We start from the raw sequence: 72,089 nt of genomic DNA on the forward strand, positions 1-72,089 counted from the left end.
GTGCAATATCTTAAACATAAAAACCTTGAAGAAAACGTTCCGATCACGAAAAGCTGACGATTAGCATTCTTTATAAGTACTCTATGAATAATTTGTCTGTTCTTCCGATATTTATTCTAAGTTAACAGTTATACGTATATTTCACATGTATATGCAATTACATAACATTAATAATGCTAATATTGATTTTAAAAAATCAAAACCTTTATATTATAAATATATGAATTATAACTTTTTACATTTTGAAATTATTGTACTTATAAAGAATGCACTAAGTAAACGCAATGAAAATGCATTATTATAGTGCTAAATTGATTGAATCGCAAATGGTGTTTTGCAAATAATGTCATGGTATATACGGTCCAAAAAAACTAAACATTAGCCACTATAGAAAAAATATCTATTATATCTTTAAGTAAATGTTTTTCTGTCATTTTTTAATATCTCATATAAATGCGATTTTTGTTAATAAAAAAATATTTGATTTTTTTCACTCCCTCATAATTTGTAAATACTACTTTTAGACCGTTTATACCATAGAAGAAAATTGTATTTTTATAACACCTATAATATCTGAATATCAATAATCTGCAATAAAAACGCACCTAATAAAAACATTTATTTCTTTTTGGCCTCACTTTTCGATACTAAACTATGAATGTAATTGAAGAAAAGAAACAACAATTGATTTGATTATGAAAGTTAAATAATTAAATAATTAAGTAAAATTCATTATAATACCCTTTTCAATTTTAATTAATAACGGTATATAATAATATCAAAGTACTGATTTGCAATGAAGGAGTAATTAATGACTATAAAAAATAAAAATCCGAGCTGAGAATAAAAAGAAAAAAATTCTTTTAAACGTGCAATTTTTAGTATTGGTATTATACATTTAAAATTATTTTATAATAACCTTGTAATCTTTAAATAATAATAGTCTTTAAAATTGATTATTACATTTTATATCTACGAAGAAAAAATTTTATAATGTCATCCTATCTACTCTAGTCATTTATATATCTTAGGCAAAATTTATTTTTCATCACGAATGTATAGTTATTTTCCATGAGGATTAACAACTGGATCGTTAAAAATGAAATAGTTCATAGAGCCGGTAAGTAGACGTGCATTACACGTCCTATACAGAGAAACTAGTCGGCATGCTTATTAACTTCATGCCAATAAGCTGTCACACGTACGTCACAATTTACTTGTTCTCTCTCTATTATAAATATTAATTATTTTTGATTAAATTGGAAAATCCTAAGTATTATCCTAATATTCTTATAGCTAGAATGTAAAATGTATAACACAAAATTGAGTTCAATGAATATTTGTAGTGTAATCATTATTTGTAGTGTAATCATACCAGAAGATGATTCTTTTTATAACTACTTTATACTAATAATGTGATAACAATCTTCGTAATGAGCGCACTACTATTACGTTAAATATATCTATTTAAATATCGTTTTTCGTAGAGAAAGCATGAAACATAACATGCTATACTATATTTTATCATAATTGAATGAAAAAAGCGCATTCATACAAAATTAGATTACTATTTTTTAATGTATCCAAAATAGAAAATTTCTTCATAAAATGTAATTTTTTATTATATATAAATTATATGAAGACAAAAAGAATAAAGAAAGTAATGGTTATTAAACCTTGTTAAATAAGAATATTGACATATTTAATATAGCAAAACATTTATAACTTGTACTTTTTTAGACGAATATTTAAAGCCCCGTTTTTACATTTTTTTATTCTTGTAAGAAATTGTATTATTTGCTATATGTAAAAATCTACGTATTACATGACTCTAATATAACATTTATCATTGATACTTCCTCAACCAAAAATATAAAATTTGTTAATACTTGTAATATTATAATCAGTACAGGTCAATTGAAAAACCCTAAATACATATTTTAAAATACAATAGAAGTATTATTTTGTACGACATACGTATAACAGCTCAGCATTAAGAAAAGAATCCTTTCATTGATATCCTAAATGGGATATATTTGTTGCGCTTATTTATATTATTTTTTTAAACAAATATATATTTTTAGGGTCCCAAATCTTTGTCCATTATCGTGATTACAATGTTTCAATATTAAATGTTCTGTAACTATTACATATACTTGTGTTACAAATCTCAACTACATCTAGCACACTGCTAGTATAATATATATTGGACTGTCTCCTGAATGAAAAAATTTCTATATCTTTTAAAGAAGATGTAATATTAAAAGAAAAGTATACTGTTAATGTCATAGTTTAAAAAATATATCATGTAACTACAGTTCTCATGCATATATTGTACATGGAACATTTTGTGCATGCAATATCAACGTACTTTGGTAAGATAAAAAAACTATTTACGTTGTGTCAATTATTACTGTGATATAGTTTTCATGTATGTATTATTATTAACAGTGTAGAGCATGTATTTGCTTTTGTATTGTATCCATATCCATGATATTGGAGTATTAAATTTTGATATACTGTTAAGGTATTCTGAAGAAATACCTTTTAAAAGCAAAAAGTGCAAATATTAACAATAGGATTCCAATGAAAATTTCGGACCTAACTTGTAGAGACAACCGGAGTCTGGCAATACGGGCACTCACGCTGATTTGGAGCGCACGTTGAACAGACCACGTAGTGATTACAGGGCGAGAGAGTGACAGTGCGATTTTGTTCTTCACAAACCATGCATTTTGCTGCCGTTTCTCTGTACAGCACCTGGAATGGCAACAACTGAGGTACCTACATTGTTTCATTAAATAATCCGTACATACATATGAATACTCTTGTAAAAATAATTTGGTAATTAATCATTAGAGACGGCTTAACAATATTAATATTTTTTTCATGATATTATATATTAGATCTTTTATGTATAAAATAATGATATACATACAGTTATACGTACATTTTGATAATATAAATATTAATACTGACTTAAAAAATTTCCTATATACCAGCTATTCAAGCCAGAATGACAACTTTGTTTTACCTTTTCTATTTCTTCAAGATCCGAACGAAGTTGCGATTGAATTGATTTTAATGTTGCGATTGAAAGTGATCTGAGTTCGCTTGTTCTTCTTAACGTATGCAAATATGGACCTCCACTAGCTGCTTCATTTTCAACACGTAGTGCTTTTACTTGTAATAAAGCCTAAAAATGATAAAAATAACTAAGTTTATTGTTCTGCTCTCTTTTATACTACATTTTATACATGATATTACACATGAGTGTTACTGCAACACTATAAAATTTTAAATAATAATAATAATAATAATATATAAGAGAGATTCAGACATTGATAAATCATACATGTAGAATATTCCATATATTTAATATATTCTTTCTAAGAGAAAGGAAAGAAATTTAATGTCAATACTCATGTGGGACATCATATAAACTCTAGATCATTAATGATAACGAATATAGTAAATATTATATACATTTTTATTCACCTCATCTCTTTGTTGTTCAGCAATACTTGCTTTTCTTTTAGCTTCTTCACTTTCTAATTGCCATGCTGCACAAGCTGCCCTAGCTTGGTTGATTCGTTCATCCCACGTTGCCAACTGAGCACGACTTGAAGTCAATTCTTCTCTGAGTCTCTGCACCTATGATAAATTATCGAAAATTAATAATTATTCCAAATTTTTTTTATACAATAACAAAATGTGATAGCTATAGAAACTCTAACCTCGGATAAAGATCCTGTGTTACTTGGACTAATGGAGAATGCACTAACCAGTGGAGATGCTGGGAGAGGTTGCGTACGAGATGGTGACATTCCTTGGCTTGCAAAGTCAAATAGGCTACTATTAAATCCACTAAGCTTAGAAGCTGAACTACTAAGTTGAGAAATGTGATTGCTAAATGGGTCTGAAACTTGATTCATAAATGGCATTGTCTGAAAACCCAAAACATGGATTATTAAAAAAAGTTGCTAAAATTCTTATTGTTGCTTTTAACTAGTAACATACGCTTACCGATTCTATGGAATCTTGATGTGAAAATCTGTGTCCAGTAAGAAAACCGGCTGATTGTAATTGCTGAAGGGGACTTGAAGTAGATGGAGAAAAATTTGTCAGAACAGATCGTTCTGTCATCCCAGGAATATTTACTGGAGCTGAACTACCAAGTAATCCTGAACTTGCTAAACCCGCTGATATAGAATTACTAATTGGTGAATTAGTATCCCTATGAATTGATTCTACTAAATTTAGTGGATCGTCTAAATGTAATTCATCTAATGCGTTTCCTACAAAAAGAAAATGAAAATAAGACATTAGCTGAGCAAAAACATACATACATACATACGTGTGTGTGTACAAACACGTATACAAAGTATATAAAGCTAATATTTAAGTAATATTAAATTAATAATAAATTAGTACACACCTACTACAGATTCAACAGTGTCGTTTGGATAAAATGAATTGGATAATGGTGATACAGTTGTTGCCAATGAATGACTTCCTAAGGTTCCATTTAAATTATAGGTGATAAACAGACTTTGTTTTTGTTGAGCCTTTTCTGCTTTTGTTAATAATGGATCACTATCTATAGCCACCATTTGTTTTCTTATTTCACCCTATTAAAAATATTGCATTAATATAAAGCAACCTTAAAAACTAAAACTAATTAATTACAAATAGAAAACAAACTTACAGCTTGTAAAAGAGAACTAGGATTGTAAAGTATACTAGTAAGTTTCTGTTGGGCAGAAACATTCACAGCATTGTTAGAACTGGAATTATGAAGTTGAGCACCAGGAGCTTTACTATGTGAACTATTACTACCAAGACTACTAGTACTCGCAGATTCAGATACTTCACCACTTCCGTTCTGAAATTTTATCAGTTGATCAATTCATTTGTTGTATGTATATAATTATATTTTGTTAAGTAAATTCTTATTGCAGATCTACAAAACAACTAAGAACTTACACTGCTATCGCTAAGAGGTTTATCCTTGTCATGACTGCGCTTATCAGGTGGTAAAGCATTATTGAGTATATCTGCTAAATTTGTGCCGCAATCTATAGGTACCGCCATGTCCCTCGCCAGACTCATTTCTTCTGTTGGCAATACTGCTCCATCAGCACACCATACCAACGTCCCAATTTATCAATTTTGAGAAGCAATTTTGATGATAAAGTTTATTATTTTCAAGAAATTAAATTGCACTTTGCAGAATGCCAAAAAGTAATTTTTACATAACATAAGAATGGAGCAAAGTGTACATATATCGTTGTAAAATATTAAATCCAATTTAAATCTGTTACGCAAGATTAAGTTATCTATACAATGAGAATAATATACTCGAAACTTGAATTACGTAAGTTCCATTTTAGTTACAATTTTAAATAAAAAAATTATTTGCAAAATAGTCTAAGCCTGCTGAAATAGGTAACAACAGTTTTACGTACGATTGATGAGGGTACACTCACGGTCAACATGCGCAAATGCACAGAAGACTCCACGTGGACAATAACCAGCTTGTTGTACATCATTGCATTTAGTTGATTTGTAAATTTCAGGATGGAATTGTTGCTCTGTACGGGTATGACAATATGTGCAGGCATCTCCTTGTTCACAGTTTCCTGGTTCACCCCATTCTTCTCCATGCTTTACATTTGGACATGGTGTTGATCTAGAAAAAAAAAAAATAATAATATTAAAATTATATTAATGATATTGAAAGTAGGATCTAAAAAACTTAATTTACCTATATTTGTATTTTCGTGGACTACGTCTTTTATCCTTACTGTTATGGTATTGTGGACAAGCATAGCCCTGACGACAAAGTCTTGGAGGTCGTTTACACGGTTCTGTTTTATAATTACTAAGTACATAATTTGTGTCCTGCCATTTTGGATCTTCATTCATCAAGTTTCGTTCCTTATCAAGGATGTTTGGACCATTGGACGAAGAATTAGGATCTGTATCTGGATTTTCCAATGCCTGTATTTCTTTGATATCATACACAGGTGGTCGTAGATCATGATTGCCATGCGCAAAGGCACAGTGAGGTCCATTTTTAACACAAAACCCACGTGTGTCCGTATCATGAACACACATGCATGTTTTGTAATAACGCAGATGGTAACGTCTCTCGGTGTCGCCAGCAGTACGATGTAAAAATGGGCACCTGTTTAAGAAAATCATTTGTGAGAACTTCTATTCTGATGTCTGAATATTACTTCAAATAAAAGATACATAAATAAGATGAACAATATACATTTACTACTTTTATAAAATTAATGTTATCATGCAGTAATATTTTTACGTTTAAAATGAAACAATATCATATATGTACGACAAAATGGGCTGCATGATGGACTACCAATCGAATCTGGATCTCAGTATTTCACATATGATATTTAAAACCATTATGTCACCATGGATCCCATTCATTCATACTCTTCATAATTTAATTATAATACACTATACTCATACACTAAATATATTAAATATACATTATTTACTCTTTGAGAAAATTAGTACTATATCTAATATAAAAACTCAAGGGAAATATGTATAAATAAATAAAGATGAATTGAAATAATGCACATTTTAAAAATAAGTACAATTAAGAAACAATTGTTTCAAAAGCATAGTATTGATAATTAAACATAAAATTGCTATAATTAAATTACTATTAAAATTTTATTTCTAAAATTTGTTTATACGCATGCACAGATAAGATTTAATATGAGAAAACATTAAATATAATTTTTAAAAACATTTATATGATAATGTTATTTCAATGTGATAATGATTAATGTGAATTCAATAATTGACATTCTTTTTGGAAAACCAATATATTATTATCCAAAAATTAAATATGAAATAATTATAACAATAATTATCCAACATAATCATTGAAATTAAATATGATATTTTTGATCAATTAAAATATATTTACTTTCTTGAGTATTTTGATCTTATATACATTAACATGTGTATATAAGATAAAGCATATAAAAATTAATTATAGAATAATCGTTAATGATTAATTAAACAATTATGCAAAAAAAAATTATGTGTGCTTATTTGATATTATAATTTAAACGAGTTACACTCTCATATAATATCATTATTCAAAGAAAAATAACATCATATAATCCTAAAATTATAATTAACTTGCATATTATTATATCATAAATATACCTTGTATACAGATACAAATTAAATCTTTTTTAAATAAATTAAAATAATTATTATGTCATGAATTGAACAAGAATTGAAGAATTTTTTCATTACAATCACATCTAATATTAAACATATAACATTCATTTTTTAAGTAAATATTATTTTTTTTATTATATTACTATTTTGAAAGAATAATGTTACATTGAAGCTTTCTTACGAATCAAAACATCAAGTGTATAAAAATAGTAATAAGATATAAATAATAAGATATTCCATATAAGAGATGCACGATGCATTTATCTCAATGTCAGGCTTAACTTATATCAGCAATATATGCATATATACTTCACATTATGAAGTATTAAGCTTCTGCTAATAATAAAACTATATAACCTAAAATTCATTTAAATTATAATGCATTCTCATATTTTAAATTTATATTTTAATAAATAATTAGAACATTAAAACGCAAATAGATGTAATATAAAATATTTAAAAACATAAAATAGTAAATATATTTATGTTTCAAGTATAAAAAATACATAATGATATATATAATGCAGTGTAATTTTTTTTTAATTATTATATTATATGAGAATTATAAAATCATATGAGAATCATTGTATGTATGTATAAATAACACAACATGATTATAAAATAAGACAAAAGAATATGTATAATAAATTTGGAAAATATTAAATATTTCAATATATGTACTAATTTAATATGCAGCATATATGTACAATAGTAGTTTATCAATGAGCAGCAATTTTATATAAAACATACAAGCTCAACACTTGAATACTGAAAGTTTTATAATAAACATTGCAACATTATATAATAAATATATAAATAGTAATAGTAGTTTGTCTACAATAGTTAACCTATAAAATAATTCATATATACTACAATACTATACCATAATATTTGTATACTAATATACTTTCCTATCCTTTATTGAGTCTCATATCAAAGTGAGTTTAATGTTGGATTACTTTTTTGTAATTATATATAGAAAAAAGATTATTGAAATCTTGATGAATTTAAATTCTAAAATATAAGGACTCTTGATAAAAACTTTAATCTTATTTTATATCATTTATTAATGTTATAACAAAAACTATTTTTCTTATAATTCTTTACTTACTTTATATGACATATTAATTTTATCATATACATTAAAAAATTTAAAGCACTTCAGTTAGTTTAGAAATACTGTTTGAATTTATGATATATATAAAATCTACTTTTATTATTTTCGAATCTACAACTGAGAGAAAACTACTAAGATTTTAGCTATAGTTGCCAACCAAGTTCTTTGTATTTCATTGTTTTTGTTATTTATATATATGTCATAAAAAAAATTTATTTTAATCAATGTACGTAAAGATAAAATATAGCCCTAGTGTTCGCGCGTAGTGATTTCTAAAACTTTTGCAAAAAAGAGAGAGAGAGAGAGAGAGAGAGAAAAGAGGACGAAAAATAAATTTGATGCAGAATTACTTAAATTGTTACATTCGGCAAATTAGAAATTAAAATAATGTTATTATACATATTTCTTCTTGCAAAAGCTTTCCCGCGAATACTATGCTACAAATCTCGTTACGCACACAATTGCTGTGAGTCGTACAGTAAGTAGCAATAATGGCACCCAGTGAGAATACCCCCTCCATTTTCTCGAACTTCCCTTTCCGCATGTTTGTATCCTTCTAGTCTTATCGTATAAAATTATAACTGTAAGCTCGATATTCATAGATATTAAAGATATAATGCAATGTTATTCTTAATTTATAAAAATATTAGAATTGTTACTATTTTATCACGCGAATAATAAGAACGAATTAAGAACTATTCTTTCTATACTGATTGATATTTTATTGTTTTGTCGCATACTTGTGCTTACGCATCGCTAATATTATTTATTTCTTAGTAAATCTTCAGTTTCGAACATACACAATGATACTTTTTTTTGAACGATAAGAGAAGAAAAATAACAAAAGTTACATGAAAAGGGAAGCAAAGTAAAGTAGAGGATACCCCCATCCCAGGCACTATTAAAATTCACTGTACTTCTCTTACTGATGGTAACAGAGTCAGTATCTTCGGTTACACCTGAAACCGAAATAAGTAAGCTATTAATACTTGGGTTTAATTTCGAAAGAATTCTAGGATTGGGACTACTCTGTGTAAGCATCCTATACGGGGATGGGTGTGCATCATACAAGACGTTTTTGTCATGCATCGTAATTCGAAGTATTTGTGAAATATTGTTTTTTTTTTTTCGAATTCATATTTTTTTCGCGCACATCATTGGAAATAAATACATCAAAGAGACGTGCAAAGTTAACTCACGGAATCAATTATCTCTTATCCCCCTCCACTTTTTCTTAGTGGATTCTTGTTTTTAATAGCAGCACTCTTCGGCAATTGTTGTTACTGATGTTACATTATTACGTATAAAGATATTACTATCTAGTATTTACAAATGAAAATTTTGTATGTGCATTGTTTACCTGAACTATAATATTTGAAAACGCTAGATGTTAAGCATACACGAATACGATCAAATTGAAAGAATCAGAAAAGGCTCAGAAAAATTTGCACATCTCCGAGATATATATATCATAAGAAAATCATTTTTTAATTGATCATACTGATATATATATAAAACTAAGAACTTGAAATGATAAAACGAAAATCTAAATTGTATTAAGAAGTAATTCGATCATGTTACGGTTATGTTTCGTGCAATACAACCATTTCTTCTTAATAAAAATAGGTTACATGACATGCCTATTTTATGATAAAGTTGTTTGTATAATAACGTGCTATAACATGCATAAATTATAGGATGTAGTACGCATACACATCGAAAATATATTAAGGTATATGATAATAATTGAGGAACAATATATTTTTAATATATTATTTTGTTTGCTATGTTTATTACTTTTATAAATATTAAAAATATAATAACTGAAGAATATTGCATAACAGGGACGTCCAGCTGATTCGTTATGATATATTATGCTAGCGCATATTTGTTTTATTTAGTTTTCGTTTATGAGGTTAACGTCGAATCGTTAATATACTGTGTAATTTTGTAGAATCAAAGATACCAGAATTAATAAAATATTTTCCACATCGTTCATCTCACGCTAAAATTTTCTCTCTCTTTTTCTCCTTTCTCCTACGTAAGCATAATAATAAGTAAATAACTATAAAATATATTACTTGCAAAAGGAAATCTTTTTAGTAAGATTATTTCTTTTTACTGAAGGTAAATTATAATAAATAACGAGCTTAAAATTAAAAGGATATGTTTAATAAATGTATAAGTGATTTTTGTATATTCGGTAATGCAAATTGTGTTCCCCTGTGATTGTTTTATTTCGTTCTTTCTCTCTCCCCCCCTCTCTCCCTCTTTCTCCCCCCTCTCTCTCCCTCTTTCTCTCTCCTCTCTCTTTACTTACGATAAAAAACGAAAGAAAATGAAAATATTCTTGCTATTGAAACTCGATGTATACGCGTAGTCCTCCCACGAGAAACGCGCGATATGAACGAAAAGTGACAAACTGCGCTTCGTTACAAAGGTTATTCTCGTTGACGAGTTATGCTATATACGTCATACATTCAAAGAGAAAGAGAGAGACACGTATATTAGGTATTACGGTACACGCGCGTGTCAACGACACAAAGAAAGGAGGCAAAACCATTTGAGGAAGGAGGGAAAGGAGAGTACTGAGAAGAAAAAGAGGGTGGGAGAAAAGGAAATATGAAAGAAGTTGAGAGAAAATGTGCTATTCCCTCGTGGACGTAAAACGCATTTAGTATAGCAGTACTCTACTTCTGTCTATTTCTCCCACTCCCCTTATCTTAGCAGGATACGTTTGAACACGACGTTGAGGATACGTTATTCAAAGGGTCGAGAGAAATGGTTGTTCGTGAGCCATAGTAAGAGTACAGCAAGTGATATTCGTAGGCCGTTCAAAGACGTCCGACGACTGCTGTCACTGCCATTACGAACACGATAAATAGACAATATAATAAAATGAAAAATATTATCCGTAATAATAGAAATATTTAATGGACGTTTAGCGTTTAATAAAGAAAGTAGCTGACGAATCGATGTTTTTTGAGAACATCGTGAACGAATGAGCGAGTGTTCAAATCGATGCGACGGCCGTGGGAAGAGTACTTAGAAGGCAACGCGTCCGCGTCCGCGTCACCGTCACCGTCACCGTCACCGTCGCCGTCGCCGTCGTTACAATAATTGACAAATTCGTGTCTTCACACTCGTCCGAAAGCAAAATAAGGCGATTAAAGGCAAGAAGGAAAAAAATAAGGTTTTCTTAAGTCGTACTATAAACTTACTCATCTCCGTCCGGGCATATACCGGTGGTCTCGTCGTACTTGGTACAATAATTATCAGCACTATAGTTGAAGGTGCGGTCCCTCTTTCTCACCGGTCTGCGCCTCCGCTGGTTCATAAAGTGCCAGTTGAAGCACGTGAAGGGACGGTGCTGTGTACATTTGCGCTGTATAAAGAGGGGACATTGTTCGACGCGAAATTCCTTCAAGTATCTGGAATGCGAATCCACAGAGCTACACATTATTTCGTGGAGTTTTTTGTCGACGCGCGCGTCGTAGCCGCGCTGTTCGCGGTTCTCTCTCTTTCTCTGTTCTCTCTCTCTTTTTTCTCGCACTCCACTTTGGGTCACGCACTTCTGGCTCTGATCTTTATCTCACTTCTCTCACGTAGCACGCGACCGGCCCGGCGGGCGCTACTTACGTGTAATGATTCGCCTTTTCCGCTTGAGCTGTCAACAAAGGTTTAGAGTCGGACTTCATCTTGGACACAACACTAGCGACCAACGCGCGCGCACACACACGGACGTACGAGCGAACGGCGGCACACTCCGTCTTCTTCTTCTTCTTCGTTGTCGTCGCGTCGTCGTCCTCGTCGTCGTCGTCGTCGTCGTCGTTGTCGTCGTCGTCGTCGTCGTCGTTGTTGTCCTCGTTGCGTTCGTCGTTCGTCCGTTTGTCGTCGTCGTTGTCGTTGTTGTCTTCGTCGCCGTCGCCGTCGCGCGTCTTAGCCTTTAATTGTTCTCTCTTCTCGCCACCTCTTCCTCTTCACCACCTCGTCCTCGTTTGCTCTTGTTGTCTCTCGCGCTTCTCTCTCTCCCTCTCTATTTCGTTCCAATGATTCTACCGCTTTCTCACCCTCACTTTTTCTCTTTTCTTCTCTTCCTTTCGCTCACTCAGTCGCTCACTCGACCGCTCCTTGCCGCGCTTTGCCTTTGGCCTATCGGATGCAGAATACAGGACCTATTACGCGGAGCATGCACAACGCAATAGACACTATATTCGTCTCGGTTTCTCGACCAATCGTTTCCTCATAACAAGATCACGTGACTATCCCACCTTCAAGGTCATCGATGTTTTGGTACACAACGTAAACATGTAGCCATACCTTTTTACCGATACATGTTCACGTGTTATACACGATGCGACACTACAAAGTATATATAAATATCGCTGATAAAGATATCTCGATGTAAACACTCGTGAGGAAACTAAACTTTCATTCGCCTTTTTTTTCTGAAAACTTGGAAATTCCGATGATGATTTATGATTTTTCTAGTCAGACATGGATCACGACGCTCGATCATTTCAGGCTCTGAGCATAGATTTACAAAATACTAGAAGTGAAATCGCGAGTGTAGATGTATTTCTAGTAACTGAACTGTTCAATGAATCTCAAAATCTTGTTCTTTTATTGGTCACTTTCCGACCAATAATTTCTTGCGAGTCATATTTATTCAATTGCCGCTTTTTTGCTACCTTTGTTTTTACGAATCTCCTATTTTCTTTTTCTTTTTGCTTGTATCTTATGTATGTTATTTATAATTTATTTTTAACTTAAATGAATTTATTTAACGTTTAAATAAATTGAATAAAAAAGAAAATATTTAATAAATTATTTTTTCCTCTGTATTTTTAAAATTGATTTTCTTCATAATAATATAATGATAAATGTAATTTTGAAATTAATATGTATGCATTATGTTTTATTGGAATTTTTATGTTTTATGTTTTACGTTTTATTGATTTTTAGTTTTATTAAGACATGACAAAATATTATTGAATTAAAAATAAAGGTGGCTATTTATTTAAATGAAAATAAAATACTTTAAGAAAAATTAGAGTAATTTATTTTTATATTCTATTCTTTTTCTTCTATTTTAAGATTTTAATAATTTAATGATGATAGATTACGTTTCAGTCCTGAATATCAATAGTGTCTGGTAATGCCAGTACCAATAAAAATGGATTGATGGCGTTCGCTTCTTCGTTCTCATAAGAGTATTCTATCAAAAAATACTACGTAAATCGCATAAATCGTAATTAATTAATCATTAAACAATGGAGGATACTCCAAATACTTTAATGAAATTTGCAAAAGCTGTATATAACATCATTGATACACCTGTTGTATTTTTTCGAGGTATTATCTAATCATTCCTTGGTTATGTTGGATAAATAACATAAGTATTTGATATATTACTTAAAAAAAAAATAAATCTTTTTTTTTTATTACTATTGTTAGAGAAAATCGTTGAGCCAAACCAAAAGAAATATCCTTGGTATCATCAAAAATTCCGTCGTGTTCCAACTATTGATGAATGTTATACAGATGACTTTGTTTGTTACACTGAAGCCAATCTTCAGTTTGAACGCGATAAGTAATTACATTTATGCAAGTAACAACATAAATTTAATATTAACTTGAATAAAATATTGATTTTTCCTTACTAGGGCTGTCGATGATGCTATTTTATCTATTTTGAGATCTCGATATGAAGAATGTGCTGTGTATCATGGACAGGATGATAGAGAAATTTGTTATCCTCTAAGAAAAATATATGAGGAAGCCAGTGGAGCTTGGTTTGCAAAATGTCAATATTACTACGTACAAATATAATTCAATTATGTAGAATTATGAGATTTTAATTCATTCGTTTCTGCTTAGATGGTGATCTGAATCCTACGCTCAATGTACAACAAGCATATATGAAGCAAAAACATCGTATGGTTTGGGAACGAAGACATGGTCCTGTAGGTAGTGGAATAAAAACATAAAATATTTCCTCAATATCATCGTAGAAAGGGATTTAATACGAAATGCGTGCTTCTATTTGAAGAAGTTAGTAATAAACTTATGCAAATGTATAGATATTGTATAAAACTTGATAAAATAAAAATAAGTTATATATGAAATTATATATATCATTTCATATGCTACATAAAAAGTTAGATATATACAACATTAATCATGTTTTTCGTACGAGTTAAAATAAGTATTTTATGTTTTTGTTTGAATTGTTGAACTACTATTTTATTTTCATTTATCATTGTACAATATATAAAAAATCTATATTATTGTACATATTTATCAAATTATTTGATTGATTACATTTTTTTTAGAAGATTCCATTGATTATTTTGTATTTTAGAATCGAATTACATATGTTACAATAATAAAACTTAACAAAATTAAATGTATTAAAAGTTTATCATACTTTAACAGTTTCATATGTAAACTGATATATACATTCATCAATTTTACATCCAGATTAAAGAACCTTCTTTGTAAATATCTACATGTGTAGTTTTATATCCAAATGAATAATAACCCATTTAATGTGGTTAAATAACAAAAGAAATTAAAATTTTTTATGTACGCTACCTAACACTTATTTTCACATATTAAATGAGACATATAAAATGGTATTTAATATTTAGCATGAAAACATTTAAAACAGATTTTCATCTAGTTTTACACAATAAATATACAACAAAAACAAAATCACACTACTATTAAGAATAATTTAATATTTCATTAGCGACCACAAAATAACAGCAAAAATTTTTCCACTTAGGATTTTGTAAATAATTATTAGTTGACTTATTACACATTATATTATAGCCAACATGCATTACTGTTGGTACAATTTAAAAGATTTTTGTATTTAATTCAGCAATTTACCAAAACTAAAATAACAATTATAAAAGTAACATTCTTCATTATACTTGCAATTATAAAAATTTATAAAGCCACTGTAAAACAGTTTTTACTATTTCTAAATTTTAATGAATAGTTATCGCTAATAAAACATTCGTAAATGTAAAAATAAAATATGAGATCAAGATCTTAATTAAGTAAATTGAAGAAAGCGCTTATCTTCTATATGTTTGTTTTGTACTATACTTTACATGTAACAATAGAAAGATTAAAATGATGGTTTAATGTGATATAAACGATATTCCTCAGGCTAATCTGTATTAGCTTTTCTATTCACACACAAAAAATCGATGTAAATTATTTCACTGTTTCAATACTTTTCTTTTTTTCTAATAAAATTACTCAAGGCAATCATATTTTATAATTTTAAGTAATCTTAATTTTTCGCTAAAATTTTACAGTATATTATATGTACACTTTAATTGTACCACAGCTTTTTTAATTTTAATACTGTATAGAAATTGTTATATCATCATTTAAAACTTTTTTTTACTTACTGAAACTGTGTGAAATTCCTATGTATGTAATCTTTCCTAATTTTTACAAATAACCTTACAAATATATATATATATATCACTTATAATATAATATTACTTATAATATAATTATAAAATTATATATTAATTTATAAAACACGTTGACTGTAATGAAATAATATGTCATAAATACGACTAGTAATAATAATAATGGTACAAATTGATCGTTATGTAAATTAATAAAATTAGAAATCTCGAGTTGTACTTGTTTAACATTATTCTGGAATCATGTACATTATTTCATAAATGCAAATAAATTTATACAAATACAACTCGGAATCTACACACTTGTACGAAAAAATCAATAGATTTGGGCCCAATAGAATAGCTTTAAAAATTGTTAAATTTAATCTATACAAGTATAAACACTATAACGATATTTAAACATCTACAAAAAATTAATGTTATTTTGAAATGTAACCTTTTGCGATCCTATGTTTTAAATATGAATTGAAATCCTATTTCAAACATATAATGGTGATTTGATGTATATTTTCATCTTGTACAGTTATAAACAATATCGATATTTTAATCCTTTTAAATTCGATATTTAATTTAAAATAATTGTAAAGTATAAGAACGATAAAAAATTAATAATGAATGAATGGAGATTACTTAAAATGAGATATCGAAAATAATCCGGACTGCAAAGGGTCAAAAAATAATATAATACAATTTAATTTATTTTTTTTGTTTGCCTAATCACGTATGAGGTAGGAAAAGTCGGCCCAAATCTAAAGTACCTTACATGCTGTTGAATGCCATTGCGAAGGCACGATTCCTTTATTGCTAGTACAATTATTTTCACATTCTTCTTATTCTATATCACAGTGTGGAAAATGCTACGACTTTTGTATGCAATACCATCAATACGTGTCATTCGATATAAACGCTGCTCATTCATTTAAAATTTTCAATTTAGAAACTGTAGTTACATATTATACATGTTCATATATTTTGAAATTAACTTCTTTTTTTTTTATTCTAGCAGGATAAATACAAATTAAATGAATGTATAGGAATATAAATTTCAGACATTATTACAATGATACCTACCGACTAAGAGGTAGTTTTATAGGTACTCAAATGATTGTGCAGCGATCTACCGACGAGTTAAAACCTCAAACGTTTATATCTTTAAATTAAAATGACTGCCTGCATTTAATTAAGTTATAAATCTCAATTTATGTTTAAGATTGAAGAGGTTGGTTGAACTGAGCTGCCAAACGTCGTTTTCCTGTAAATACTAAAAGAAAAGAAAATCAATAAGAACATTTACATACAAAATGATATAATAATAAAATTATCTTTATGTGAGCAAACCATGCTTACATGGTTTAGTAGGAGTGTTGTGAATTTCATTTTTCTTACTATTATCAATATTATTTTCCTTTTCGAAATTTCCTGTGTTATTAACTTCACTAATATTGTTAGAATTAACGTCTTGTTTTTCTATGCAATCTTGCACGACTGTAATGCTTTCAGAGGATACATTCTTTTTCGGTGTTAGCGACAATGAAGGTAGCGGTAATTCAGATGGATGTGGTGCTACAACTAAATTGTGTTTGGTTGAAAAATAAGGTGATGTACGTGGATTTAAGGGATTTGCAGCAGCTGGTAATAAGTTTTTGGTTGGTGATAATAAATTTAATGTATCATCCTCAGATATTTGACTCCAGGAAGGTAAAGTTAATGGAGGTACCTAAAAAGTAATTATTTCATATTAAAAATGTTTTCTTCTTCAATACTCGATAAAAATTTAGTTGTATAAATAAGAAATTCTATATATTTTCTACAAATAATATTTTCTATATAGAAATATATTTCGAGAAACTAATATTATTGTAATTATACAGATAGATTAACACAATAAAAAACATTTTTCATGCTAATACACTTACTTCTACGTTCGTAACCCGTTCATCTTGGGAATATAAAATCTTTGTTGGTGCTATCCATACTGATGACTTCCATTGATTATTTGTTCTTATATCCACCTACATTTATATGTATTTGTGTGTGTAAATATATTTGTATATATATTTATATATGTTTATTGTGTATATTATATTTATATATGCAGTCGACTTTTTAATATGTATGTATAATATGTTTACTATTTTATGTACATGCGTGTCCATATACATAAAATGTATATTTATAAAATAGTAAAAAAGCGACTTTTATAGAAAACTACTAGTAATTAATCTAGAATAGAAAATATTGCATATACCTCAGGTGGAGAATCAGGTTTAGGTGGAGGAGGTGGAAAATCGTTTTGCATAATTGTTGGTGTATGTATCAAACTTTTAAGAAAATCTTCATTGTTATTTTCAAATAATGGCCAATTATTTGATCGTTCTTCCGAATATGTTAAGACCTTCCAATGTTTTTCACAATCTTGTGTCCAAAAGTGATTGTCTTCATTTTGTTTCCAAGAATTATGACCATTAATTGCATGTGTTATCCATTTTCCATGTTCTTCCAACGTGGAAGCATTACTAGATGCATTTATACGTGATGAAGAATCACTTTCAAATGACTCATTGCTAGAGTCTGTATCATGATATGATGAACCTGACGCATACATTGCAGGTAATGCAATACCAGCAGCTGTTTGAATAGAAAAAGAAAAAATACAAAAATATAAATTAGAAATTTGTTAAGAGAAATACATTAATAAATAAAATAATTGACATACCAGCTAATTTTTTATTAAGATATATTACTTTCTTTTTCCGTTTATCCTTTCGCGTATCTTTTAATATCACAGTACAAGGTAATGCTTGTAATAGAGCTGTCAATGTTGGAAAACCATATTGAGCAGCTCTGCATGCTGAACCATTGACTGCTAGATATGCAGCTTCAAAACGTGAAAGATTTAGTTGACCTCCACAACTCATCATAACACGGTATAAATTACATGCAAAGCAATATAATGGAGTTAGTTCTATGAAATTTTCTTCATTGATTGTTGAAAACTGAAATAAAATCCATAATATTATTTATATTTAATATTTGCTTTTTTCTCAAATAAAGATAAAACGTCATTTTACCTGAACAACATGAGATAAATCTTTTTTAAGCTCTTCAATATTGCAAGTTTTTGAATAATATTGAGAATATTGTTGTTGAAATTCTTTCACAGGCGCTTTATGTTGAGGTTGATCCATTAACACTCTACGACATTGTAAAGCTAACTGCTGCAAGTGAGATTTATCAATTGCAACTATTACTGGTCCTGTTGCTAAATCTATAATCTAGTAATTAAATACATAAAATTCTTGTTAATGCTTGTATTAAAAAACAACTTAATCGAAACATTATTATGATTATTTATTATACCTTAACACTGTCATCAAGTTTTTGCATGAGTTGTAATACAGAATTACAACCAAATAATTCTGGACGCAATGCGTAGCCAAATTGTCGTAAGAAGTTCTGAACAATATTTGAAACACTAAGACCACTTTTTGTATGAGCTACTAACTTTGATATTTGTTCACTGAGAACACGTAAACCCTCCTTTTCTGTCAAACTAATTTGCCTTTCACCATTGCTTCCATCTTCGATTTTAACTACATCTGGTATAGCTTCAAACAATTCTATTAATTTAGTAAATCCGTAATCTGATACACGACACTGATGACCAAAGTGATGATGATAAGATGGCACAAATTTATTAAATAGCATTTTACATTGAGGAACATGTCTCAATAATTCTACAACCTGGTAAATTACGTAAAATTTTATGAATGTTTCTTTTGTTTATATTAGTAATTAAATGTATTTTACCTCGAATGCAAATTGTTTTGTACGTTCTATTTCTTCTGCAGTTTGCTCACGTTTGGGGATAGCTATCATTTTATCACCTCCATTAATTGTAGTCATAACAACTGTATTCTCTGATACTTCACTGAGTATATCTTCTATTTCACATACACCATAATCAACAATATCCCATGGTTTAGCTAGATTCAGATATAATTTCTTAGATATATTTTTTCATAAAGTTGTCATTTCATATACTTTTTTCTTTTTTACTTGCCTATTACTCTGCTATACACATTTGGAAATTCTGAAAGTGTCACTTGTTTACTTGCTTTTGATTTTAACACTCGTAGTAAATCTGATGTAAAACGACGTACTTGAGCACGATGAGAAAGTGTTACTACTCGTTTATTTCCTTCTCCCATTACCTAAATCAATATTTACTAATTAGAAAATGCATATATGCAATATACAAATTAATAACTATAAATCTTATTTTAACATACTTGAACAGTATGTGTAAGTGCTTCTAATAAATCAATTAATTTGGTAAATCCATAATCAGCGACTCTACATTGTCTCCCAAAATGATGATGATAAGCTGGAATAAATCGATTAAATGGTAGTTGGCAGTGCGGAGCAGTCTTTAGAAGATCCACTAATTCGCGACTAAACAAAGCCAATTGATTTGCCAATGGAGGGCTAACACATTTATTTTCTAAAAGAAAATGTGTACAAAAATGTACATTTAGTATTCTTTTATACTTACAGAATAGTATATATTAAGTTTAATTAATAATTAATAATTAAGATTAATTAATAATATAATAAATTTACCTTCATGACTTTCATCATGATCTTTATCTACAGCCCAACTAAGGTATTTGACACTTCCAATGCCTTGCTTTAATTGAACAAATGATAGACATGATACTAAATGTTCTAAAGGTACACCATTCTCTATCACCTTCAAATGTTCTTTAAATTCAGCTGCATAGCAATTTGGCAAACTAAAACATGGCAGGAATGTCTGATTTGAAGAATGTATCATTAAGTAGTAATAAAATTATAAGATTTAATAAATTGAAATTCTGTCATAAGATGTTGTATAAAATATATTTGAAATGGTAATTCCATTTATGATGATTAGAGAAGAAGATGATAAAAAATGCATTAAATAAAAACAATACATTTATGTGTCTCTACTTCATATTTTATAATTTATAATGCAAACAATAATGTAAAAGAATTCTTTTTTTGTACGAAACCATAAAAAATTTAATCTTTTTAAAATAAAAAAAAAAGAAAAATTATAAAAACGTTTCTTCATTATATAGTACAACTTAAAGAAGAAAAGCATTTATTGTCCTTAAAGCAATTAATCCTAAAATTTAATCATTGTTGGAATCATTGAAAATCAAGTGCAGAAATATTTTAACTATGTTATAAAAAACTGCATTATATGAATATCGTGTTATATGGATGTCTATCCTATATATTTAACAACTTTAAATATTTACATATTTGTTCAATTACTCATTGTTCTACTATGCTTCATTCTACGTTGACAAAGAAAGAACAATACAAATCAAATTTAAAATAAAATATACCTGGGTAGTGGCAAACTTCCATTATGCATAGTTAATAATTGCTGTATACGCGGGGCAAGTAATTTTAGAGAGACATTAACATTTGGCAGAGATGCCATTTCTTGTTCAGCCCAACCTTTATCAGACCATGGTTTTGATGTATGTTTAATACAATATGGCAATTCTACATATCCTTCCTAAGTGTTTTAAAAAATAAACTTTTATAAATCTATAAAACTTCTTGATATATGCAATAAATTATATAAATATAATGTATCAGTATAAAAAATATCGCTTTATTGTATAATCAAAGCTCAACAATGTTAGGAGTAAAAGCTCTACTAATCATTGGAAATATTCAAACTCGGCTATATGTTTAACATCATGTATGAAAATAAAAAAAAAAAAAAAAAACAATGAAATTAATTTATATAAACATAAATTATATAACTTACCTGAGTTGGAGTACTAAAACATGGAGATGGTGTATTTCTATGATCTGGATTAAGCGACACCATTCTTCCACTAGCATCTTCAGTGACAATACATACATCTTTCATTTTATACAACTCAGAAATACTAATAGATATCATAAAACGACTTTCATACATTTCTCTAAATTTAAAAAGTGGCAATTTATGACCTGGTACTTCTTGTAAAAGCATTACAATTTGTGCACGTATAAGTTGAGGATTTGGACCTCCAGTATGAGCATACGATATTAGTATACGCTTGTATCCAATTTTACGACGATGTAATTGAGAAATTGCATATTGTGCATCTGGCAAAGAAGCTACTTTGACACTAGCTGCATAATTACCGTCAGATTGCATAAAAATAGATACATGCAAAACCTATAAAATAATATTTATTAGAAAAAATTGTTATAAAACAAAATTTCTTAAAATAATTTAAAAAATCAAAAATAATTTAGCTGATGATTTACTGTTACGTGCTCCATGAAAATAGATGAAAGAATATGCTTCATTTCCTTTGGATCAATGTTCTGATCTAAATTGCTTACTTGTAATTCAATAGGTGTATAATTTCCATTAGTCGTACCATTTCCATTACGATTTATTGGATGAAAAAATTTCTAACGAAACAATTATGTATTTTCTCAATATATATATGTATGCGTGTGTGTGTGTGTATTATATCTTATTTAGTATTAACATTATTATATATGTATATATTTTACATATTATACATAATATAAATAATATATTGCATATTATAAAACTCACTTCTACTTCTTCATTTTCTGCATCATTTTGATGATATGGAGAGAAGTGATTATTTTGCTGGTTTATAACTCGTATCATAGTACCTTCATATGGCGATGGTGTTCTGGTGTTACGTATGAATATGGAATGTTGATTCTACACAAAATTATGATATTAGATACAATGAAACAATATTTATATTTATAAAATTAATATTTTAATTTTATACATACTTGTCCATTCCATTGATTATTTCGTTCATGTATCTGAGTTTCATACATAGGAGATGGACTACGACGTTTGTAGGTATTTGTTTGAGAATGAACTATGTAACAAGGAAATAAAAAATAATAATTATTGATATACAATTACAATATTTTTATTACTGTATACTTGAAAAGTTATATAATTATCTCCTACCTGCCCATTCTGAAGCATGAATGAATGAACTGTGAGCTCCTCTAATAGGTCGAAGACATTCTGGTGTTCTTGATATTGTACCATTAGTAGCACTATTGTCCCGAGCCTGCGGGGCATGAATTCGTTTGCTCGACAGTTTTGTTTTCTCCATCTTAAAATGTTATTTATTGTTAAATGTTATTTTACAATTTGCTTTTATAAGAATATTACATTTAATGGAAAGATTTAAAAATTTACCTTATACTGGTCTTCCCATAAATGATTGAATTGCTGAGAACCAGCAACTTGCCAAATCAACGGTGATTGAACTCTAGTTAGTTCATTATAAGTTCTGTTAAATGTTACATCACTATTTGATGAATATGGTCTAGCAACAAAAATTGGTGGTTGCTGAATCATTCTAAAAACATGATATAATTAATAATTTGTAAATAAAATAATAGTACATAATTACTATATTATTATATCATAATTCAGATAAGATCAAAGCTTCTAAAATTCATAGCCCAAATCAACAAGGATAAAATATCAACTTGTGACTCAAAGGCTCTTTCTCGGAATATCATCATAAAAATGATTTAATTATCTATAAATAAATATTATACAATAAATAAGACATACCCTGAAGAAACACTAACAGGAGTACAGGGTACTCCTGCCCAAGTAGTATATGGTCCTACCACAGGTGATGATGATTGATAATGTGGAACTTGAAGGGTTCGTGCACCCGCTATTGAAGCACTTGCACTATACATTTGCCTAGAAGAGTTAGCTATAATTTCTGATTCACTTATAGCACGATTTCGAGTTATGGAATTTCCTACAGTCAAGATATATTTAATTAAAAATGTGATATATATGATAATATATTATTTAAAATTATATTAATATATAATATCTTCTCTATAATTTTAATTTAGACACAAGAAACATATAAAAATATGTATATATGTACTATTTAAAAATTTGTTTTAAAAAAGATTTTATTATATACATTGTACAGTTAAGAAGAAACATTCAAATCATGTGATCATAAACTAAAGACACAAACTTAAAGGAATATATACTTATGTAAAAGAGAACTATTGTCAAAATAATAACATAAAATAAATTTAGAATTATATACCTTGACTTTTATTGTTACTGATTCCTATTTCCTTGAAAAATCTTACAGAAATCTTTGAGTCAAAAACATATTCTCCATCCATACGTTTCTGAGCCCTATAGAAAAGGTCACATTGTCATAAGATACAGTCAGCTGATAGAAATTACATACAGCAATTTTATTTGTACATGACCTTGTAAAGTAACAGTAAAATATACAAATACACCTATTTTTAAATTATTTAAAGGATCAAGAAAGTATAGTGAGTACATCTTATTATACAAAATCTATACTAATATCTTTAATTAATTTTCAATAATCAATATTCACAAAATAGTATATATCTTTAATAGAACTTAACTTACCTTATAATAAATTAAAATCATCAGATTAAACTAAGGAATATACAAAAGTAAAAGTAAATAATATCAATGCATTACTTAAAATAACTAATTTTGAAATATTACCAACTGGCTGTACTTTAACTAATCAAATGCAAAGTATAACCAAAACAAAATTTATATATCAAGTATTTGGAATAATACTACAGTCGTTACATTGTTTGCTACAATTCAAATACTTTCTTACTTGTGTCCTTGCCCCTACTTTGGCAGTGCTGTTCAATGTATATATGACATTTTTTTTAAGTATACAATGATCCAATCACAAAGAAAGGAATGTATAGGCGGGTTATTTAAATTTGAAGTAATAAAATATTGAGGCAGGATTGTTTAGATTCTTATTACATTTAAAGCTTATAATTAACGAATAGAAATTAACAAATGTTTGAAAATTATTAAATATGTACCTTTTTGCAGAAGTTTCTGAAGAAAAACGCACAATGGCAGTTCTAAATTGGATTCCTACTACTCGACCACCACAATTATCAGACAATTTTTGAAGTCGTCGTTTAATAACTGCAACATCCTTATCTTCAGGAAGATTACTGACTACGAGATCATGATATTCGCTAGCCTGAAAAAGATATATTGCAATATATGTAAATATAGCAAAAATTTTTAATGAAAGTTATTGATTCTAAAAGAAACTAATTACTGATTACACAATATATTTTAAAAGTATATAATATCAATTTATATAACTACAAGATATAATAATATGTTATAAATAATACAACATTAAAAAAGAAAATATTTCACAATGCATGATACAATAGGATGTACTTGATAAATACATATTTAAATATATATAGAACTGATCTACAAAACAAATTAAGAGAAAATAAATTATCATTTATTAACATATTTTATTACGCATGTAAATATTATAGTATTACAAAATGCATAATAGAATAACTGAATTAATTATCATAAGAAGTGTTGGTTATCTATTACATTACCTTGTATGTTCATATATTTAAGATGATTTCAATTAAATGTTAATCTATTTAAAATAAAAATTTTTAAATCAATAAAAGTAAATTTACCTTTAATACAGATCTAGATGGCAATGGTTCCATAAGATCCATAAAATCATAATGTTCATTAGCACATAATATCAATGCTTCTGAGGTACTTTTATTATGAAGAAGTATTACATGAATTTTTTTTCTATATCGTAAATCACTAAGATCAGCAGCAAAGTCAATATCTCCTGATATTAAAATTATTGCTGCTGGACTACCATGAGTATCAGCAAATCTTCTGATAGACTGTTTAAGTTTTTCATCGGCAGCATTTTTACATGTTGCAGCAACATGTATTAAATTAACCTAGTAGTAAAAAAGAGTGCAGACATATTTAATATAAAAATAAATATTTATCTTAACAAAAAATTTATAATTATTATTTATCTGTTTAATTTAATCTAATTGTATTTACTAATCTATTACCAGTGCATCATTTAATATATATTACCTGTGCATCATTTAATTCTTGCATTACTTGATTACTTTCTTTTTGAACATCACAAACCACAATAAATTCTGCTTCTCGGTAACCACTAAAAAATTTATCTCTAATTACTTGCGTAACTGCCATAGCAGATCTTCCTTTTGGGACCTATAGAAGATACATATGATAAAAATGTTTGGTATGAATCATATGATCTTATAAAATCGGTAATAAATGAAAAAATGTTTCTATAATACATTATATTATAGAGAAATATAATATATAATAAAAGAAATTTATGTAATAACTTTGAACTAACATGACAATTTTCAATGTCCCAAAATACTCCAATTGGTGGTAAATAATTGGGTAAAGTTGGTATATTAACAGGATTATTATGATGAAAAAAGGAGTGGTCATATCTATAATGGCCGAATAATGGAGATACAGAAGTCTTAGATTCTGTTTGACAAACATTGTCATTATCGAAACCAGTATCATATGTTAGTTGATTTGCATGAATATCACTTGTTTTAAGAGATGAAATTTTTTTTGCAGATAATAACTGCAATAACTTCTTATTTAAGTCTTTCATGTAGTCTTAGATATCGAAAATAAAAGTTTATAAATCCTTATCCTGGCATGTGCTTTGAAAACTCATATGTGTTTTTTCAGAATATATACTGCAACATATTAAAAATATATTTTTAATAAAAGATTTTTACATAATATATCTGTAATAAATATTTCAAAATTATTTGTAAATTTAATATTTACAAAATATAAAGTATAAGCAATGATCTTTGAAAATATAACATTAAAACTTATTTAACAACAACAAAAATTATTGTAGAAATACTTCATCTTTTAAATATAATATATATAATTACCTTTATATTATATATGAATGAAATCACCTTATGTTATTATAACTTTTATTAAAAGTAATAAGATATATATAATTAAAAACATATATAATTTAACTGTATATACTAATATTAGAATATATATGTATAAATACGAAGAGACAAGTACGAAATATAAAAGATTACTGCTTGTACTAACAATTGTTTTCTATGTACAGAAATTTCTTTAAAAATTACAAATTGCACGAATTATTTTACTCGAAGATACGTAGTAAAAATACTTGAAAAATTTTATTATCTAGAAATATCTGTAGTTACCTAAGAAATCAGCCCATTATTTTGTATATTTCTATTTATTACGTAGAAATAGTTATACGTAACTTCGCCTCGACGTTTTAATATACATACAGAGTATGGAAGAATAAAGTATATTAAAAGAACAGTAACAGATCTTTTAAAAAGCCATAACCAGAATACGCACATGAAGAATAGTAGTGTATGCAAGTAAATGTTTCTCTTACTTGATCCGTATATTCCGTTTTCTTTATACTTCTTTTTATTGCTATCACTACTACACAATGCACAACATGAAACGTTACTTCGATAAAAGTATGTATAGCATGCACTAACGTGCATATACAAAAGATAAAGAGCGCAACGAAGTAAGCAGAAAAACGAATGCATCGATTTCTTTGTGAATATAGCTTAAGCTCTTTAATATCTTTTCTCAATTGGTTAATAAATCTCATCGATTTTTTATTTTTTATTACATTAAAATTAAAAGTTTACATAAATTGTTGAAGATATAAAATACGAGATAAAAATATTATATTTATTTAAATATTTGAAGGTATATAGGTAAATAATGAATTCATTTAGAAATAATACTGATTCAACAAATTTATATTGTTTAATTAATTTTATTAAATTTGATGAAATAAATACGAATCATCATTAACTAGTGTGGATAGTGTTTTATAATTAATAAGTAAATTGTGCATAATCTCTATAAATTAAATTCTATAATTAAATATTTAAGATATAGTATTTTCAATTATAAAAATATGTTTATGTTTCATATTCGTGTTCGAAAAAAGAAATGAACTCTTAGGAAATGGTTCTTGATTGGGTAATTCTCTTATATCTCCATTAGTACTGACCAATCAAAACTTTATATGACTATATTACAATTTTTTAGATTTTCAGAATCAATGAGAAGATGCATATAGTTACATCCAGCCATATACACACACATATTAAAAAAAGGTGAGACTACTTGGATTTTGACAGAGATAGAATAAGTTTCTTTTAAAGAGAAATACTACGCTATGTTGAAACCAAAAGCTCTTACGCAAGTTTTGAGCCAGGCAAATACAGGTGGAGTTGAAAATACTTTGTAAGTAATAAATTAAATATTTAACTTAGTAAACTGTCGTGCTGTTAACCTATACACAACGTCATTAAGTGTATTATAATATACTACTTAATATATATTTATACATTTATTTTTATAAGTAAAATAAATGAAATGTATATTTATTATATCGTAGTATTAAATTATACTTTTCTATAGTCAATTATAGTAAATTTCATTCCGTTATGTATGAAATAAATTGTTATGTATTTGTAAGAAATTAATAATAAATAATATTACAGGTTGCTCAATAGAGATGGTGGTCTATTAGCTTATAGTGGCTATGGAGACAAAGATGCTAGAATAACTGCTGCAATTACAAGTAATATTTGGTCAGCTTATGAAAAGAATGGAAGAAATGCATTTAAAGAAGATAAATTACAATTTGTTTTGATGGATTGTGTGGTAATCATATAATATGTATAAAATTATTTCATACAATATAAGGAACTTTTTGAAGTAATAGTTTGAATAATTTTCTTTGAATAATTCAAAATCAAATATATTGTAGTTTGTAATTCTTAATAGATATAAATAAGATTTTAAAAGATATTAAAAACTATAATATAAAAAATGAATTAAAAGCTACGTTTTTCTTGACGCTTGATTATCTTTTATTAACAAACTAAGCTTTAAATATTTTGTAATTATCTCATATGTTTATACTTATTACATAAAATTTCAAATGCAAGTTATAAAAGAAGCACAACAACGTTATAATATTAGATTATAATTAAAAATTCATAAATATCTAATTCCAGGAAGGCAAAGTGGTGATTACAGAAGTAGCAAATTTATTATTATGTTTATATGCTAAAGAGAATGTGGGATTTGGATTATTAAGAGAAAAAGCACAAGCGCTTGCTAAATATCTTGATCAACCTTTGAAAACAATTGCTAATATGCCTTAAATAAGATTTTATATGTAACATAAAAATTATAATTTTAGGTACTACTATAATAAGAGCATGACTATAATGTTCATATTTATATACATCTTTAAATCTTTATAATTTGTATTATATGTGTATATAAGCATATATAGTAATAAATAAGTTTTTATATTTTAATATTTTTTGTACTTTATGATTATTATGATTTATTATTGGTAAAATATTACTTATAAATATTTATACAATATTTGTATGAAAATAAAGATCTTAGAAATGAAATTAATTATAATCAAAATTTTTTAATAAGCTCTTTATTTAATTTAAGCAATGATAGATACAAATAATTAGGATTGTAATTTGCTTTGAAAGTTTATTTATTTTACAAGTAATATAATGTAACTATAAAATTTAATGAAATTATACTCATATACTTAAACAAAAATTAAATGTTTACAATGTCTTTATCGTAATATTAAAGCGTAAGTTATCTTTTGAAAAGACTATTTAATAAATATAATCTTTTCAATAATCATAATTTACACAGAATTGCATTAATGTATAATAATTATTGCATCTAAAGTTACTGTACTATTTCATAAACTAAAGTTACTACGAAATGACATTTAACTTTATTAATGTAAGTTTTTTTTTGTTTATATTAACAATAAATGTGCAAATAATGATCATAAAACAGTGTTACTTATGAAATTACATGCATATACACATGTATTATAAAGATATAAAAGATCTATATATCTTAATCTTTATAAGTATTAGCCAGCCAATTATGTACACTTATTCAGTGATTATTTTTTTTCTTATTAATTAATTCTTAATCAGCTATATTGTTGCAGTATTAATGGAATAAAATTAAAATTAAAATTACATGTGCGCTTACATTAATTTGTTTACTTGTGCATTATTTGAATATAATTGTGTATAAGCTATCATTCAAATATAAATTATTAAATGATGTTTCATATCATGAATAAAATGTAAACATAGATCCTTTTTAATTTCAAAGTATTTTAAAGTGAATTTTAAAAATAATGTTAAAAATATTAATTTTAATCTAATTTTCATATTAAAATAATAAATTCCAAATATGGACATATTCTTATATATAGTTACTATAGTATTTATAAAGTCTTCTATTATTCATTCTTATTCATCTTTTAAAACAAAATGTTTCCTAATGTAATGTAATTATTCATTAAATATATAAATTATAAATTTATTTTAATCGGCATATTTTATACATACATAATTTCTAAAAGACTATAATTTTGTGACATAGTACATACTATCAAATTACATGTGAAATATTTCAAATATTATTATGTAAATAAAATATATCTTCTATAAATTTAATAAGGTTCAATTTATTACTACCTCATATTTTTCACAAGAAAATTAAGTTGAAATATAAATTCATTTATTTCTATTTATTATATATATTTTTTTCTATTACTTTTTCTTACATTTCTTATAAATAGTAGTATTAAAGGGATATTTTTATAATATGTGTGTGTCTACATATATATGCACATATATACACAACACGCACGTATATATATATATATATATATATATGTATATATATATATATATATATAATATACACACACACCACCCTCATAATTAAAATTAAATATTGGATTTATATAGTTCAAAAATTCATTTATAAACGCATAAATTCTTTTATAGGTTGAGAATTATATAGATTTATAAATATTAACATTAACTGAATTAAAGAGATATATTCAATTAAGAAAGAAATTTGTTATATTGGTTGAAATATACATAAAAATTGGATTAATAATAATGGTCCTAAAGTTATTGACGAATTACTGTTTTACTTCTTAATATAATTGTCACAAAAGTAATTGATATTGCAATCAATAATTTTATCAAAAGTATTACGATCATCTAAAGATTTCAAGTTTCGAGGTTAATAAACCTGTTGTTAATAATATTTTTAATATATTTCTTTATAATGTAAAAATGTAATTTACTGCTAATGTCATTGATCTGTTATGTCTTGAAATATTAGGATTATACATATATTGGATTTGCCAATAAGTAATATGTTGGAATGATCAGTAAAAAATACTGTATACAATATTGTTTATTTAGATATAAAATACTGGAAATTCCAATGTTACTTATTGATCAATCAATGCAATATTGTATTAATTATATTTAGAATAATATGTTTTAGGTACATATATTTTTTTTTTCTTATTCAATTTCTAAATATGCATATATTGTCTAGGATGATTTCTTAGTAGGCCTGAAACAATTGACAAACAATGTCTATTGCAATTTTTCTCAGTATTATTATTACTGAGAATTATATATATATATATGTGTATGTACATATTATACGAAGTCACAAATTAATCAAAACTTATAAAAACGAAATATATATAATAATTCATTATCCCCTTAATGATTTTATTTATTATTAAAGGGACGAACATATATGTAGCTAAATAATCTGCATCATAATCAATAATTATTATTTTTTGTGATATAATTTTTTGAATGTTTACCTGTTTTATAGCATAAGGCCCAACATTGTGATCTTAGAGAATAATGTAACAAGTTATTTTCTTTAAAAATTTTTTATTGTTTCAATACTAATATGTATCTGAAGACTACTTAACAAGTTAGTAGTAAACACTTTGATCCAGATACTGAAAGTTATAATGCTAGCTATATAAATATCATGTACATTATGTTTTGTAGCGGCAGTGCAAGGTAAGTAATTTAGAGAATCTTATGATATAATTACAAATAAAAAGAAATCTTATACAAAAAATTTGGTACAAAAGGATAAGCTATGCACTACCACGTATATCTACATTCTTTGTAGAAATTTTTTATGAAAAAGATGACTTCCATAAACACTATTGTCCATTAAACTACTCAGTAAAGCTAAAACATAACTTTAGCTATTGTTAGATAACTTTGGTTATTAGTAACATGTTTGCCATTTTATCCTTAGTATGTCTCCTTTGAAAGCAGATTACTGTAATGTATCAAAAAAAAAAAAAAAAAAAAAAAGAATAGTATCTTTCTAGAATTATTTCAATTGTTAACTTTTATAAAATTATAAAATATTGAGTAAGTGAAATATTCTCCGTGAAAATAATGTCTTTCATTACAACAAGTAAATGAAAATGTACATATCTTCATTAATAATGAAGGTGTAATAGTTTTCACTTTAAAAGTTTCATATACAATATTGCTAAATAATAAATATCTGTAAAAAATATAATTAAAATTTTTACAGTTCTGCATATTATTTTTTCGCTACATTATTATCATATAGAAATGAAAAACTTACAAATGGAGACTGTATAAATCTTAAAAAATAAACTATTAACTAAAAAACAGATACAGTCTTCGTCTTCTTGCTGCACAGTTGATCTAATTAAAGGAGGCAAGAAGGGATAAGGGACGGATTTAGATTACATGCGTGATCCCTTCTGTTGTAAGACCTAAAATACAACCCCATAATTCAAATATTTTGATTGTTGGAAATAAACAAAATTAAGTAAAATAAAATTATCAATCTTTATGCAATTTTAAAATCATTGATATTTTATTATATTATTTTAAATTTCTTTTTAACATAAATAATGTATGATATATCATTATTGTTCAGCCTCTGCTATATTGTTGCTGTACAGAATTATTTTATTGCAAATATAACTTATAAATTCGATTAAAAAATAAAAAATGTATTTTTTAAATATAATAATACAGAGAGAAATAACAAACTGTATAATCAATTAACATATATGATGTACTAGTAATATCTTAAATATCGAAAATTGAAATCAATCTTGTTACTAATAAAATTATTTATTTATTTTCATATTATAATCTGTATTTTTTAGTAGTAAATAATTAATTTCTTTACTAAACACTATTATAACCAAATAAATAAGCGTAACATATAATGAACTAATTGTAACATGCATTATTAATTCATGCAGGACACAGGGCAAGAGAAACCAAACCAATGAAAGATAAAAATCTTTATTAAATCAATAGCATGCGTTACAATAATAGTAATTTGATACATACAACAAATATCAGAGGCAGAACATGCTCATGCAAATTAATGTAAAAAATTTTGAATTGATATAAAGTTAAGTAAGAATCTGTTCAGTTCTGTTAAAAATCAATAAAATGTTTTTTATGACAAAATTAAAATCATGTGAACTTTTAATTTTAATGTTATATGTAAAACTTATCTTATGAAAAATGATCATATAAATGAATATTTTATGTTATTTACAAGATTTCAGTTTAATTTTTTAATTTCATTTTTATAAGTGAATTTCTTTTCTTTTTTTAAATTTTTATGTCATTTAATTATTGAAAATAATAGAACATGAAATTTATAAATGCCAATATATAATAATATAAATAAAATGATTAGAGGCAAATAGTGTTATTCCAAGAATTGCATATAATGTTAATTATCTTTGGCCATTATACAATGTATAAATACATAAAAAAATATATTACTAAAATTGTATATTAAAATAAATATTCCAAGAAAGGTGCTTAAGGTAATACTGATAAAATATGTTTTATTTATTTATGTGCATATGAATATGAAACTATGCACATCGGGATATTTATACGAATGTCTTTCAAGTATATCCATTTAATAAAAAAGCTACGAAGAAAATAACCACCATATAGTTTTTGTAGTAGAATAAAGTATATTGAACGTAATATTCGTTCAATATACAAATTATATTATACATAGCAATTTTAACTAGGACAAGGACTTAAATAGAGGATATGGGAAAGTGTACCTTAACACGATCAGTTGATTCCTGTTCCTTGCTATTGATTTGACTTGGTCCATATTCACGACTCACCACACATAGAAATTCAGCATGGTCATCATTCCCATAATTATATTGGGAGCCTATATTGATTAGCTAAAAAGAATAGTTATATAATAAACTTATATAGAATTTTCTTTAATATAATAATATAATGCAAAAAACGTTCAATTTAAATATAAAATTTCAAACTTGTCATATTAATTAATTAATCACAAATTGTTTTGTTATATATACCTGTTCAAATTTCCATCCATCAGACATTGTTGATACCATTTGTGTTAATTCATCCTCATGACATTGCAATACTCTATAGACATGTTTCTTTGAATCTCTCAAAGGTCTTGTATCTCGCATTATAATACGTTCCTTAACTAGTCGAATTAGTTCCGTAATATTATAAAACTCTGCCTCTTCTAATACACCTTCTTCAGTTAAGTCCTTATTGATAACCAATTTACCATGTCTTAAATAGTTTAAGATAGGACTAAAATATGTTGGATCACGGTCTATTAAGTAAGCACCAGTTTCATCCTATAAAAAAAATCGTTTAAGTCACTATATCGTATCACTATACACATAATTGTATTAATTTAATCAATTCACATTGTTTCGATGCAAGGTTCGCATTATATCAAAGAATCACTCACAACTTTTTAAATGTTATGTACACGAATAATTTTTTTTTTATATGATCTATTTATATGATTAAAATATGATATATATTAATTATACAATATTAATAGAGTAATGCAGATACATAATTGTATTTTTTTAGGTTATAAATCATTGCTACAATGTTGCTAGCCTTAAATTTATGTATATAATATAATATTTATATGAATGCTTACAACACGATAAAAAGGATTACATTAAAAGATTTTTATTTCATGTGTTACTTCCGTTTCACATAAAATATGTAACAAGTAATAATAAGTAATAGTTACAAATAACCTCACAATAGGAACTAACCCTGTCCGATATGAGGTCCGAATCTTCTTGACAAAGTCGATACAGAAATGAATTAGGATCCCGGGCCAACGTAGTTTTTGAAGTTAAGAAATATGTTCCGCCCACATTTAATTTTACCCATTGTATATTACAACGTTGTTGAATGTTATTTTCTGTCATTTCGTGTGAATTCTCGCTGAAGTTCGCCATGTCCGCTTTGACATTCGTATATATGTGTTCATATGTATATACATACAAAGTGCGCACAGATTAAATTTCCAAAGAAGATTGGCATCTCCCATTGTGTAAAAGTGAAAATATGGCGGATGCACGAGTCTAGACAAAGCTACATACGAATTACAATAATTACTCAATAGAGGCAGCATTAGTTTTCTGCGACGCTTAACTAGTGTTTCTTATTATCCTAGTCTGTCCTAGCCTTTATTCTAGAAATCCAATTAATCGTTTGCATTATTTTTAGTTACGATTACAATGTTTCAGCCTAATTATGACTAAGACTTAATATTCATGATTTATATTCACATATTATTGCATACGTGTCGTTAAAGAACTTTATAAAAAAAAAATACGGCGAAAATATTTCTTTTTATTTTTTCTTTTTAATTCTGAAACTGAAATATATTCTGAACCTATAAATATTTTTCTTTTTTCTTTTCAATTCTGAAACTGAAATATATTCTGAACCTATAAATATTTTACTTTTTTCTTTTCAATTCTGAAACTGAAATATATTCTGAATCTATAAATATTCTAACTTCATGGGTAAATCTAGAAATAAATTAAGTGCTTCTCATTTGGATGATTTTCGTATCAAGTTATGTCGATTTATTGTTGATTTTATTTCAGTACTGCTTATCATCTTTCGTTCAAAGCGTGTGTGACTTTAACGACAGGTATGGACAAAATAAGAACTACAAACAAGCGCGCGTCATTAAGATTGTTTTCGTATAGTTGAAATAAGTAGTTAGTATCGTAAACTCACGTTTTTAAATATAATAATAATAATAATAATAATAAAAATATACTCAAATATTATTTATATACATCTAAATATTATTTAATACATTTTATATCATAATAGCAAATGTTAGGCATGTTAATACTTGGAAACCTAGGATTGATCGTCATAAGCACGTTATTTTTGTTCTTATGACTATTTTTATTATTATATTATTATATTACATATTATTATTATAGTAATAGTAGTAATAATATGAAGTGAACTCTTATAGAGGAAACTATAACAAAATAGCGTTGAGAGAAAAATCTCGCAGGTAATGGGGAAACAAACTCGTATTTTGATCTTCATTAAAAATAATATATCATATATATATATATATATATATATCATATATATATATCATATATATATATATGTATGCATGCATGTATGTATGTATGTATGTATATAAAGCTTTTTATTTATGCATAAATTATTCTCAAAGAAAAAACATTTTTAACACTATTAAAAAAAAAATTTCGACAATTCGAAAAAGTAGGATTATAAATTAAATTTTCATCTTTAAAATGAGACCTTGTTCATCAAAATTAGTGAAGACTTACGCCTGGTTTCATTGTTGGTGTAAACCATTATAAAACTAGGGGTGATGAACAATCTTTAGTAGTAAGTAAATTTTTAAATCCTTCCGATTACTTAATCATATCGAAGATGAAAAGTCCACATCGGCACGAGTATATTTTTTGATTTATAGCATTTATTTATTTTTAGATTAGATTAGGATAGGCTCTTTTTGTTTCATATGCGTTTATAATTATTTACGCTTTGAATATTTCACAATGTAATTTTAAATATTTTTCTCTCGTGAAATATGTTATGGATATAATATTTTTAATAAATAATTAATTAATAAAAAATAATTATATATATTTAATAAACAATGGGCAAGAAGACATTCGCGATGGATAGATTTTGGATTACAAGCAAAATTGCGTGATTTTCTTGTAATAATTAGAGTAATCGCTTGTAAAAAGGAGCGTCCAAGTGTTTTCTATTATATTTTCAGTTAAAAATTGATTAAATTAATTAATTTGAATTGACGAAAGAAAAGTCTCAATAGTGTTATTACTTTTTAAAAGAGAAAAATTGCGTATTAATATGCCAAATATCGTTTCTCTCCCTTTCTCCGTGCTGCGAAAAAATAGTAATCATTTTCTATGCATGGAGATCTAGTTTTTCTTTTCAGATGCGTTACAAATTAGGTTAAGTTTCTTTCTATATATTAAAATCAGAGATCGTTATTAGATTTTTTGAACGATTGACATATTTAATCAAAAAAAATTTTCTTGTTCGCGTATAAAAAATTTTCTGTAGCAATGATTATGGCATGAGAAAAAGAAGAGGATATATGTTGAAGACGTCTTCACAAACTGTGGCTGAAGAGTCTAATTATTGAGTTATTTTCGAAAGTTCGTCAAAACGTTTAAAAAATGACGATGGGTGTAAACATGTATTTAAGAAATTGAAACGACTTAATATTTCGCCTCAGATTTTACTTCGCCACGTATATGCAAATAAGATTATTTTATATTTTATGCATTTTTATTATTAAAATCGAGCCATGAATTTTTCATGTTTTTTTTTAAAGTTTAATTAAGTTTATAATTTTATTCTTATGTAAACAAGTTCTATATTAAAGTAATAACTATGGAACGTATAGGATATGACAATTTTGAGAATCATTAAAAGTTGATTGAATCAACGTGTACACAAAGCTAAAATGTGTATACAAGAAAATATACCAAAGAAGTATATCATTTTGTCCCGAATTCGCGATTAGGATTATTTGATATTTTACATTATTAAAGTTGACTCTTATAAATTTTTTACTTTTCTCTCTTTTTTTTAAGTTAAATTAAATTCGTAGTTTTATTTTTCCAAAGTAGTATATACTTCTTATTTTTATTAAATTCAGCTCTATTAAAATCATAATCACGAAGCAATGTAAGATATTGCAATTTTAAAACTGCATTGAAAAAAGTATATATAGAGCTAAAGCGAGTCTATAAGGAAGTATGCTTTTGCCATGTATTACGGGGAATCTCACGCTTTCTTCCGTTATAAAATTCTATTAAATGTGATTGAGATTTTATTTGATTATAAAAGAATAATAATATAGAAGTAGAGTTATCTTTAGATCGTGGATTTTTCAACGGCTACTTCCAGGTGATGAGATAGAAGCAATATAACATTCGATAGGATCTAAGAAAATTTTTATTGTAAAGTATTCTTCTTACGTAAGTAATCAATTTTCAAGTTTTTTTCGAGTACCAAGGACTAAAGAAAAATTATTTATATTGAATTTTATAATGAACAGAAAACGTAAAAATTATATTTTTATACGGGAGAACATAAGATCTTGCAATTGCGTGAAATGTAGAATTGTTTACTTTTCGATTAAATAAATAAATTTTGTTGTATATTATCGATTTTTTGCACATTCTTCTAAAAGTCATTGAACGTTATCGAGTTTTAATTTGATTTTAAAAGAATAATTCTATACAAGTAAAGTCCTCGTTAGATCGTGATTTTCTTTACAGGTACTTCCACATGGTGAGCTCGAAGTAATCGATATAACATTCTATAGGACGTAAGGACATAAAGAAGTTCTTATTAGAAACTAATTTCCTACACTTTTATCAGGTACTATGTATCATACAAAAATTATTTAAATTAAATTGTTATTTGATTGTTCTCTAGGTGCGATTAATTACTAGAATGAATAGTAGAATACAATCTCGTTTTTATATCGTATTTTATAAAATTTATGACTCGGGTTCAATAATAAAAATACACAAAATATAAAATAATTTTATTCGCACACACATTGCAAAATGGGATCAGAGATAGAATGTTATATTTGGTAGTTTTTAAATCCACCTCTATACTCATCACTATAAGAGTATTTTGAATGACAACATGATAAAATTAAGATATAACAGAACTATTCTAGAAAGGTTTTGGTGAATCTTTGAAAATAGTTCAATGGCCTCAATAGTGCTCAAGTTTTGGCACATATCTTCTTTGCTTTGTTCCCTAATCACTGCTGCAGATCATTCGATAACAATATTTAATGGTAAAGAATTAGAACTGTTCTTGATTCTAAAATGTGCAAGTAAATTAACAATCTAATGTAACTTTAACACGATCCTAACGCAACCTTGAAAACAAAAAAATCTCGGCTCTTTTGCAGAAAATAATTATTGCTTTTTGATCGAGAGATGTCTTTTAAGATCAATAAAGTATATAGAAGAAACGTTTATTAATTAGTATATTAATTGTTGAAAATCCTAAGCTAAAAATTGATTATTCTAGTCCTAGGATCTGATTAGTTTTCGTTGTTGTTGCACGATGAACATTCTTCCCGAAGATGATGAAAAAACGTCCGACAACGAATCCACTTCGTGATTATAAAAATAATTCTTTAAATATAATACTAATCAGTTATGAACATAAAAGAAATGAAATTATAAATTGTCTAAGTTTATTCTCATGGAAAGAATGAATTTCGGTGTTCACTCGTTCGAGTGCGAAATGAAACTGTTTCAATAAAGTCAGTCAAATGTATATTTTCGTTAATATTAAACGTAGCTGACGACCCGATGATTAAAATTTAACTGTATTGAAATATTAAATTGAAATTGTTGTATATTTAATGCGTGTTAGGAATTACGTAATATTTAAGTGAATGCATTATCAATTAAATCTTACTTTCATGTACTCAGTGTATATCATATATTGTTCAAATAATTATAAAATAACCGAAAGTATTAATTGTTTAATCTTAAATATTTGGAAAGAGAGAGCTTTGATGTTTGCTCGTCGAAGTGGAAAAGAGAACTGGATCGATAAATGTCAAAGTTAATCAAATGTGCGTTTTTGTTGATATTAAATGTTGTCAATGATCGGAGATCACAATTTAATTGTATTTAAATATTAAATGGAAATTATTTTGTATTTAACGTGTGTTACAAACTATTTAATAATTAAGCAAATGTACTATTATTTAAATATTAATTTATTGTACTCCGTGTACATTATACATCGTTTAAATAATTATAAAATAACCGTATAGAGACGTTTGAAAAAAGAGAATTTTAATGCTCAGTCGTCAAAGTGGGAAAGAGAACTGGATCGATAAATATTGAAATTAGTCAAACGTTCGTTTTCGTTAATATTGAATGTAGGCAACAACTCGAAGATCAAAATTTAATTGTTTTGAAATATTGAAATGAAATTATTTTATATTCAACTCGTGTTATGATCTAGACGAATATACTATTGTTTAAATATTGAGTTATTATACTTTGTCTACATTATACATAGTTTAAATTATTATAAAATCGTTCCAAAATTACGTATCGTTCCTAAAAACCATTATTATGAATGACTGAACACGTATTTGCTTATTTTCATAGAATCATAGAATCCTCTGTCGAAAGCTGATTACAATGCTTGAACGAGTTACTGTGAGTATGGCGAAAAGCGTTTCTTTGTTTTGAATGGAATCAGAAAATCTGAGAATCGGTTTATGCACATAAACAAGGAAGCTATTGTTTGATTTACGGAAGCAAACACACACTACTCATGACAATCAGTAGCGGTAATAAGAGCTTCTTTTTTGTCGCAAGATTTGATTGGCGTCACTATACGAAATTTTTTTTTCACGAAAAATGAGAATATTTCTCCCAACAGCGAATCCAGGCATAATTCTTGAACGATTTTGATGAACAAGGTCTTATTTTAAAGATGAAGGTTTAAGCGAGGATATGACTTCTTCAAATTCTTGGAAAAGCTTTATTTTTATGCATAAATTATTTTTGATAAGATACCATCATTTGACACGATTTTTCTTTTCAAAGGAAATAAAGTTTTTTCAAATGTTTGAAAAAGCTATGTTCTCTCTTGATCCTTCATATTTAAAATAAAATCCTGTTCATCGAAATCGTTCAAAAATTATGTCTGTACTCATTGTTAGTGTAAATCATTATAAAACCAAAGAAGATTTAATCCTAAGGAATATTTAGTTATAAAATTTTTTAAATAAAAAACATTTAATTATTAATTGTTATTAGTAATTATTTAATTTAAGTAATTATTAATGATTTTATTTACTTATAAGATAAGATAAGATAAGATAATTAATTTAGAGATTAGAAATAAGGGATAAGAAATAAGTAGTTATCATAAATGAACGTATGGTCGAAAAATGAAATTGTTAGAATATTATGATAGATTGACGTTGATTAAGAAAAATTACTGATATCATTAAAAAGCAGCATTGCGTGAACATAGTCTAACTGTAAGTTTTGACTGCATTAATAATTTTGCTTAATAAAATTTAAATAGAATTGTATTCAATGATTTTAATACTTTTCATTTAAAAATAACTTATTGTTCGTATGAGATTTTTATCTGGAACTATTCTTTTGTTTTTTATATATACTATATTTTTTTTACACAGTTTTTATTTACGCGTACTTTTCAGGAACCAATTTACCGTGTAAATGAACAATTAGCTATGTATATATATATATATATATATATATATAAATTGATTAATGTAATATAAAAGTAGAGTGATCGTTATGACGTGGTCTGTGAAGTGGTAATCTCTATATGCTGACAACGAGTTTCAGGTAATCGATATTATTTTTGGTATCATATATTTGTAAGAATTTATATATAATATTTTTAGATTTTTATAAATTCGAATTATGCTACGGCATTTTCTGTATTTTGCTTTGTAGATTTTCTTATATACTTTTTATATACAATATCGAATTATATAGTTAATGGCTATTTAAAATGAATCATTATACAAAATTAAATATACAGGTTTTTATTCAGTATCTATTTAACATATCTAAAAAATCAATGTCTATCAAAAATTTTTCCTTTTTTTTTTTTACTTTGCTTGATATTATCAAATTGTTTATAACAGTGAGAAATCTTTAAGCATTAGTTAATTTTATTAAATAAAAAATAGGTAAAGTTTGAACAATAATTCAATTATCGTAAAATGAATAGTAGTGAAAGATTTTTTAAGATAAGTACTGCTTATTAATCATATTGTTCATACAAATTTTGAACATATAAATGTTGAATATTCAGATATCACAAATATTTTGTAGTCTCTCTAGGATATATAATGTTACGAAAATGTATTAAAAGTATTAAAAAAAAAAAAAAACACTTAATTTTTTGTATATTTATGAATGTAATCAGTACACCTATAATATATAATTAGTCGTTATACTGCGGTGAGAACTGAATTTTAATAAGAAAATATGATAGGAATGAAATTCGAAGTAAGAAAGTTCTTTAACAGTACAAGTGCTGTCATCTAATTGTGAATGCTGCAACTAAATTATTAAAAATTGTGTTTTTTAATATTTATATCGCCATTTCGCTGTATATTATACATACATAAAAAATGTAAGTTAAAATAATTATTACTAAATTCATATCTAATTTATTTTTCATTAAAATATTATCTTATTTTCGGAATAGAATATTTATGAAATATTTTAAAAACAAACTATAGTTTAAATTGAACGTTACATAACAGTGTATTTGCAACAAAATATTAATATTAACCATAAAAGCAATTTTTATGGTTAATTGTCTAAATAAATCGACAATTATAATTTTTAAAAGTTATCTAAAATCACAATAATACATAGAAGAGAATATAGCAGTATATAAAAAAATTAAACAAAATTTGTAAGTACAGATAACATATTTTAAACGTTAATAATAAGACATATACTGTATTGCCATTTCTTATTACAAATATTTATAATTTGAACTTTCAATTATTATTTGTAACAACTATAAATATAATTTTGCATAATGCTGATTTTCTGAACATTATGAGGTATAAAAATTGGCCAGAGTTTTCTTTACATTCAATAGTAAGAACAATTTAGCAGTACCTCATTAATGAAACGACGTGAAGGAACTATAACAAAAGAATATTACTTCAATATTACTTACTAGAATCTTAGGTTCATAAAATTTTTAAACGAAAAGGATGGTACCAAAGTCGAATACTATTGCATATAAGCTTATATTTCTTTACTACGAGGACTGCATATGCATAGAAACTCTGACAATACATTACCCTAAAAAAAAGTTTTCTGACAATTTGTAACATTAGTGACTGTACGTTCTCTTATATGTCTTTACATACTGCAAGAATAATTTTAGAGTTGATTTCAAGTTGTTGGCATGCTTATAATAGTATTTCTTTAGTCGACTTTTGTGTGTTCCAAAACGACGTCTAATAAGATAATAGAACGTCCATTTTTTCTGCCGTTCAAGAATAAAGTTCAAGAATAAAGTTGTTCGGCTATAACTAATTCTTCTAAGTAAAGTGTTAAACAAATGATAATATGGATGTGCGCGATATGTATACGTTGTCCTCCAGTAGTGCCCGCAACACGTACGCCTCGTGAATCTTTGATAATTCTGTGCTATAGGCGGTCAATACGGCAGGTAACTGTAACACCAACGTGGCATGACGTTCGTTACTTCGTGAATATCGTTACGGACACGTGGTGCAAGCTCCGTATACTTCGCGCCATCCCTTCCACTTTTCGAATACGCTTGTCGACTTCGCGCGATAGAAACGTTTCTTCGTTTCGTTCGGATTTACGACTTATCAGCGTACGGAAAATTAGCAAGTTTCGTATGTTAATATCGTGCATTTTCGAATCTTATGTGAACGTGAAATCGATCGATCGATCGAGTGATAAAGTATCAGGAGAAAATTACGTTGAAACGTGCCGAACATGAACGGACTGAACTTTTCCGCTCTTAAAGGAACAGCTATTTACGTTACGGGTTTTTATAACCGGCGATGATAGTGCGCGTGTTTGTGTTTCTTGGGTTTCATTTTCCATCGATTGTTCTCTCAAATAAATCGCTTATATTCATAAACAAAATATGTAATTCGTATAATCTGCGTAATAAGTGTATTATTAAATCGATACAAATGTAATCGATAGAGAATAATGAACGATTGCTTCTTTCGTGTTGTGTTTCAGACGATGGTTGTGTGACTGCGTCAAAACTACATCTTTTCGTACTACGTATCGTCATGGAGGTAACGACACGAAGGTTTTGTGCTTAAGATATCGCGATTTATGATGATTGTCAGTGTCGGATGAATGAAAGGATATTTTCTGCGTTATTGAATAATTTACATATTGCGGACGCCACGAAATAGAGTAATAAAAAATCATTTCGAAGGTAGAGTTTTTTTGGTAAGTTGTTTTCATTTTTCGAACGACTGAAACTATTTTATTTCGTCGAGTTTCAATTTTCTTTTACGATTTCAAACAAACGTTCTGTAAGATCGTTCTCTACGTGTATATACATGTAGAGGGCATCATACAGTCGATGCTTCATCGTCTACTATAAACCTTGCCTTGACCGTAAACAGAGGCTGGAGATAGGTCGAACGATTGTGTTCCGTGGTAAACATCTAAGAAGAATGGCAGGAGAAAAGCCAATTTAAGATGACACCGTTTCAATTATTTCAATCTGACTGATAATTAATCGTACGAAATGTTTTTCATCTATTTTCTTCTTACGTAGGGGGGTATTTAAAAGTTATATAATTTTTCTCGTTCTCTCGTTCGTATGCATATCTCGTGTTTGACATTTTCTTAAAACGAAAACGACGTAGAAGAGAACTTGCGATTTGGAGGATCGGAACGATTAAAATGATTCTGCGGATGTGTGGTATAAATTGACCAAAAATAGGGAGAACGAAGAAGAGATAGAGAGGGAGAGGGAAATAGGAGACGTTTGAACCGATAAATCGTCCGAAATGTGACGTCGGTGGGCAGTCGGCGATAGTTTCTAGCATCGGCATTGTTACCGCTTTACCGGCGTTACGCGCCGGCTGCTTTTGCTTCCGCAGGTTCCGGTACAACCCGCGAAAGCTGACTCTGCTGTCGTCCTTCCTCATTGAATCCGTTAGTTCTCGACGTGTTTATGCTTTCTCCCCTATTGTTTTACCTTCTTTATTCGACGATTTCATCTCTATTTTCGGAAAACGATTGGGTCGATCGGCTTTAAGAAAAAAAGAAAAGAATAATATTTATAAAATAGTACCGATTACGTTCGATAGTTTTGTTAACATCTATAGAAATTAATTTGGCATTCGTTATACGTGCCTGATTACACGTATATGTTATACGATTTTAGTCGCTTCAGCGGTCTCTTCTCGTAAAATATAATTTAATAATCATCAACGTCATATGGTTTCATCGATCGGACCATTTGTTCCAACGGAAATTTAACAACAACGTGAGATACTTTCGAATTGTTATTATCGAATTTCGAACTGATTCGCATAAACAGGTGGCATCCATATGGTGTAAATACATTCATTTTGTAATATCATGAAAGAGACTTCTTTGGGAATTGATCGACGAGAAGGAATAAAATTTACAAAAAGAAGTATTAAGCCCATATCATCGACAGATTTGCGGATAAGTCTTTGCAATGGAGTTACTCGAATCGCTTCGTATAACACGAAAGTCTTATTACCATTCGTCGGGTTTAGATGCTCGAGTAATTGCGGGAGAAACTTTGGACGGCATGCGAAACTTTTCTCGGTAAGCCGATGGAGGAGGCACAAAGACTTTCCGACCGGAAATGAATAGGCGGCCAACTTTCTCGCAAACTTAAGGGATTCGAGAAAGTACACGCTATTCTTTTAATAACTACTAAGAGGTCTTATTCGCGTACATTTTTTCAATTAATCAAAAGTTTCTGCGAGAAAATTTGTCTCGTGAGAAACGTCGTACATAAGTACATAATATCGATGTCAAGAAATAAACGAATAGTACGATTTTTTGTTGGCGTAAATAACGAGATTACTAACAAGTCGTTTCTGCGGTAATCCTGAGGCACGAGTATCGTGTACTATGTTTATTACAACCAACTACTAGAGCGGTCACCTCTCGGATTTAACTAGGCCAAAGGTCAATTAAGTCGATGCAAGCAAAGGCAAGTTGAATTTGTGGAAAGGAGAGAGAGAGAGAGAGAGACAAATAACACGAAAGAGACGGAGATATATCGAATGTTTGAGAGGATAGATAGGATGAACGTTTTAATCGTTATGCTCTCGGAAGTAACAGGAAAGAATAATAAAGAGTAAAAGGGGACGGATTGAACAAAGACAAAGAGAAAGAACATGAGAAATAAGAAAAGAGGTGGAGCGGGAGAGAGAGGTGGGAGAGTAGTCGAAAAGTTAGGGGAGACCGAAACGAGTCGACTTCCACCGACAACGGCGCTTACAGACGACCAAGGCGGAGATAGCTTTGGAAGTTTCGACGAAGTAAAATCCCGAAAGCGAGACGAAGTTCTCGTGATGGTGAGAACTGCCGCAAGAAGGACCGATATCCGGTGGTAGCGTGAGCGCGCGCGCGTCCTTTCGGAGCAGCGCATCGTGCTTGTGAGGGAAGAGAGCGAGATGAGTAGAGAAACTTTGATACGGAGGGCCAAGAAAGGGTGGCAGGGGGAGCAGAAGAGGAGGAAGAGGAAGAGGAAGAGGAAGAGGAGGAGGAGGAGGAGGAGGAGGAGGAGGAGGACGACGACGAGGAGAAGAAGGAGGAGGAGGAGGAGGAGGAGGAGGAGGTAGGAAGAGGAGTAAGTAAGTAGATGGAGGACGAGAAAGAGGAAATAGGAGAATCGAAGGGAGAGAGTTGGCGAAGAAGGATGGAAGCAGGGCTACGGTGTGTATCTACAAGGGTGCCAGACGCGTTCTTCTCGGCTGGACGCGAACTCGGCTTCTTCTTCTTCTTCGTTGAAGAAGAGAAGAAGAATACCTATCGGCCGGGCTGAGAGAGTCCTTGCTAGCTCGCGCGAGAACGAGACAGTCGCATCGATCGGATCGCTCCCGATGTGGGAGTGCAATGAAAAGCATCTTTAAGAGTAGTATAGCGACGTTCCTAAGAGTGGCTGGCGTTCTCGTAGGGGTAGCTGCTCCGGCATGTGAGCGAAACTTACGAGACGTTTTCCGATGTTGCTGCTCGTGCTGGTGATGGTGGTGGTGGTGGGAGTGATCTTGGTGGGGGAAGGACTATCGTAGAAGGGGAGCTACGAGCGGAGAGAATCCACGAGACTATTTATATAGCTCGCCTTCCAGGAACTTTGCAAGAACAATTTATTACGGATATACGTACCATTTAGAGAGCCCTGAAGTTATTATGACATCGAGAAAACTTTATCTAAGGGTGGCCTTCGTTTCACTAACGTAACGCGTCGTTTAGTTCGATGAACTAAAGGGGGAGGGGAGAAGATAAGGTATGAGGGACGACAAAGATTTCTTTGAGAATCAACGAGTATATGTGTATATGATAAAGAGGATCGGACTTAACAAATTGGATTTATTGAATATCCGATTACGTAAATGACGTTAGTAGATAACGATAAGAAAGTTTTGTTTTAGTTTGGATTTAGTTTGTTAGTTGATTACAACATTGAAAAAACATTTTCAAGTATTTCCGTATCGCGGAGATATATTCAAATTTTAATCAAGCGCTTTGATAGAGAACTTCGAAACGTTATTTGAATTTAGCTTGTCCGCTCTTGAAAGCGATTCTCGTTTTTTATTCGGCTCAAATGAAAAACGACCGTCCCCTCGAGGAGGAAAATCGACGAGCGGGAAACTTCTTCTCTCCCCTCGGTTATGCACCGTTTAGCGGTGACATAGAAAGTAGAAAGAGGGATAACAAGTAGAAGGAGCGAAATTATTGCACGAAATTTCGACCGACGTATCGTCTCTCATAAATTATCTTCCATTTTCGTTCGAAAAGACGACAACGTTCTGCTTCTTCGAAAACCGTAATCTTATACGTAAGACGCGAGCCGAAACGGAAGCAGGACGGAAAAGTCGGCTCGTAAATCGGCACGATTCCGATCGTTTCGCCGATTGAGAAATAAAGTTAGTCGGTAAATGCGGCGAAAGAGAAGAGTTAGAGAGGGAAGGAAAAGTAAAACGGTGGGAGGATCGATTGAGAGAAAGTGGGAGAGAGAGAGAGAGAGAGAGAGAGAGAGAGAGAGAGAAAGAGAGAGAGAGAGGAGAAAAGAGTATCGAGATAAAAAGATAATACGGAAAATGACAAAATCCACTTGTTACGTCGACGATGCGTTCGAACTCGACGTTTTCACGTTCTCGATAGTAATAGCCGGATCGCGGTAAGCTGGAAAGGAAGGAAGGAAGGGAGGAAGGAAGGAAGAAAGGAAGGAAGAAAAGAAAGAAAAAAGAAATAGCAAGCGTATGACGAAGAAGAACGAATAGCCCGCCAAAAAAGATAAAATAGAATCGTTCGTTCGCTTATTCGCGAGGGTAAGCGAGAAAAGAGCGAGCGGAGAGATAAAGAGGATGGCAGTCAGCGCGTCGGCCGTTGCCAGGGCAATGAATCGCAGATTGACGCAGGCGTCACGACGTCCGGCCGCGCGCACGAGCTCCTTTACTACCCTCTCTTTCTTTCTCTCTCTCTCTCTCTCTCTCGGCTCTTCTACCACCACCAACATTGCCACCATCACCACTATCCTCGCTATCCCCTTTCCGGAGCGTGCCACTGCTTAAAGTATGCACCACAATAGACGTGCTCTCTCTTCGCGATGCTGCAGACGGGACTGCTCGAGGCTTACAAGATTTTCCGCACTATGACACGTCCTTATCGTTATTACTCATTTCCGAGAGCGTTTTACTTGCACGTTTATGATCTTCTAATATCGTTCATGATCTATTCTCCTTTCGTACAATCGACTTCTCGGAAAAGGACTAATTTTCCAGGAATAGGTGGAGGACGCGTTAACGAAACGTTTCTCGAGTACAACGATTTGAGTTACGAGTTTTTTCAGGTAAATTGGCAATTTCCGATAATTTCTGAAAGTTTAGAAGAATAAAGTTTCTTATGAAACTCGAGTTTTGTTAGCTCAAGATTTCGGTAGAGTAGAATCTTGCCGACGTCGTCATCTTCTCTCGTCGATATCAATTTCAGCAACCTCTATCGGTACATGTTAATTCTAATGTCGAAAACGACGGGGCTCAAGGTGCGAGAACTGTTAAATCAATAAGCTGAAGTAGTTTCTAAACGTTACATAAGATTGCATACCGATTTGGAAGCGTTAGTTCACTCGCACGAAACGTCTTCGCGCAAAGAACGAGAAATGTTCTCGTCGTATATCCTACCCTCGCTTGTAAGTTTTATTAGCGTTACGGTTATAAATCTCGAGCGCTTCGGCTCGACGAAAGTGTTTACTTTTATGACTGCAACGGCGCGCTGCCGGCGGTGAAACGCGTAGAAATAATAGCGCAACGCCTTAGGTAGATTTACGATATAAAGAGATACTATTCTCGGACGGCTAAATGCATCGATTTAAATTCGAACGAGGCTGGCTTGCGCGTTTGTTCGGTAATACGTGAGCCGTAGATTTTCTCTGAGCACTGTGACCTACTTCCGTAAACCAAAATCAAGGTCCCGCGCGAATTCATTCAAAGAGAGGGTGGCGCGTGCCCAAAATTTCGAAGCTAAGTCGACTCACCTACTCTTTCTCTCGGTCTCGACAAACGGAATTCAACGAGATTCAAAAAGTCATCGTTTGCGTAATATGAATTGCTTCGAATCGGTTAGGAGAAAAGTATAATATAATATTAATCGACAGAGAGCCGAGAAAATTGTCGAAAAGCAATTAGAGAGGCATCGAAAAAACTCTCTCTTTCTCTTTATCGGTTGCCGAGTAGGAACAGACGATAACAACGAAACTACCTTCGGCAAACTTTCTTCCGAGCGAGCGAATCACACTACAGAGGCGAGATGCGCACTTTAATACATAACGCGCATCCCCAGGGCAAGAAGCGAGTTAGGGTGAGAGAGGGACGGAGGAGGAGAATGAAGAACTAGTAGAAGAAGAAAGAGAAGAGGCAGGAGAAGCGACAGTGCTGTCGTCGTCGTTGTACTGTCGTCGTTGTCCGTGAAGATAGTAGGGGGAGGGTAGTTGAGAGTTCGTAAGGTGGGAAAAAGTTGGATAAAAGTTGAAGGAGAAGTAAAGAAGTAAGAGAGAGGAAGGATAAACGACGAAGGAAAGGGAAGGAGGCGCGTTAGCAGTGGCGGGTGGAGAATCGGAATGAAAGGAGGGATAGATTCGGTTGGAAGAGGGCGAAGAAGAAGAGAAGGGGTAGACGGAGACGGCGGTGTGCGTCGTCGTCGTTTATGCTGCCACCACCTTCGTAGCTCGTATATTTGTGTTGGTGGTGCTGGTGGTGGTGGTCTCGACGCCGGGAAAGTTTCGTCGAGGAGCGAGCGCGTGGAGCGAAGGAAGGAGAGCAAGAGGGTTGAAGGGAGAGTTTGGATCGAGTCAGGAGAGCGCGGTAGCGAGAGCGAAAGAGAGACAGAGATAGAGGAACGCGGTGCGGAGGCAAGGTTTTCGTCTCCAGTTCCCGCTAAGCGGCCGACAGGAATGGAACGATCGGGCTTTCTACGGCTTGTGACATACACGTGGCTTAGCGTGGAATAGCGTGCGGGACTCGCCACGCGGGACGCTCCTACACGCGCTACTATGAGGCGACTCCCAAAGTAGTAGTTGGTGGATGTGCTGGTGGTGGTGGTGGTGGTGGTGGTGGTGGTGGTGGCGGTGGTGGTGGTGGTGGTGGTGGTGGTGGCGGTGGTGATGGTGATGGTGGTGGTAGTGGTCGCGGTGGTGATGTCGATGCTGGTGGTGGTAGAGTTTGTGTGACCGACCGAGCGCGCGACGGCCGGTAATAACGAGCGTCAAACGAGAAAAAGAGAGAGAGAAAGTGAGAGGAGAGAGAGAAACGAACGTGGCCCGAGATCGAAAAGGAGAAGGAGTAGGAGGTCGGTGGAAATCCTTCGCGCACGAGTTTACGCGTGTCACCACCGCGATGCACGAGTTCACGCGTGGCACTACGCGGTGGCCGCGCGCTCGCGTTCGACGAGCGCGTCGACTGCGACTCTTCTCCGCCTCCACCGCCACCTCCACCTCCACCTCCACCTTCGAGCGCCTCCTCCTACTCTCGCCGATTCTCCTCTCTCTTTCTCGTGTTCTCTCTACCCCTAGTGAGATATTGATTTCCCTTAGCTGACTCCCACGAGGGCAGGCGGCAGGCGACCAGGTACTGCTACCTCCGCGACTAGATCGAAGATCTTACGAGATGAGAAAAAAACTAATCGTATGTATACATTGTGCGTACGATTAGTTCATCCGGATCAATCGACGGCTTTCTCTTTTTTATCTTTTTATCCTTCTCGGTGCGTGTCACGAACACGTCCCGACGTTTTCAACGACGTTCTCAGGTGACCACGTGTCGCTCGCGACCGTGCTACTACTACTACTACTACACTACTACTACTACTACTACTCCTACTACTACTACTACTACTACTACTACTACTACTACTACTACTACTACTACTACTACTACTACTACCGCTATTACCACCACTACTTGACATTTCGTACTCGTCGTCTTCCTCCTGCGCGATCGAAAGATCATATCTCCAAGATGGATTTTATAATTTTGCCTATTGAATATAAATTCGGCTGGCTTATCATTTCGATTTACAGGTTAATCGAAAAATCACCGGCTCGATTATATAGCGATTGATGTATCTCTATTGTTTAAAAGTTTCAATCAAATGGGAAGAGAGCGCGCGAACTACCTTTTTATTCGGTATCGACACGTTTTGCTTCGAATAGGTCGATCGACAAATTAATTCCGATGGGTGAATATATTTACGTTTCGTAGCTTTTGTACCTACCCTTTTACGTAATTCATATCCCGCGTTGAGAATAAATAGGACTTGCGAACGTATCGTTTAAGTATATGTATGGTACGTAGATACATCGAAGAATTATTCGATTTCTTGCGGAAGAGCAACAGCATATTCCTTCGAACTTTTGCCTTTCTCGAATACGCGTGTATACGTGTGTTCGCGCACATAAATATCCAAGAACGGTCCGAAATCGTACGCATCCTGAGAAAGTTTTGCGAAGTGCGCCACCATGTTGGTTCCTGCGCGTTGCTCGTCGCCAAAGTCCTCGGCGACTTGAAACTTTTTTATTTACCGCGTTCGTACGCGTAGGTACACACAGAGACGCGGACAAAAGAGAAAGTGGGGGTAACCCCTTCTATCCCCTCCTATTTCTCTGTCTTTCTCTTTGGCTCTCGCTCTCTTCGGAAAGTCGAGATAGCGTATAGGTATCTGTCATCCCTACCACCATCGGTTTGCTACACGGACTCGTGCCGCCTGCCGCTTTCGAGCAAAGTTTTCGCGAGATCCTGGAAACTGCGGGAGATGCCACGGGTGTAGAGGGAGTACGCTCGAAGGAGGGTAGAAGGAAGGAACGTTTGCTGGTAGTCTGTGTACTCATTCTCACGGGGTTCCCTTTTCAGCGGATTCTAACCTACTAACGAGTTTGCTCCGTCGGTAACACCGGCACGCGTGCCGCCAACGTAAACGTGTCGCGTGCCCACCGGTGACACGCACAGTGGGATGAGTGAGCTGGCGCGCCGCGCGAGAAATGATAGTCGTGATATGACTCGCGATCGTATCGATCGTACTACGAGCGATAAGAAACGCGAGCGGATGTGATAAACGATTTTTAACGCGAATCTCATCGGCTCTTTTTACGAGCTCGTTAACAACATCGTTGAGGTATGAATGAACAAAGTGTTTACTTCTTCCGTTTTGTTCTCTTCTTGTTTTGTTTTATTCTTATCACTCGAGTCTTAGACGCTTTCCCGTTACGAGCGATGTCAGCGAGCGAAAGTGGGATGTAGCGTCAAGAAAGCACCTGGAATTAATCCCTGTTGACCGACGTCGTGTACGAGAGGATCGGTGCCGGATAACGCTGTGTAAATATGACTGATATAATTACGGTGACGCGCTTTTTATAAAGTGTTTCTTCAACCAGAAGATGATATTTTCTTGCAAGGACTCGTTGTTTTCCTAATTCCTCCAAATACACTTTTTTGCAATGTGATAGATTCGATTAAGAAACGATCTGAGAGATATTTGTTATAAATAATCTGTCTGATAGGAAGAAACTTATAAGCGCAATTTTAAACCTAAAGATCACCGGACGATCGAAATTTTATGTCTAATTAAATCGATGCTCGTGCGAGAGCATCTTATGTTAGAGCGATGCGGGTCAGCTGATCGTCTAGCGGATAGGCTATATAACTTTGCTTGTTGTGAGAGTATCAACGCTTTTGATTATCGGGATTCCTCAGCGCGCAGGCTCAATGCGAGATTAATCCTCTGTGCGCAAACCCCTTCCATTAAACAACTTACCAATACATCGTATGTTCGTTGTATGTTCGAAACTTTCATACGGCAATGAAAAGTTTTCTGCTTATGTAGTCGGATGGATGATCAAAAAACGGCCACCGTAATCCTTGCGACGGCGGCGGCGACGACGACGACGACGACGACGACGATGACGACGACGACGACGACGAGGACGACGACGACAAGGATGAGGTAGACGTCGACGACATGCAGAATAATAACGAGTTTGAAGTTTCTCAGAGTATTTAAAGCCATCATTATGCATTACGGAGAGGATAATCGGCTCTCACTAACAACGTTAAATAAAGGTTTTTAAAAAAGCGCCTGGTAAACTATAAAGCTCGTTCTTGTGAATTCTCTTAATTGGATGCCATTTTGCTCGTTTACGTTTTAATAACTTTACGAGATAAGGAGTATCAACGTTATCCAAGCAAAGATAGCAAAGTTTCGTGTAAAGTCTCGCGAGGGTGCCAGGAGGAATGGGAGTTTCTCGTTTGGAAGTTGTTTAGTTGGAGTTATTCCAGCCGTTCGAACTCACACGCGTTTCGTAGAAATATCGCCACGGTACCCAACTCGGAAATTTTAGGATGTATTATTGTATCCCTCGTTTAACAGTACTTGGAATTCGAGTCGGCGCGCGTAGCGAACGTGAGCGTGAGCATAAGCGCGCGTACGAGAGAGAGAGAGAGAGAGAGAGAGCCTAATTAGGCCGTCATCGTCCTGGTTGCACGTTGTAATTCCGCGTTGCCGGTATTGTGCTTCGAATTCTGCCAAGTGGCTGTTAGCAGGAGGCTTTTGGAATCCTTCGAAGCGTGGTCCAAGGCCTTTCAACCTCAATTCCACGCGCGTGCGTTTCGTAGCCGTTGACGTCGTCATTCTCGTCAGAGTTGTCTTCGCGGTCCTCACTGAAGTCAACGACAAAGTCCAAATTGTTTTCTCATTGCGTCTCACAAGAACTCATTAGATGAGAGTTAATCTTCTCTTGCTCGAAGGCTCAGCCGCATCTTCTGTCGTTTTCTGGTTACGCGCGAAAACGCAACGTGCCGAGGGAAAAATGTGGAAAAAAAGGGTGCAGGAAAACATGCGTCGACCTCGACGTTGCACTTTTGTGCCTTTCTTTCAGAAGCCTTTCCTTTCTCTCTCTCTCTCTCTCTCTCTCCTTTACTTTCCTTTATTTATTTCTTTCTTTTTCCTTTTTTCTTTCATTACTGCAGAGGCTTGTGAAAAATATGTCGCGAGACGTATCCGTAATAAAATCCAAGCGCAACGTAGAAAAGAAGCTCGTTAAGTGCATCTAAACCTTGTCTTCATTCAGAAGCTCAAATGTTAAAAACTACAAAGCTGTTTCCATGACACGGGTCCCGTCTTTCTTGTCTAATTCAATAGGGTTGGTTTTAACCCTCTCGTTTCTACATGTAATTCCTATTGTACTGACGTTATTCCTGGTACGTGTGTATATACGTACGTACACGATGAAAAGTATGAATACTTGCTGGCTCGAGTTTACCCGACGATTCCGTTGCTCTTTATCACGAGAAAATGCTCTTTCTCTCGTATTCATTTTACAGGCAGTTTTACCAAGTCTTCTTATGAGAACGATAAGTGTGTACATAGGTCGCGTAAGTTGCCTGATTTTATGACGTCTATGACTGCAGATGGACGGGATTTTTTATTCGATTTTTACATATTATATGTTTATCCGTATGTGTTCATTTATTAATTCATGTCCATTGACCATTGATCACGATTCGTTCAAAGGATTAACGAGAAGATGATCATTTTTAATTAGGTATATATAATTAACTATTTGGTCTTTCAATTATAGAGTCGCATGACAACGTTTTCTCATCGCATATGGAGTAAAACGTGCTACGAATTTCGATGGCTCTGCTTCTAATTCAAAATAACAGAAAGAGGTCGTACCGCGTTATGTATTTGGATTAATTGCGGTCCGTTCATTTATTGCTCATGCTCTCTATTAGTAAACCTCTCTTATTCTAAATAGGATAGGCAAATGTTCATTTGATTAACAGTTACATTTCGTTAAAGCTTTCTGCGATGGAAACGGGTTTTTCTCATGTATGTATGTGTACCTATATTTATATATATAATTCTCCTGTTTTCTAGGTTACGTGGGAAGAATGCCGATCTTTGTTAGATAGAAGAATAGATAGAAACTTTGCAACATCCAATTCGTAGAAATATTGCTCCACAAATCTACACGGATTTGCAAAAGCGGATTGGTTCTTTCAACAGACGTTAATGCGATCTTGGTATATTATTTTGCTATTCGAGTTAGATAAACATCGAATAGAAAAGTTTTTACGAAAGACGGACTTGATACTCGGAATCCATTCGAGATCTTAAATTTGGATGATGTTTACCAAAGTAGTATCGAACTCTGTCGATTCACGAAAATAACAAAGTGGAAATCGCACTGTTCGATCGACACATTTCTTTACGAATTCATTTCGATAGGCTCGGCTTTCATATATCTGTTAAACGTCGTTTGGAAGTTTGTCCCTTGAGAAACTTTGACTACGTAGCTTCTTGCACGTGTGCGCCTGATTCACGAGAAATCGAGAGACTTTCTTTCGGAGTGTAAACTAGAAAACAAGCAGGACGCCCTTATCTCAGGAAATGTCTTCGAAAACTCGTGTGTATTCGATATGTTCCTTCTATCTAACATGCTCGTCTATTCACGTAAAATTTCAGAAAAAAAAAGAAAGAAACGTTCGATAGAGAAGCGATTTTCTCTTTTCGCTCTGTAGAATTTTTCATAAGTTTTTCGATTTGCTTCTCTTCGTCTCTGTCTTTGTTTCTGTCTCCACATGTCTCTCTCTCTCTCTCTTTTTCTCTCTTTCTTCCTCTTTCTCTTTTGTTCTCGTTACACGATTTTAGGATACGAATCGATCTTGAAAGACATGCAAGAGGCGCGGTTCGAATCTAGAACAGTGCATTTTTATTTGTTCGACTTGCGACCACGAATTTTCCGAACGATGCAAATAGAAGAATTTTCTTTTTTCGTCATTAGAGTCTTTGTTTACCGGAAGACTTGACATCTCGGAATGAGCAATAGCCATGAATCTCGAGTTTTCGTATCCGTTCGGCAATCGTCTTGCTGACTCTTGGCGAAAAGAGATCTTCGAAAAAGAAAGAAAAGGAGAAAAAGAAAGAGAAAAGTTGGAAGTAACGGAAAGTCAATCGTGCGGGTGTAATAGCTACGCAAAACTAGTCGGAAAAATATTGCCAAGCTACCGTCATCGGATCGGAACTCGAAAGTCGATCGACCGAGACCCTTCTTGCCGCTTTACCATGCTACTGACAGAGAGAGAGATTGAGAGAGAGAGAGAGAGAGAGAGAGAGAGAGAGAGAGAGAGAGAGAGAGAGAGAGAACGAGAGAGAGAGAGAGAGAGAAGAGTTGGCAAAAGGAGCGAGGAGAAATACCAGAAAGATAAAAGTAATCTCGATTTGATGTATTCGTTTCGATTTGCACACTTTACGGTCACGCTACGGACGTACGATTAATAGAATATCGATTCGATAAACCGTAACGGCGAATTAGAAATTCACCGATCGTTCGCGTGTCAACGATACGATTGCTGATAAATCAGCGAAGAAATCGAGCTCTTGTTAATGTTTGTGACGGTATCGTAGTAATAGGAATATTATCGGAGGCATATCTATATATATATATTATATATATGTGTGTATGTATGTATGTGTATATATATATGTATGTATACGTATATGTATTTCGGTTATTGCGAAGTGTACTATCAATGTACCGATTGCATACTTAAGTAAAGTCGTTAGATCTTCAACATTACGCTGCATTACTCTTCGATATCGATGCTATCGTATTTCTTAAGAGCGGATACACTAAACCTCCTAGAAAATTTATATAAATTATGTTTGTAAGCTTATAGATACGAAATACTTTATTCGATATCGCGGATGTAAGTCGGTAAATTCGAGTAATCATTTTCGTTGGGTTTCCTTCGACGCAAGTATCGATACGAGTCACCTTTCAAAACTTTTCTATCGCTTCGGCAATTTGATTGTTTTTACGCACAAATCTTTTTCTCTTTCTCTCTATATTTTTCTCTCATTCTTTTCTCTCTCTCTCTCTCTCTCTCTCTCTCTCCCTCTCTCCTTCTCAATTTTTTTTCTTTTTTCTTTCATCGAAATCGAAGTATCGACATCACCCCATCGCGACTGCTCGCGAGCGGAAAAGTTTACGTCGTAAACTCTGGGTCTTAAGGGTGGAATTATAGTTTGGTAGCGCTCCGCGCTGTGCCGCGCAGTTGTTACCACGACGGAGCGTTTTAAAAGTTGCTCTCGAGTCTTCGTATAGGTGAAAGACGAGAAGGGTGAGGGTGCTAGGAGTTTGTGGAGGCAGCGAGTCTACGGGAGGTGGGCTTGGAGGAGGTAAAGGCGCGGTTAAGTTGCCAGGAAACTTTGGTAAAACTGAAAAGTTAATTTCGTCGTGTTAAATTACTCGAGCGCCCGGGCATTAAACTTGCAAAAGTTGCCCGGATGACTGAAATACGTACTGCTTGCCTTCTCCTCCTCCTCCTCCTCCTCCTCCTCCCTTTCTCTGCCCCCTCCACCTCTTCCACCTCCTCCTTTATCTCCATCTTCGTTCTTTTTCTTTCATCTTTCTACTTCCAAGTCATTCGAGACTTTGAAAGTTTGCAAAGATTTGATCACCGATCCGACGAGCGAATATGTAGCTATGGATTAATGTTTGCTATATTTTCGTCCTTGTAATTAGCTGTTCTCGAGTTAATTATTGGAAACGCCGTTATCCCGAAGTTAGAAATTTTAATGATAAATATAGTCAGACGGAATAGAACAGTACGAGATCGTTTTCACTTCGACAACATCGCTGGACCATAATGTTCAAATCGATCTCTTCATTCACTCATAGGCCTTGTTCTATTTCTATATCAGCTTTGTGAAGGATGAATGTATATCATAAATAAGCGAAAAAGTATAACATAATAATCTATTATTGTGTCGTAATGAGTACATACTTCACGGTAGACTGAGTTATAGATTTGCTTGATTGAAAGTGTACTTCTTATACTTTAAGTAGATTCTTGGTATTGTACTGCATGTGCATTCTCGTCGATGCTTCCTGTCATTCTTTCGAAGCTAAAGGGATATTCCGCATGATTTCAAGAGTTATATAAAAATTTATATTTCAAATGATGTTACATGTCTTGTAATTTTTTCTATTTAATTTTAAACAGTACAAATGAATGTCACAGTGTTGAAATCTGTAATACGTTTGTTATTTGAACGAAGCTTGGAATCAAAATTTTCACTCTCATAAAATGAAATTCATTGTTAATAACAACACTCTTTGTAACGAATTTAATGATTTAATAAATGAATCATTGATTCGATTTTAAGAGAAGCAAGAACGCAATCGAAACGGTTCGCTTCGATTTGATCTCATCAAAATGTTATACATTTCGAACGAGCGAGCTGTCTGATTAAAACCAACAGCATACACTCTGCGACAAGTCGAGTGCTTAGAGCTAATTGCCACACACTTCATGCGTTGTACATTCCACGTAATTTTCTTTTGAACGAATAGATTAGTTAATTAACATCAATATTGATCGTAAAGTTCGAAATGCCCTTTTTCATAGAATCGTTGAATTATACGTATATCGAGATATCGGATCTCTGATTTTCCATCTATGTATATTAAAACTCTGTTTTGCCAAACGATCGTTAATTTATTAAAGAATAAGTAAAATTCAATGTTTATCTTCGTTGATAAGTATTAAAATATCGTAAAAAGTTTGAATGAATCATTTGGATTCACCGCGATCATTCTCTTTTTTCAGGATGTTCTATTTGAAATTCTTCCTAGAATTACTCGGTCCACGAATCTGTCGGTAAGGTCACGGTCGTAATCTCGTCGGCCTCGTGTGAACACGGATACAAATACACACACATACACACACTAGCTTAGAGAATGGACATGCGCGTAGAACAATATGCACGTGCCAGGACGTATGTGTTGTACGATTTGGCGCGTGCGTAAACACGAAGGAGGAGAGAAACTTTAGCGACTGTTCGAGGTGAGTTACCCCAACGATGTTCGGATGTTGGGCGCACGACTCATCCCTTCACGTTTCTCTTCCCTTTTCTATTTTTCTCTCATGTACATATACATATGAACGCCGACACTTTTACGATATAGTATCCCTACATGTAGGGAAGTCGATTTTCGTGCGGAACGCATCTTACCTTATTCTTCAATTTTTTCTTTCAATTCTTTAGATTTCTTTTCTTGAAACTCGAAAGAATGGATTTACATGGAACGATCGATATTTCGAGGGAGAAATGTATTTACCGTTGACATCGAAGATATTCATTTTTTTGAAATTTTCTTTCATTGTTTTCATATTGTTATTCATCGGAATTGTACGTTCCATTCTATCTTTCATATTAAATGGAAAAAGAAATTATTACAGCGTAGTTGTAACGTTATAAATTAGGCGAATATTATTTATTCGTAATTCATTCGTATTATATTATTCATTCGTAAATTTAAACAAAAGACTTTTGTGACTAAACAAATATTGTGTACAAATATTGAATTTATGTACGTATAATTGTATGTCAGCCGTTATTTAGTGATTATTTATTTCGGTTAGAAATGTATGTAGTAGGACACCCGGTATATCGAGGGTTTGCTCGTAGACGTGTATGTAGGTATACTTAGGTCCTAGCGGCGCGCGCCACGCTACATCTCGCTCTCGCCTCGCTCGGTCGTCCTTGTCTCGGAAAACTTTCCAGTGATGAGCTTTGTTGGTCGTTTCCCCAACAGGACGGAAAAGTTAAATGCGAAAGTTTCAACCGATATCCAATGCTGCGATGTTTCTACGAAAAGCCGTTTATGCACGTGTGACATCCGAATTAAGATTTATCGCTTCTGTTTATTAAAGTTTATTTGCAGCTTAACAATTGTTAATAGATTAAGATTAAGATTTTTTTAATGTTATGTAAATGTTTATCTTCGTCTATAAGTTTTATGTCAGGACATCGTCTAAGTATTTATTTTATATATATTGTAAAATCATAATGTATTTTTTTTTATTTCTTTATCTTTTGTTTTTTTTTTAATAGGATGGCGTCGAAGAAGACTAGAAAGAACCATTCGATACAACATCTTCTCGAATTGCCATCCAGTAGAGAAACAAAGCCATCGCAATTTTCAACGAAAGAACCAACTCGGTCACTGCCGATTTCTACTCCTCGCCAAGTGCCAATCACCGTTTTGCATCCTACACCGAAAAAGGTAAGCGAATAAATGAATATAACCGATAGACTTTCAATTTCGTCGCGTCGAACGGCAAGATTGAAATATAATTATCTAGCGAGAGATTGTAGCCGGATAAAAATAGTTGTATAAAAGGGGAGAACTATCGATCTCTCTCTCTCTCTCTCTCTCTCTCTCTCTCTCTCTCTTTCTCTCTCTCTCTCTCCTTATATGCATTTTATAAGTTCCGACTTATCGGGACTCTTCCTTTGTTTTCTTTCTTTATGGAACTTCGTGCCGATTTGTTCGTGCGATTTTTCGCGAATTAGATAGTAGCGTTCTTTGATAAAAGTTTAGCTATAAAATTGTAAAAGAGACGTAAAAAAGATAGGTTTGCCAGGGAACGTAAAGCGAAACGATTGTAACGACAAACCGCTGACGTTTCACTTTGTCAGACTTGTTCTTTTTTTATCGATCATTCAGCACGTGGGATATTGTTATTACTCGTATAAATGTCTACGTAAGCCAAACCCGGTGACGAGCAACGAAGCAGATAATTTTCGACTTTATCACCAACGCATTCATACGTTAACACATTCGTTAATGATTCCTTTCATCTCTTTTAATCCGTTTTAGAGTACGATGATATTAATTCTAGTTAAAATAAAATATGCAGTTTTATTTCTATAAATGTATTGTTATCGATGATAAATTTTTCTACTTGTTTTTTGTACTATCTCCCGTCTTTTTCATACAGTTCTGTGCGATTAAATCCGTGAATAGCTAAAGAATATATAGACGATTCGCCGAAGATACCGCTACCTCAGCAAAATAACGATTTTTAAAGTTTCTCGAGAAGTTCTGATTCGTTTCAACCCTCTTGGGAGTTGTCGGGAAAGTTCAGCCGAGATAATTGGGGGTGGAATGGAACTTCTATTCATGCGATATTTTATACGCTTGCCGCAAGAATTTCGCGGCGCTGCTACGAGTAAAAACGTCTTGAGTACGAATGTCGAAGGAAAATCGTCGATGGGATTGCTTAGGGTAGAGATCTCTTTTACCTACGTTCAGTAAGTCTTCTAATACGAACAAATAAAAATTATGATCAATACCACTTATATAATATTTCAGAATATTAAATAATCTTTTATTTTTTAAGAATAAACAATTTATCATTATTTTGAATAATAATTTATATCATAGTTACCCTCTGGGATAGTCACTTACCGACATCCATGTCGGTATTAATACCTTTAGTGGATGGTAATTGTATATCTAAGCACAAGTAAAATACTGTTCGTCGATAAAGTAGAAGCTATAAAATAGAGATCTCTTTTTACCGACCAAAAATTAGTACAAATCGACAAGTTTTTGTACAATTAATACAATGTTTTTTTTTTTTTTTATTTTATTTTATTTAGATAGCACTTGTATAAATAATCAATATCCAACCTCGTGAATGGATCTAACATTTTCCAAACATTATTATAAATTTATCGTATATTTTATAATTAGTTTTTGCTCTCGTATAGGTATATGAAATACAAAGAAAATATCGAAAATAAATGATAAAGAACTCACGAGCAATGACCTTTTCTCGTACAAAAGATCTTTTACGAAAATGGTGACGCGTACTTTACAGGGATATAATTTGCTATTGAAATTTTGTGAATGGGACTCTAGGAGAAGCGCCTTGAGGATACGGCGGGCAGGTCTGAATTTATGATAATTGCATAAATCAGAGCTTTCCTCCACAATAATCATAATCTATTAGGATAGTTATGCGAAGTTAGCTATTTAGCCAACGGCGAATAGGGAGAAGAAGGCTAAGGGATTCTGTGACGTTTTGAATAAGACAAATTCTATAGCGTGAAATCAAAGTTACGAACTACCATATAGTTTTTACGAGACGGTAATCGATGCTTTGAAATATTCCTAGATAGTTGTAGTTCATCATTGTATAGAAAACAAATTAGACGATATAATTGAATTAGACTTTTTTCAAAAGTCTACGTAAGACTAATATCTGCTCGTTAAAAGTTTTACTCTTTGCTACTAATTTGTTCTACAAAGATAAAATTAGTAGATAAAGAGTCTACGTAGAAAAGAGAATTTGTAAAATCAATAAAAGCGACTGCTGGCTATGGAGTTCGAAGGGTTGACTTTAGAGGGTGTTGCATGTATATCTTCAGTCTCTCTTCTCTTCTTTTATTCGCATTATAAAAATATTTTTACTAAATAAATGCTAGAACAATAAAAACAAAGAATAAATTAGAATAGTCAATATCAAAAGTTCGAATCGTTTACGAACCAATAGTACTAATAGCAGGTGCTTAATGTAATCGGAAGATAACGTTTTCTTATCAATATAAATTGTTCCTAATGTATTCGATATTATATAGCTACCACTCAATATTACCAGCGTTAAAGAATAATCATCTTACCATTGTTTCTTCCGGCAAGGAGTGGGAAAGTCACCAGCTGACTATCATTTTCTGCTCCCTGCTGATTTCTTTATTACAAAGACCGAAGTTAAGACCCGTTGGCTTCCGCGCAACGTTCTTAGAATATTAATGCTAAATCTGCTCTGACTTCACTTGTAGGGTCGTTAGGGGCGCGATTACCATTACGATTATATTCCTTCGTCCTTTCTTCAAGATTTTCTCTCTTGTACGCTTTATATAATGTGTGTTAGCAAGGACGTTTTTCTTTGGTTATTTTAGTTCTAGAAGGCTTAACTAAGGATAGAAAACAAAATTATTCATACGAATAAATTTCGACTCCCTCTTGTATCATAATTTCTTTCTTTTTCCTTCGCGAAGCCTAGCACAAAGAGATGATCTTTTCTGTTAAATATATTAAGCGTTAACATTTTTTGGAATTCGAATAGGGTTAACCAAATCTGTCCTTTCGGTCCTTTCATAACAGTCCCTGAAAAAGGTATTTGTTTGGGTAAACGCTAATCCTCTGTTAAATCGTAAAAGCGCTGTCAAAATACTAGAAAGCTAGTCTCGTAAATCCTCTTAAGGAGATCTGTTTATTACTCATGATTTATTACTCTCCGCTGTGTGTTTGTCCTATGCTGTTGGGAATAAAGTAAATAATTCTTAACGCGAAGGAAACGAACCTTTTCACGCGAAACGATCATCATAATAGGGCAATTATGAGTTGGTATTGTCGCATTCTTTTGATATAATGGGAGGATTCAAGAGCGTACCCCGACGACGATCGTACAAAAGCTGGCTTAACCCTCGACAAGGGGAGTTTATAAAAATCGTGTCAATTAGGTAGTCAGACCTCGGATGAATTCTCGAAAGTATTTTAAAGGGAAAAATCGTATTACGACTTATTGCTCTTTTCTCTTTTTTTTCTGTTTCTTTTTTCGTTTATATCACCTTCACGTTACTTTCTCGCAATTCCTATTAGAAAACGAAAGACGATATTGATTCTTAGGGATATCTAACTTCCTCTGGCGTTAAAGTACGCTTGCATTCCATGGAAAAGCAAGAGGGTTCGATCGGTCTAGGTAATGCCCGGGGCGAGGATTAGTCCATAGGGCATTGTAACATCGTAAATATACTCCCGTTTTTACCCCCTTAAGTTTCGAGCCGCGATGTCTCCCCTAACCGTCAACCTTATTCCTTCGTTGGCAACTTTCACCGGTCGTTTTAATCGACGTCGGTGTTTGATATTCTATTGCAAATAATTGTATATCACCTGCCGATGAATCCGAGTATCATAATTACCAAAATGCGTCCAGCTCTATTCAGACCGAAGAACGAGAAAAATAACCAAAAAGGAAAAAAACGAGAGAAACGAAATATTTGTTAGGAAGAAAGTTATCCGAAGAATTATCGGGAATCTATCGACATGCCCCTTAATTCCTTAGCGTCACGAGCCATCTCTATTATCAAACGCGATCATGAGTTATAATTTCGGCGGCCCTACTCTGTTACCTTCTACACCCCCATTTTGAGAGAAACGGGTAGTTTTTCGACAGGATGGGGAAAAGATTAGGGAAGGCATTACGGCAAGGCACTTTAGCCAATGTCGCCGTTTCGATACTTACAATCCTCCGTTCCTCCTCACCCCACCCACCCCTTCTTCTCTCTTTCTCTTTTCGAATCATCTACCTTGAACTATAGAAAGAGAGAGAGAGAGAGAGAGAGAGAGAGAGAGAGAGAGAGGAGATTCCAAACGACGAAGGCCCCTTCTTCGAGGCAAGGACGATATCTTGAAGGAAAATCCCAGTCGCCCTTACGCTTATAGTAGTCGAAATGGAAAGGGTTCGCGAAGGGCTCCGGAAGGACTGCGGGGTTATAATGAAATATAGCCTCGTTCCGCTTCGTATAAGACTGCATTAAGATTATACTTTGGCGTGAGAGTGCGCGCGTGCGCGTGCGCAAGCACGCTCCTTGGCGACCGAAGAAGGTCGAAATAAAGGGGGTGGTATAGGGACCATGGCTGGTGGCTAAGAGCGAAAGGGGTAAGGGATTCCTCCTACGGTGTTTTAATCAAGCCGGATTTGCTGCGGCAAGCCGTGGCTCCAACTTTCATTTTAGCCAACCCCGTTCTGACAAGCCGCGCACGAACGTTTTCGTCTACTTCTCTCCTTCTCTCTTTCTCTCTTTAGATAGCTCCCTTCCGCATGCTTATCTTTCTACCTTCTTCCCTAGCATCTCTCTTGCTCTTAAGACTTACACGTTCTCACGTTCGGCAGCTTGGGATTTATATGTGTGTTTGCTCCGCATTAAAACTCCATCTCTGTTTCACGAAGACGCGTGATCCCGGCTTACTTTGACGTCTCGAACGAAAACCGAATCAAGAATCGGCGTACTTTGTTAATACTATCGAGGATAAAAGCGATCATTTCTTCCTTCTTATCACGATGTACTCACTTTAAGAGAACCTTAACTGTTTTGTTAATTTACGAATATGTGTCATATGTAGCATAATATCGATCATATGTAACTTTAAGATATTGGAGAATCGTAATATACCTTATTGGAAAATTAATACGGAATTGTATTTGTCTCTCATTTTCCTCTCTTTCTCTCTCTCTCTCCCTCTCTCCTATTCGAACTTGGTTAATGCAATGCTTCGTCGATCTCTTCTATTCTACTATCTTCCTACTTACTGTCGAATAATTTCGTTTATTTAAGCAATCGATTCAATTACACGATTATACAATTCTTTTCTAATGAACGTTGCTGATGTTTGCATGTTAGTATCTTCCCAAGAACATGCGAAGAGTTTTAAAAGGATCTTAAAAATGAATTTAGAACGCGATACGTAGCGTTAATCCTTTTCTATATCAATTCTACACTCGAAAGGTCAAGAATTTTTTTTTAAAAAGGATAACTTACGTCGTCCTATCTATTTTTCGACGTACATCTTCCGACGTTATGAGCGACAATAAAGTTCATCCACCTTCAACAGCAGGATCAAACTTTCCGTTCGCAACATCTCTCTCTCTCTTTCTCTCTCTCTCTCTCTCTCTCTCTCTCTCTCTCTGTGTCTTTTCCTTCTCCCTCATCCTAGTTTATACCAAGCGAGATCCCTTCTTTTGCTGCTTCGAAGCTAGAGTACATAATACTTCAGTTAGCACCTTCCAATATAGATTATTCGAAGAACCCTTTTCTCGAAGAAGGGAAAGATAGTAAGAAGAGAACGTTGGGATATCTTTTACTTTTCGTACGAGACGATCACTAAGCTTCAAGAATCTATTTTTTAGGTCGATACGAACGGTTATCCTAATGTTTGAGAAGCTATTTGCTTTTCTATAACTGATGGAGATTTTAAATAATGCTACTACATGAAATGTATGTTCGATTCTATAATTATTTTTGTAAACGTTGAGACAGAAAACTTTGTATTTCGTTGATAATTATTATTACATTTTGGATTGATTACATTATAGATTGCAAATCGGTAAGAAAGTTTGTAAACCTCCGTGATAGGTAATATACGTTAAAAGTATGTCCGATTATATCGTCCATTAATAACAGCTTTAAAAGAATGTGGTAGTATTTTAAATTATAGAATGTGTATATTGCTTATTTTTAGGTGTAATGATCTAAAACAATTGATAAGATAAATTAATCGATTACTTTACACATGGATCATACATTTTCGTAGGTTTAGGGAAACGATCAGCGACGAAGAATCGAGGTAGTCGATATATTTGACTCGTTCAATTTCCTTTGATTTTCACATGGCTTGATTATTATCTACGAGAGGAACTGCATGAGATTACATTATTAACGAAGCCTCTCTTGTAACGTATTTGAGTACGTAGCGTACGCTTATCACCACCGATCTCCGTTTCCTCTCGGACAATGGAATTTGTAAGTGGAATTCGTTTCATCTTAGCTTTGGTACAAGCCAGAGAGTAGCGAGAAGGAAGGTAGGAAGGAAGGAAGGAAGGAACATACGGCAAACAATATGGCGTCTGCCGTAGGAAAGACCATAGCGTTGCGGAGTGGTCAGTATGCAATATGCTAAGGTTCTGCCTTCTCCACCTCCTTCCTCTCTTCTACTTCAGTCTGCCGACCCACGTTCTCTCTCTCTCTCTCCCTCTTTCTCTCTCTCTGCTTTGGCTCCTCTATAACCTCCGAATCCTTGGGTTTGGGAATTTAATTACAGTATAGTGCCTACATTGTAGCCCCAGCCGGCCCGGAAATAAACTCCCCATTGTCGCGACACAAAGCTTCTATTTGTCACGAGACCTGGCCGTTCGACACTCCTTGCGACACACACCTCCTTGTGTCGTCGGCACCTGCCCTTTCGTACCCTTCGATATCGACCTTTCCACGCGACCACCTCGACTTATATCCCATCAATGCGCGAAGCATTTTTCCGATTATGAAATTATTTCGCAAAATATTCTTTTCTTATTTCTTCTCTCAAAATGCATCAAGGCAACCTACCGTAATTAAAGATTTTACCGAAACGCATGTTCCACAGACTCGTGTTTGAGCTCATTCTCCCGCTCTTCTTTCATCGACTTATATTATTGAAGGGATTATCCAAGCAACCGCAATCTTACCTCCACTAATGATCTCTATCCGTTTCTTCGGGAACTTCAATGTAATAAGTAACAACACCATTTAATTATAAATGTTCGTACCAGAAGAACGAACTTATCCGATTTTCACCTTCATATTAATTTAACGAGAACAGTAAGCTCGAGGAAATATCACGTTTTTAAATAGAAATTATTCTCTTGTTACAAACGATAATGATAATATAATAAGAAAATATATGAAAAAGTGATCGTGTTGAACATTACAGATGAAAGATTATGAATCTTCGATGAACTCGTAAGGAGATTAGATTCGAGTGTCAACGATTTTCTCTTTGATTTCTAAACCGAAATTGCCGTCATCGTTGGACCGTAAATATAACTGCGAGTGTAGTAGCTAACGCTCCTCCATTCCACGAAGCTCTCTAGCAACGGACCGTAAAGTCCTGTAATTATTCACTCGTCGTTAAATCGGCCGCCTACGCGGCAGTTATGGCTTCCCGTTGACTAACTACATCCGAGTATAGACTACCTACGCGTTATTACGATACGTGCACATACCATCTTGAAATATCATTGGTCCAGTCGTTCGTATCCTCCTTCTCGTCCTTTGCCGAGCCACCAGAGTCGGTCAGATTTCTCTCGTTGCCTTTGTCGACCCTTTATCGCATATCTACTATGCTCTAATTCAATTGAAGCAGGTATGGGTATAATTAGGTATAGCAATTTATTATGTACGTAATAGAGTAGACACTTTATGCAATAGTTTTGAATTAAATTCTATATCTGAAATAAAACATTCAGTGGATAACGAACAATAAACCATTTTTCATCGTTATACTGATAATGAACAATAGCGTATTTTTATTATATAGACGGACTAAAATCAAAGGACAATGATATCGCTATCACAGCGTTGGATAAAGCGCGATCCAGCGAAAAATATGTATGTTATCTGGTTAACTTTAATTAAAAATTCAAATTATTCTGCCTCCTCCTCATCATTAGCGTGTAATTTCGAGCATGCATGCGCTCGAAACGAAATGCCCGTTAGCAGCGTACCGTACTAGAGAGACGGAACGTGGCGGAGAAAGAGAAAGGGAAAGAGAGAGGGAGAGAGAGAAAGAGTACGAGAGAAAAAAGAAGCGATCGAGGGATGTGAAAGTTTCCGATGAAATCGCGAGCGCTCTCGAAACTTGCTTCTGGAAACCACCGAGTACGCGGATAAACGAGATTCGACGGAAAGCGTTTCGTTATAGGTGAACAGTGGTGGATCGTCGAGAATATAGAGAAAGAGAGAGAGAAAGAGAGAGAGAGAGAGAGAGAGAGAGAGAGAGAGAGAGAGCGAGAGAGAGAGAGAGAGAGAGAGAGAGAGTGCATGCGCACACATACACGCCTCAACGTGCGAGTAAAGCTGGGCAGGAACCTTAATTGCCCACGAGTTAATTAAACTGTAATTCAATCGCGCGAATTTGCCGATGTTTTATCGTGGCGCGACGCACCGTTAAGTTTGCGCTTTGCGATGCGCTCGTTTTCAGAAAGTAGCGAATTGATGGGTTCGTAGCAGACACGCGATGAATATGCAGAAATACGTGTGTGTACCGTACGTATGCGTATATGTACATACGAATGAAAATACATTTGCTTTTGGAGTTATTCAGAGAGTTTTTCGCTCGATACGGTATAACCCCAACTTGTAATTCAATCTCTTTTACGAGTCGAGTTTAATGAAAAATTTGAGCCCCGTCGTACTTATCGTGTGAAAAGTTACTGTCGTCGTGCCATTAGAGAAAAATATTTATCGTATAGCGAGAAGCAACGACAACGCATGTGGAAATAATTCTTTCGTTTTTTTTTTCCAGTTTCTATTCTACACAAAAATCAATATTAGCCCATGGTCGGATTGCTGATTTGTGAATTGAAGATACGACGTATAAAAACTTCATTGATATTTTTTATCAGTCACCTAACATATTATTTTGTTATATTAAAGATGGGTCAACCCGTTTTCTCGATGCAAACTCGAGAGATTATATATACAGTTTGGTAGAACGGATTTCTTAGAGCAACCTAGAGGTAAGGGCAGCGAGGGCTGCTTATTGTAATTATCCCTTGGAAGTACGCGAAGCCTACCCTCGGTCAACCCCCTCCTTTGCACACGCTCCCGGGCTCGATTGTTCTTGCTCGTATGGCCCCGTACGCCACGTCTATGAAATTAAGCGTACCACCCTTCTTGTCGAAACGCGCCTGTTCTGTCAAGATCTCCGCTTCTCTCCTCTTCACATCGCCCTTCGCAGCCCGCCCCGTCTTATCCAGCCCGCGTCCTTAATTTCTCCAAGATAATTGCTGCCTCGTCTTCGTAACCGTCGCGATAATCGACGCCGCGGAAGGACGATTGATGACTTCGCAGTCGCGCAAGAAAACGTAATACGTAATTACATTCTTTCGAAAGTCCTGTCTCATCCTCGGCAATTACACTTTCGAAAGAAGAGAAAAGAAAAGAAAAGAAAAGAAGAGAAGAGAAGAGGAACCCTCTCTTCTTTTTTAAGTTCGTATCATCATCGTTTGAATTTGTGTAATACGTTACGAACATCGTGCACTTTATTTTGATATTCTTTTTCTTTTGTTTGTTTTTTTTTATTCGTCACCATATTACGATCTCGTACATAATTATTCATTTTCCATGTCAATCCCGGATTACACGTGTTTTCCACCAAATTCGTTCGTCGAATTCGAATCACGTAGGCGGTCATGCACTTTCGACGGGATGTTTGACTTGCCGGTGGATACATATTTCAATCGTCGTGACCGAAAGAGCTAGCGACCGGGAAGCGAGGTGGTTGTTTGCCAGTGACCAAAATTTAATATTCATCCAATCAGGGGGTAAACCCACTGCGCCAGAGGGTGCCACCTCTATCTCTACCCTCTCTAGACTTCCGTGCTTCCTTTCTCTCTCTCTCTCTCTCTCTCTTTCTCTCTCTCTCTTGCCTTTCCTGCAGACCGTGTATTTGCCTTTCCGTAAGGCTGCGTAGAAAAATTGTTCGTTGAAATGGAAACAACTGTGGAATCGTACCTACTTTCTTTTCGACTCTTGGAATGAAATTTCTAAAGAGATAGACCTTTTACTCGAAGCACTCTCGTTGTTCCTCGAAATTCATTCGTTTTGTTGGTCAAAATGAGAAAGAATGCGTGGACTTTACGTCGAAGGGTTTCTCTACTACTGGTCAGCATATATAGAGTGTAATTTAATTTGCATTATGTCGGCGGCGAGGTGTACCCTTGTTTCGTAAGTATTGCGGAGCGAACTCGGTAACAAACCCGTGAATTCGTTCGATCAAACTTAATTAGCACCGAATTCCAGACATAATTAAATCCGACCGCCGTGCAATTTCACGTAGGTAGGCAGTCAGACAGTCAGGCAGCTAGGCAGTCAGGTCGCAAGAGGGAAGAAGGAGGGTGTCGTGCTATTGAAGAAGGAAAAGGGAAAAAGAGAAAGCCGAAACTCTGTTGGTTTCGAAGAGAAAGAGAGAGATTCTGGAAGATCGAATGCCAAAATGTTCTCAGAAATTTCGCGTTTCATTTTTATACGAAAATTAACCCTAATGTTATGTGCTTTCTCGTGTAGTTACGTTTTAACGTCTTTCGCGAGAAGATTTCGTGTGTTTCCTGCAAAGAGGATGATAAACGTAGCCAATAACGCCGCAACATTCTAGCAGGCCAGTAGAGGAGGAAAAGGGGGAGGATAAGCGAGGAATTCCTTGAATGCTTTCAGAGTTTAGAAGGTTGCCCCTCTGTTCTTAGCTGCACCCTTTCTCTCCTCAGGCGCTACATCGGTCCATTCAGTCCACCCCTACGCATTAATTATAAGAAAACATTGTCCTATGGCTATCTATACTAGTAACGGTATGCTAGATTTAATTTTGTGCGTTTATCTCCCTTGCGTATCTGATTAGATATATTTTGGAATAGCAAAAACGATTAATGATACCTGTTAACTAAATTCTTCATACAGAATACGTCTGATATTATAATATCTGATACGTAATCTTGAGAACGTCTTGTGGTACGATTCTAATGACGGGTGATATTAATCACTGGAGTATTCGGTTGCAATTACCATAATGATGTTGTACAGCTTAGAGAAGACATTCGAGGTAAATAAGAAACTTTCTTGAACGCAAGAAGAGAATATTTCATGAGACTTCCTGTTTCTTAAAGATAAGATGGAGATAATTTAATATAATAGAAATAATCAGTCCGATAAAAAGTAAGATTTGGGCTTTTTGTTCTCGTAAATCAGTCAAGAAAAATAGAAAATGTTGGATATCTTGCAGGAACATGAAAACTGAGTTTTGCGAAAAGAAAAGTTTGAAATTGGTAGAGACGTTTTTTTTTTTTATTCTACAACGCGTTTCAATGAGAGAGGAGATATTGACGTGGTCGAGTCATAATCTCCATTTCTCCCTTCTAGAATTTCTACCACGTCCTTCCGTGGACTTTCCGTTTTCGAGTGTGATCAATGAACGGCGCAGATGCTGCTTCGGATGCTGTTTCAGAGTATTGCGCACCTAATCGGCTACCCTGTCACTTTGACCGCATCCTAGGGACTAGAGCGGAGATC

General features: G+C 32.4%; 6 protein-coding genes across 15 annotated transcripts in view; 3 read left to right on the forward strand and 3 right to left on the reverse strand.

The window, feature by feature from the left end:
- Window positions 1–480: 480 nt before the first annotated feature.
- LOC122636482 (RING finger protein unkempt) lies at window positions 481–12,199 on the reverse strand. Of its 7 annotated transcripts, none has more exons than XM_043827755.1 (12): window positions 11,987–12,199; window positions 11,569–11,778; window positions 5,768–6,190; window positions 5,490–5,692; window positions 4,987–5,117; window positions 4,709–4,885; window positions 4,439–4,631; window positions 4,027–4,298; window positions 3,738–3,947; window positions 3,499–3,654; window positions 3,035–3,196; window positions 481–2,760 (listed from the first exon to the last, which is right to left on the reverse strand). In XM_043827755.1, exons 1-12 carry the CDS (start codon window positions 12,043–12,045, stop codon window positions 2,602–2,604), a joined length of 2,355 nt encoding a protein of 784 aa, XP_043683690.1. In that variant the 5' UTR covers window positions 12,046–12,199; the 3' UTR covers window positions 481–2,601. The 7 variants fall into 7 exon arrangements, with proteins under 7 accessions (XP_043683690.1, XP_043683682.1, XP_043683672.1 ...); XM_043827747.1 differs by having other exon boundaries at window positions 4,987–5,129; XM_043827737.1 differs by having other exon boundaries at window positions 5,469–5,692.
- A 1,292-nt stretch (window positions 12,200–13,491) lies between these two features.
- On the forward strand, window positions 13,492–14,475 carry LOC122636514 (NADH dehydrogenase [ubiquinone] 1 beta subcomplex subunit 10). Its single transcript, XM_043827790.1, has 4 exons — window positions 13,492–13,702; window positions 13,805–13,940; window positions 14,014–14,153; window positions 14,228–14,475. Exons 1-4 carry the CDS (start codon window positions 13,621–13,623, stop codon window positions 14,335–14,337), a joined length of 468 nt encoding a protein of 155 aa, XP_043683725.1. The 5' UTR covers window positions 13,492–13,620; the 3' UTR covers window positions 14,338–14,475.
- Window positions 14,476–16,565: 2,090 nt separating this feature from the next.
- On the reverse strand, window positions 16,566–27,320 carry LOC122636470 (meiosis regulator and mRNA stability factor 1). Of its 3 annotated transcripts, none has more exons than XM_043827695.1 (25): window positions 26,965–27,320; window positions 26,100–26,463; window positions 25,805–25,948; window positions 25,375–25,659; window positions 24,736–24,902; window positions 23,949–24,043; window positions 23,444–23,642; window positions 23,060–23,222; window positions 22,823–22,973; window positions 22,636–22,727; window positions 22,424–22,558; window positions 22,123–22,272; window positions 21,632–22,030; window positions 21,198–21,373; window positions 20,425–20,597; window positions 20,094–20,305; window positions 19,865–20,015; window positions 19,612–19,787; window positions 19,162–19,545; window positions 18,873–19,076; window positions 18,518–18,797; window positions 18,050–18,429; window positions 17,718–17,813; window positions 17,149–17,518; window positions 16,566–17,062 (listed from the first exon to the last, which is right to left on the reverse strand). In XM_043827695.1, exons 2-25 carry the CDS (start codon window positions 26,373–26,375, stop codon window positions 17,007–17,009), a joined length of 4,914 nt encoding a protein of 1,637 aa, XP_043683630.1. In that variant the 5' UTR covers window positions 26,376–26,463; window positions 26,965–27,320; the 3' UTR covers window positions 16,566–17,006. The 3 variants fall into 3 exon arrangements, with proteins under 3 accessions (XP_043683630.1, XP_043683639.1, XP_043683648.1); XM_043827704.1 differs by having other exon boundaries at window positions 27,168–27,318; XM_043827713.1 differs by lacking the exons at window positions 25,375–25,659; window positions 25,805–25,948; window positions 26,100–26,463; window positions 26,965–27,320 and adding an exon at window positions 24,293–24,322 and having other exon boundaries at window positions 24,736–24,846.
- Window positions 27,321–27,863: 543 nt separating this feature from the next.
- Window positions 27,864–29,130, forward strand: LOC122636520 (ragulator complex protein LAMTOR2). The gene is made up of 3 exons (XM_043827802.1): window positions 27,864–28,042; window positions 28,303–28,465; window positions 28,822–29,130. Exons 1-3 carry the CDS (start codon window positions 27,975–27,977, stop codon window positions 28,969–28,971), a joined length of 381 nt encoding a protein of 126 aa, XP_043683737.1. The 5' UTR covers window positions 27,864–27,974; the 3' UTR covers window positions 28,972–29,130.
- A 2,434-nt stretch (window positions 29,131–31,564) lies between these two features.
- On the reverse strand, window positions 31,565–35,076 carry LOC122632085 (BTB/POZ domain-containing protein KCTD5). 2 transcript variants are annotated; one of them, XM_043818546.1, is made up of 4 exons: window positions 34,800–35,076; window positions 34,065–34,361; window positions 33,795–33,923; window positions 31,565–32,459 (listed from the first exon to the last, which is right to left on the reverse strand). In XM_043818546.1, the coding sequence occupies exons 1-4, from the start codon at window positions 34,986–34,988 to the stop codon at window positions 32,430–32,432; spliced, it is 645 nt and encodes a 214-aa protein (XP_043674481.1). In that variant the 5' UTR covers window positions 34,989–35,076; the 3' UTR covers window positions 31,565–32,429. The 2 variants fall into 2 exon arrangements, with proteins under 2 accessions (XP_043674481.1, XP_043674491.1); XM_043818556.1 differs by lacking the exon at window positions 31,565–32,459 and adding an exon at window positions 33,538–33,652 and having other exon boundaries at window positions 34,800–35,064.
- Window positions 35,077–51,432: 16,356 nt separating this feature from the next.
- LOC122632069 (myelin transcription factor 1-like) overlaps window positions 51,433–72,089 on the forward strand; it is a 234,912-nt gene continuing 214,255 nt past the window's right edge. Inside the window, exons 1-5 of the mRNA XM_043818511.1 lie at window positions 51,433–51,590; window positions 52,051–52,523; window positions 52,602–52,723; window positions 53,232–53,351; window positions 60,312–60,483. Of these exons, the coding sequence (XP_043674446.1) occupies window positions 53,236–53,351; window positions 60,312–60,483 (288 nt within the window). The 5' untranslated portion in view covers window positions 51,433–51,590; window positions 52,051–52,523; window positions 52,602–52,723; window positions 53,232–53,235. The remainder of the gene's footprint in view (window positions 51,591–52,050; window positions 52,524–52,601; window positions 52,724–53,231; window positions 53,352–60,311; window positions 60,484–72,089) is intronic.

This window comes from Vespula pensylvanica, chromosome 1, assembly GCF_014466175.1.
Source record: "Vespula pensylvanica isolate Volc-1 chromosome 1, ASM1446617v1, whole genome shotgun sequence".
Lineage (NCBI taxonomy): Eukaryota > Metazoa > Arthropoda > Insecta > Hymenoptera > Vespidae > Vespula > Vespula pensylvanica.

Bases quoted from the DNA above. Each gene is read 5' to 3' on its own strand.
- LOC122636520 (XM_043827802.1), top strand. From the start codon at position 27,975: ATGTTGAAACCAAAAGCTCTTACGCAAGTTTTGAGCCAGGCAAATACA. The intron at 28,043-28,302 runs GTAAGTAATAAA...ATAATATTACAG, and splicing joins GGTGGAGTTGAAAATACTTT to GTTGCTCAATAGAGATGGTG. The intron at 28,466-28,821 runs GTAATCATATAA...ATCTAATTCCAG, and splicing joins TTGTTTTGATGGATTGTGTG to GAAGGCAAAGTGGTGATTAC.
- LOC122636482 (XM_043827727.1), bottom strand. From the start codon at position 12,045: ATGAAGTCCGACTCTAAACCTTTGTTGACAGCTCAAGCGGAAAAGGCG. The intron at 4,886-4,986 runs GTAAGTTCTTAG...ATAAAATTTCAG, and splicing joins AACCTCTTAGCGATAGCAGT to AACGGAAGTGGTGAAGTATC. The intron at 2,761-3,034 runs GTAAAACAAAGT...TTGCCATTCCAG, and splicing joins ATCTTGAAGAAATAGAAAAG to GTGCTGTACAGAGAAACGGC.
- LOC122636514 (XM_043827790.1), top strand. From the start codon at position 13,621: ATGGAGGATACTCCAAATACTTTAATGAAATTTGCAAAAGCTGTATAT. The intron at 13,941-14,013 runs GTAATTACATTT...TTTCCTTACTAG, and splicing joins CTTCAGTTTGAACGCGATAA to GGCTGTCGATGATGCTATTT. The intron at 14,154-14,227 runs GTCAATATTACT...GTTTCTGCTTAG, and splicing joins TGGAGCTTGGTTTGCAAAAT to ATGGTGATCTGAATCCTACG.
- LOC122636470 (XM_043827695.1), bottom strand. From the start codon at position 26,375: ATGAAAGACTTAAATAAGAAGTTATTGCAGTTATTATCTGCAAAAAAA. The intron at 22,728-22,822 runs GTAGGAGATAAT...CTTGTTACATAG, and splicing joins TCATGCTTCAGAATGGGCAG to TTCATTCTCAAACAAATACC. The intron at 19,788-19,864 runs GCAAGTAAAAAA...ATCTGAATCTAG, and splicing joins TGTGTATAGCAGAGTAATAG to CTAAACCATGGGATATTGTT.
- LOC122632085 (XM_043818546.1), bottom strand. From the start codon at position 34,988: ATGGCGAACTTCAGCGAGAATTCACACGAAATGACAGAAAATAACATT. The intron at 33,924-34,064 runs GTATATATAACA...TATTCTTTTTAG, and splicing joins ATGGATGGAAATTTGAACAG to CTAATCAATATAGGCTCCCA. The intron at 32,460-33,794 runs GTACACTTTCCC...GTTGTATTTTAG, and splicing joins AATCAACTGATCGTGTTAAG to GTCTTACAACAGAAGGGATC.